The sequence below is a fragment of the Rhipicephalus sanguineus genome, chromosome 5 (genome assembly GCF_013339695.2).
Source record: "Rhipicephalus sanguineus isolate Rsan-2018 chromosome 5, BIME_Rsan_1.4, whole genome shotgun sequence".
Taxonomy (NCBI): Eukaryota; Metazoa; Arthropoda; class Arachnida; order Ixodida; family Ixodidae; genus Rhipicephalus; species Rhipicephalus sanguineus.
In genome coordinates this window covers 88623923-88695787 of record NC_051180.1, presented here as the reverse complement: position 1 = coordinate 88695787, position 71865 = coordinate 88623923, and the positions used below count along the sequence as shown (strand labels likewise).

General features: G+C 47.7%; 4 protein-coding genes across 4 annotated transcripts in view; 2 read left to right on the top strand and 2 right to left on the bottom strand.

Moving 5' to 3' along the window:
• Positions 1-10883, bottom strand: part of LOC119393969 (G-protein coupled receptor moody) — a 20269-nt gene extending 9386 nt beyond the window's left edge. The window contains exons 1-4 of the mRNA XM_037661174.1: positions 10445-10883; positions 7833-8178; positions 4364-4648; positions 3215-3338 (exon numbers count right to left, since the gene is read on the bottom strand). Coding sequence (XP_037517102.1) covers positions 3215-3338; positions 4364-4648; positions 7833-8146 — 723 coding nt within the window. The 5' untranslated portion in view covers positions 8147-8178; positions 10445-10883. The remainder of the gene's footprint in view (positions 1-3214; positions 3339-4363; positions 4649-7832; positions 8179-10444) is intronic.
• Positions 10884-16226: 5343 nt separating this feature from the next.
• Positions 16227-40958, top strand: LOC119394815 (disintegrin and metalloproteinase domain-containing protein 10 homolog). Its single transcript, XM_037662120.2, is given in 12 exon segments — positions 16227-16517; positions 17370-17546; positions 18837-19082; positions 20298-20490; positions 21452-21636; positions 23057-23237; positions 25929-25961; positions 25964-26081; positions 35914-36012; positions 36756-36946; positions 39230-39435; positions 40616-40958. Coding segments are annotated over 12 exon segments (2100 nt in total). The 3' UTR covers positions 40796-40958.
• Positions 40959-47197: 6239 nt separating this feature from the next.
• Positions 47198-65310, top strand: LOC119394814 (neprilysin-3). Its single transcript, XM_037662119.2, has 8 exons — positions 47198-47374; positions 53169-53486; positions 54711-54876; positions 56526-56624; positions 57065-57352; positions 57910-58349; positions 61067-61210; positions 64963-65310. The coding sequence occupies exons 1-8, from the start codon at positions 47198-47200 to the stop codon at positions 65308-65310; spliced, it is 1980 nt and encodes a 659-aa protein (XP_037518047.2).
• Positions 65311-71431: 6121 nt separating this feature from the next.
• Positions 71432-71865, bottom strand: part of LOC119392905 (serpin B3) — a 1152-nt gene continuing 718 nt past the window's right edge. Inside the window, exon 1 of the mRNA XM_037659826.2 lies at positions 71432-71865. This exon is cut by the window's right edge and continues 718 nt beyond it. Coding sequence (XP_037515754.1) covers positions 71432-71865 — 434 coding nt within the window.

Sequence of the window (71865 nt, the reverse complement as noted above, 5' to 3'; positions counted from 1 at the left end):
CGCGCAGCGCGAAACGACTCCGCCACAGACGACATGTGCTCTGCTATGCTAACGGCGAGCTATTTATGTACACCATTTGCCGGTGGCGGTACTCAGAGATCGGCGGTACAGCGTGCTTTCGTTATCACTAGCGAGATGGCGCTAAGGGCTCGAAGAGCGCGCTTTAAAAGTCGTCCCCCACGCGGATTAGCGCGCCTCGACAGGGCGTGGTCGTTCGTGCGGCCGCTTATCTCGTGATTTCGGTGGTTTGTACGTCTTGCGCTCTGCCTGCAAGTTTCCATTGAGAGCACGAAGGTCACCTCGCTCACTGCAGTGGCCACTTTTGCGAAAGGAGCGCGCTGCTCACACAGAAATAAGTTACAACTGTGACAGTTTGCGCTCATCCTATGTATGCTCGTTCCGCGCGTCCTTTCTGCTTGAGCAGCGCATTGCAAGTTTCGAGAGGCTTGCCGTTCTTCGAATACATTACAATTTGATGCTGTAGCATTCATTCCTGCGCGCTTGGGGCGAAAGAATGCACAACAAACGCTCAACTACGTCTATGAAGACACGTTTTACTTTCGCGTTATACCGATTCCTATGACAGAGGGATCAGCCATGTTTTTTTTTTGCATTTTATTCATTGCAGGGTGTTGCGTTTATTCTATGGGAGAGGCGCCCATGGAATGAAACATTGTTTCAGACCTGCCCTAATTGTGATACACCCATTAAGCATGGTCTCCAAATGGCGATATGTTTTTTTTTTCACGCTCAATCGGTATTGCGAAGACATTGTTTAATTCTAGTTCTTATTTCATGCGCAGCGTCGACGGAACAGACTGGAAGCCCACAGAAAATAGCAGAATAGCAAAATAGCACTACAGGCATTTCGTGGGCAATGCTAAGGCTAGTGAACAGGAGCACCCAGCCTACTGCCCAACGATTTTTCAATCCCCTTACAAGGAGCTGGAATAGGTCGCTCATGTGAACGTTACGAAAGGTGCGGTAACATTTATGCGTGTTTCGCATGTTTAGTCTCGACAGCGATGAATATTCCTTTCGTTCTAGACGTATTCAATTCAAGGCTGGTGTACCTGTTTAGCGCTTGCCATGCTCGTATATTATTTTGTTAGTTTACATAACAAAATCTTCGGGCTAAAATTGGTTTTCTATATGTCTGCACGTACACGCGTCCACTGCCGTAGCGTGCTTGCACTAGCCGGCTATGCCTGCTCTGCAGTCGCAGGTCGCGTCAATCACGCACCTGTTTCGAGAGAGCTTCAAAACAACAAAGCAGAACGAAATAAAACGAGAACATTGGATAATAATGCTTACTTAATCTCAACTTCATGGTCTCCGACGGAGCGTTGATGCGCGTTTGGGACACACACCGACTTATCACCACGCTTCCGTCCTCATAGACAAGTACTTCACCACTGTAAGTCAGATTGAGCGCGACTGTACAAGACCTTCGTCGTATCTGTCGCTGCTGGCGGCGATCGTCCCGGCAAGGGGATCGAGCACAGGTTGTAGGAAGCTTTGCTGTCATTCAACGGCCCATCGGTCGCGCAGCAAGCATGTTATGACGCAATAGAACACTGCTAAACTACCATGTATTATACACAAGGAATTCGCAGACACGTTGAACAATAAAATGCGTGGTTGTTGCCACTCTGTCCCACTTCGTTGACTGTCGCACACATTCCTTTCAGAACTTGACATCCTTTGAGAACACGTAAAATCCGAGTCCTTTTGCTTCAGGCTGCTGTTGTAGCATCCCAGCACGTAGCACATGAACCCAACCGCCGCAACTCATCCAACTACGGCCACTAAAGCTCGTTAACCCATATATGCCCAGTGTCCTATATATAGGACGCTTCTTTGATGCACTCTAAAATCGCTATTTCTTTAGCTGATGACCGGAGCCACCTACAGCACATCAAGCAGGCCTCATTCTCAACGTGTGCAAGCCTAGACATTGCTTGCTTTTCATGCTGCCACGTGCCGACCGTTTTCTTCGGGCAAACGCGTGCTTTGTGTGAAAGACGTCATGGAGAGGAAGAAGTGCACGTGAAATGCCGACCGCTTTCTCCGGGCAAACGCGTCCTTTGTATGAAAGACGTCATGAAGAGGAAGAAGTGCAATGTCGGCGTGCACGTGAAATGTTTCAAGGCAATTCTATTCTATATTATTATTATTAGTGTAATTTTAACTCTAATTCATTTATACTTCTTTCGTATTAATTAAACAAAGCTTTAACTTCAATTTTAATTTTTCCTTTAAAAGCTAACCGGTTCTTGGCCAATCCCCCAGTGTGGGTATGAGCCACAGCTTCCAGAGTCTACTCTACTCTACTTTTATCACACCCGCACATAGTACCCCTAATGCCCAGTGTATATGTATAGGACGGCTTGAAAAACAGTGTTGCGTTTACCTGGCAGTAAATAAAGAACTTGTGCTTTCTTTTGAGGGTAGAAGTACACTTTTTCTGAAAAGAAATATTTGTTTTGTCATTTTTTTTTAGTTTGAACATATATGGGTTAATGCAGCTCGGCTATGCACGTACCGGGTGCTACAAGTACCGGCAAGCCCTGCAGCAGCAGTGGCGTACTACAACTCGCGGTGAGATCGTTCTGTTATCTTACAGGCTTATGCACGGTAACTGGGACAGCTCGGTGAACAAGAAAACCAGCGCAGCGCCTTCTGAGAGCGTGATTGACCGGGCCCATCGGTACGATTTCAAACTTTTTTGGAAGCGCAAAAACCTATAGCGAGTGAAGACAACCAGCCCACAATGATAGGTGCTTGATGTACAACTCTAAAGCGTACGAGTTATGCGGTGAATGTTTGATCCATTGTTTGGCTTCCTGCTCTCCTGTGGCCCGAAACTAGAGTGCACTAGAACCGTTCACTCTACCCAGAACTTACCCATTCTACTCCCTATCATCATCGTCAGCAGCAGCAGCCTAGTATATGTCCATTGCAGGACGAAAGCCCCTCTCAATGATTTCCATACATCTTGTGCGAGCACATTTCATTATTTTCCAGCGAACATTTTTTTTTACCTAGCTCTTGCTGCCGTCTCTCGGCAGCATTTCCCATCTTCTGGCATCCATTCCGTAGCTGTAAGTGACCATCGGCTGTCTGTCCTGCCATCGTGCAATTATCCAACAACTGTAGCATTCCGTTAGTTCACATGCGACAGCTTCTCTGAAAGGCTTCGTGCAGGCCTCACCTTGACGATGGTGATGGGTAAATAACAGGCGAGGAATGACAGGAAGATGACGAGCACCATGCGTGTGATTCGCCACTCGTCCCGACGTCGACGCGCAGCTTCACCGTGCGCCTCCACTTGCAGCCTACGTATTGACAGTGTCCGTGGCTTTACTTCAGCTAGTAGATATTTCGCAACAAGCGTTAACTTTGTTAAACATGCACAATGGAACCAATGACATGTCCGCATCTCGTCAACCTCCCGCCTTGTAAAAGCTATCCTCTTTTGGGCGTATTTATCAGGATTCATGAAAAGACGCAAGAATACTCCAAGATTTATGACGCGAATGCGCCTTGTTTCCACTTTTTTTTTCTTTTTGCCTGCGACCGGAAGACAGACGTTGCCTAAAACGGCAAGCGTCTGAACTTCCGGATTCATAATTTCGGAATTGGCACTGTGCACTCTCAACCCATTGTATGTAAGCGCCGAGCGTATGTCGATGAGCGTGCGCTCTATGAACACTGCATGCTTTCGACCACACGTAGAACTTCACCATTTGACTGTATCTGTGGCCCTTTAGCCTGCCTCACGCAACAGGGTGTGCGATGAAATTTCTGTTTACATATTTGGATGATATCGGTCAACTCGACAAACTTCAGTTGTACCTTGCCTGTCACCGTCATTCACCTTTTATGCAGCGAAATTTGCCATTTCACTGTAGGACGATGCACACGATGAAAAACCCTACCAGCGCACGTCCTCGTCCAAAAGACAGAAAAGTGAGTGTCTGATTCCTTCCCCCCACCCAACCCCCTATTTTAACATTTTTTTTTTCCTTTTTTTTTCGCACCTCTCTTCCCGCGTCTTTTTCTCCCAACTCCACTTTCCCACGCGGAGTACCAAGTCAGCGATTTCTTTACGCCGGCTAAGTTCTCTGCATTTTAATAAAGGGTTCATTTTCTCACTCTCTCTGTCTAAGCGCCGAACAACTACAATGCTGTATTTGAAAGTGTGTTATCCTGTGGTGTGCAAGGAAAAAACTTAAAAAGCTAAACCATGGGTCTAATTTTTCGCGAACTTTCTCGCAATCTTTCCTTACTGGTCCAATGAACAAACATGGCAATTTCTACGGCTTCCAGCAGGTTGCCTTAGTTCAAGCCAAAAACTAACCTCGCCTTCCGCGCGTGCCTGAAGATGGCGGCGTAGCAGTAGACGATCGCCAGACAGGGCACGAGAAAGGCGGCAACGAACAGGAACGCCTTGGGTGACCTTCCGCCCGATGCAACCACTGAGCATCCAGGACTGCGCGGGTCCGGTCCGAAGCGACCCCAGACGCCAGCCAGAGTAGGGGCTAGCAGGAAACACGGGGCAAGCCACGTGGCAGCCACCATCCACCAAATACCGGCACGCCCGTACAGTCGGCCGTAGAGGGAGGGCCGCACCACAAGCACGTATCTGGGACAGTATACAGTGAAAACTTGTTTGGTTGTAAATACCGTCACAAACGCAATACTTGGTAATAATAACTGTTGAGGCTTTACGTCCCAAAACCACGATATGATTATGAGAGACGCCGTATGGGAGGGCTCCGGAAATTTCGATCACCTGGGGTTTCTTAACGTGCGCCTAAATCTAGGCACACGGGCCTCCATCATTTCGCCTCAATCGAAATGCGGCCGCCGCGACCGGGATTCGATCCCGCGACCATCGGGCCAGCAGTCGAACACCATAACCCTAAGACCGCCGCAGCGTGTGGAAACGGCTATTCGAGCTACAAACATCGACACTACGTCGCATGCGAGGGCCGTATAAATAAACGTCGATTAACTTACTCATTGCCTGCTATCGTGCGTGCGCTGATATAATTTTGTTCGGGCTGATCACGTGCCTGTCTAGAACATATTCTGTTAGTTCATTTTCTTTCTTGAATGTCAAACTTCGCAAGTCACTTTTGTTTTTACTACGCAGTCAAGGCAGCGTCTTCTATATGATCGTCGCGTGGGTGAATGCAACATTTTTTTTCTTTTTATACGCTCATCGAACAACTATCAGTTCCAGTTCATGGCAAACAGCAACGCTTGCTGGTCAGTTGTCTCTGTCAAAAGCAACGCGTGCGCCAATATTGCGTATAGGAGCGGCTATGCGTTGATAGATCGATAGAAATCAGTTATTCTTGTGAATGAACCTGCAATGCTCACATACTCAGTATCTAAAAATAGACACATTGACTTAAGCTTGTAACTGAGTAGTGTCTTAGTAAGCTTCAGACTGTTGTTAAAATATCGCCCTCGGCCTTGCACTTAGCGCACATCGCACCACATGTTACGCATCCGATGTGCTGCCGCATTGCTGCCTTACGCCGTTTATAATAAACGTTTATGGCCTACAAAGATATGATAATTTGTGTACCCTACCACGATTTATCAAAATTAGTCACTACTGGGGCAGCTGTGACGTCTACCGATAGTACAGCTTTCATACGAACAGCCGAACATCGTTACAACGAAGTATCATGGGGTCACAGTTATGTTAGTTATATGAAATAGTCGTTGTAACAGTAGAGAAAGAAATCGGCACTAACAAATCGGCAGCATCGCTCACGCGAAAATCTTAGATACCAAAACAAATTATTCTAGGCTTCAAATCCACTATAAAAGTGGTAATCATCACCTGTCTCCTAGTGGCATTTCAAGCTAAACAGACGTAAACATCACAACGTGAAATTACAACTCAACAGAGTTCGTTTGACAAGACAGGCATGCTTTCAAATTTATTTGACGAAGGCCGTGACCGCATTTTAACGACATTTTTAATGTCTCAACCGCCTTAAAAATGTTGTTGGAAATTGTCTTTCAATTATACCTTTAACAACGGAGCTGTTTAAGCTTTGCAAAACTTCGTGATCATCCACACAAAACTGGGTGGGTATGCGCCACAGAAAGCGTATATGTGCCATGCAGCTCCTAGACATAGTCGTGTATAGTATAGTATAGTATAGTATGGTATAGTATAGTATAGTATAGTATAGTATAGTATAGTATAGTATAGTAAGGGTATGGTAAAGGGAAGTAAGATTGAGGAGGAATGATGTGAGGGTGGGGAGGGAAATGAGGATAGACGACTAGTGCGTAGCTGTCCCAAATGGTTTTGCTTTTTATGCTACCTTTTGAGTTTTGCGCCTCACGTAAATTAAACAGCCGATATCACGGTGGCGCCCGCATTTTCACTTTCGCTATAAAAATAATAAGTGTCATCGAAACAAAGTGTGGCCAACCAAAGTTCGTATTTAGTTCGCTGTAACCGATAATTCGTTATATCAGTGTTCGTTGTAACGAGGTTCAGCTGTGTACAATTCTTCTTTCGCTCTGTCTTCTTTGATATTAAAACGTGTCAATTCTAATAACTCTCGCGGTTCTTAAGAGAATTTGTAGCTGGGCTAGTTGGTTCATAATGCTAAACATCGGCGCGCTAATTGGGTACAGCACATAGAAAAACACGCACGTGCGCAGGACAAGCGCTAACTCGCAACTATCTTTATTGTGAAAAAACTTTCCTACGTATATACACTGTACAGCGGGCATGCGCAAGCGCACTGCCCATCATAGCCACACACAAAAAAAAGAACCAAAAATTAAATATATCTCCACAATGCAGATTAGAACATAAAAAGTCACAGTTTCGCCGCAAGGCCGAAGCAATGAATGCGATAGTAAGAAACTAATGCTATACGAGGTGAGGCTCGCCAATGGATACTCTCAGTTTGAACAGCGCTCCTGTTGCAAAGGCGGCCGAAGCAGCGAAGGAAACTAGCGTGCTTCAAGTGTCGAGCTGTGACACTTGATAATTCGCGCTCATCTTCTGTTTGTTCGTTTAGCGGCGTCCCTTGAGCTCGAGTGGCTTCCGTACGCTCCGTAACATGAGCGCGGACATCACGGTGAAAGCGTGAAACATCCCTCTTTCCCTCAGCACAAGAAAACCGCGCGAGCAGACAGCGGAAGGGCAAGGTTCTCCCTGAAGAAGCGAGCGAGCTCGCCGACGACTTTTAAATGCGCCTGTCGCGCTCCTAACGCCATCTCGCTGGTAATTAAGAAACGCTTATAAGCGCAGCCGTCTCTGAGTCCGTCCAGCGGTAAAGGGTGTGTATATAACGCTCGCCGTTACCTACGTGGAGGATATGCGTTTCGTGGCGTAGTGACTAGCGCCACTCGCTGCGGAGGAAGAGGTCCCTGGTTCGATTCCGCGGTGCGAAAGCATTTTTCTTAATTATTTTTCTTTGGGGCTTTTATATATGTATATATATATATACATACTTATACATATACGGTGCATGACGGCGGCGACGGCGACGGCAAAATCCAGCCGAGACTGTCCGTATAATTGCTATCGCAATAAAATCTAAAAATTCATTTTCTTTGTTGCGCAACACCACAGAAGTATCAGTGACACAGTCACTTCCTTTCTTTCTGGTATGGTGCGCTTCTCTAAGTTCTCTGGCCACCGCATTCCAAATCTTTCCCGAAATTCGAATACTAGCAAGCTTTGGCTCACAGGCACATTACCTGCAGTGAATAGATAAATGAAATGATGCATTATTGGAAACAGAGCGCTCGTGTTTCCGCGGTTCTGTTGACACGCCCACCTGTTGACGGCGATGGCTGTGATGGACAGGAGCGAGACTCCCACGTTGAGGTACCGGCCGGCGGCCACAAGTCGACACAGGAGCGGGCCGTGGGTCCAAGCACCCTGCAGGAGACTGGACGCCGCGAAGGGCAGGTTCAGTGAGCAGAAGCACAAGTCGGCCGCCGAGAGGCTAACGATGAACACGGACGACGCGTTGCCGCTGTGTTCCCGGCGCATGCGCAGTAAGAGCGCGGCTATCGTGAGTGCGTTGCCCACCGTGCCGGCGACGGCGACGGCTATCACGAAGGCGCCTCCAGCGGAGGACACTTCCATTCCGTCTTCCGTGTCAGGGTGGGACGGTATATCTGCGAGTTTCCAATAGGCGTCAGGAGAGTTCTTTACACGGTGTTCCGTAGAATCGGTGCGCAAATCAGCGATAATTTGAACAACAACAGCAACAAAAAACACGGCGTGTAATTGTGAAGCAGCTTAGTCAACTATCTCATTGGCGGCGTTCTCGAGTCGTAAATTTTTGCTTAGTACACTTCATCGGGTAGGCCACTAGCTGCACACAACTATCCTCGGTAGGTGCCAGTGTTCAGGGGCATAGCGTGCCAGTGTGTGAGTGGCAGCTTCAAGGATGTTTGTTGTGAGGCATATCCATCACATCAGACGAAGCTGCTCTGTGTGCAGATCGTTAGTGAGTGTTCTCGGGGGGAGCAATAAAATAAAAGCAAAAAAATAACGGCAAGGTAGAAAACGGCTGAGCTGTAGGTCCAGATTCTTATGCGGAGGAAAGCGGCGAATGGCGGGTGCAGCTCGAAATACACAGAAATCTAAGAAGCGATTTACGTAGTAAAGCACTGTTTCTAACGTCACACGGTCCCTTATAAATGCATTTGCCTAAGGCGACTCGAAGGTGATAGCCACGTGTTCTTTTCCTTCCGAGTCGATTCTATTAATCCCCCCCCCCCCCCCATTCCCCGTAAGGCCCGTAAGATCTCTGCTACCAACCAGGTTTTTCACCGCTTCCGGGATCGAGGGCATTGCAAGCTTTCTGCACCTCTAGTGGTTCTGCAGGGCCTCCGGGATCGGCCCACATTTGGCCAAGTGACGATGTCATCTGATGGCGTCAAGACTTGACGCCATGTTATGTGACATCACAGTGACATCATGAAGACGTAACTGCGGCGTCACAAAATTTGGCGGCCCGTCACGTCATGATGGCGTCATAAGGTGACGTCATTACATGGTGATTATTTTTTGCATCTCTCGTGTCGACACCGATGCCGCCGACGCCGACAGTCACTTTTCGCGTTTGATGAGGCACCTAAGGCTTTCGCCTTAAAAACTGCATTTCGTGGAAACATCGCGGCTTCTGAAATGACCATCTCTCGTTTCACAACGTTGTTAACCGTCTTTCGTCTCGTGAGAAATCACCGGCTTACTGAAGAAAATTATTCATGCTCATCTAAGTAAAGCGTCACCCATTAACCAAACCTTACGTGATTTCCATGCGCATAGCTATAGGTGGCAAAGCAACTGGAATTGACTCATGCTTATGAAATCTGCGAGCGTATCATGTACCACCGTATGATACCGTATTGTACTGCATGTGCTCGATGTTCAATATTTCACAATGTTTAAAACAACTGAATGCAGCAAGGCGGGAAATAAACGTGGACAGTCTGACCGAAAGTCCATAAGAAGAAGCATAGTTGCCACGAATTGAGATCAAGTGAAAGTTTTGTTTCGGCGCGTTAATTGATTGTGTCCCCTGCTCGAGATATAGAAGTAAAATTCCTATAATGTCAATCATCCAAACGTATCAGAAAGGAACAAACAAACCTTGTAATATAAGTAATAACGCTTCATTGATTTACACTTGAAGAAAGAAGCCGTGCGCGCGGCACAATTTTCTTTAATGAATAATAACTTTTACAAAAAGTTCTACAAAAGCTGTGAAACATATACACTTCAATAATTATGAAGAACTACTCTCCTTGCATGCATCGTGAGGTTTTTTTCAGTTGTCGTCTACAGTAGGCAAGCCACAATATACAACACTCAAGGTCCTAATTAGCAAGAACCACTCCCGCTAGAATTATTGTTAAGACAAAATTTCAGCCAGTCGCTTCGCATATCGCTAGCGAAGACGGCCAGCCAACAGCCAAGACCGAAGGAAGTGTATTGCGAGTTCCGCCTCATATTCGAACGCTGTCACAGGGGCCTAATTCTAAAAAGCTCTTCTTTCGCGTGTGTTCTTTGCCCATGGCCGGCCACCGCCGCTAATAGTGAGGACAGTGGCAGGACTGGCTGAAATTTTTGTGTGTGAGTGGTATTTGTGAATTTGCGCTTAGGTTTACTTTCTGGAAGAGCAGTAAAGCTCCCTACATCTACAAGCATACGTTTTTTTGTTCTCTCTTTTTTTTCTTTTTTTTTTTTTGCTGTAGAGAAAAGGTGTGTTGATCGACCGCCTTTTTTCTGGAACAAGGACAGGCGGACGGCAGGAACGCTGCGCGTTAGTTATGAAAAAAAAAAAAAGATTTTCCGCGTTCCCGTAGAAACTAAGCTGCTACAGCAGATGTGCAACATGCAGCATTAGTAGATAACACAAAATTTTGTACTCACGTTAGTTGCGGTAGTTCAGAAGAGATGGAGAACTACTCACGGCGCACGTTGTCCTTTCTTTAAGTCCATGGAGTCTGGCAGCGCATTCCAAAACGTTGATGTTAAAATGCATGAACGCACTTTGACACCTTCAATATCTTCCTTTGAACGTCTTCAATGTCAGAATGACCTTACCCGCATAAAGCACAAGCTTACGACAGTCGTGTTTGGATCACAGTGGTCCACTGCGTTGGCTTGAGAACAAATCCAGCATATGTCACCGCCGTGAATAAAAGTTCTCATTGGAAGACCATAGTTCCTTTGACTACGAAGGAAAATGATGAGCTCAAGCTTTTTTTCTCCTTGCCTGAGGTCAGCTTCCGTTGAGGCGGAATGAACTCCTACGTTGAGAAATGCCTCGACTTTTCCTGCTTCTGCAAAGTGATTGTTGGCTTGAACGTAGTTTTCTCGGTGGCTTCCCAAGTCCAACGGACTTCCGTGGTGAGGTAGGTGTGATGAGGGAGCAGCCTAGCATGCCTCGAACGTAGCCGGAAACGCGCGGGCAGCGGTGGACCGATGGTTACAGAGACATGTGCTGTGGTGTCGCACTTCTTCACGCTTCTTCGTCTGGCACAGAAAAAGAGCATGCTGGAGTGTTGCACAGAACGCCTGATATTGGGCTGTCGAAGGTGTCCGCTGCGTCCACTGGGAGCACATCCGCACGCCGGGGTCAGATTGAACGGGGAGGGGGATGAGCTGTCTGGGAAAACTGTACGCAGGAAGTTCGTTTATGGTTGGCCCCGCGCGGACCACCGCGTGGGAGCAAATGGCGGCAATTGTTTGATGCTGGCGTGTCGCTATTTGTACTTGTGTCGCGACACGTTGCTATCGAAACACGCTGACGTTGTTGTTGTTGTCGTTGTTCAAGCTTCAGGATGTAAGGTTAGTGGAAGCGGCCGGTGGTCACGGTGAAAGAAGAAGCAAAAGTAGTAGTAGTAGTAGTAGTAGTAGTAGTAGTAGTAGTAGTAGTAGTAGTAGTAGTAGTAGTAGTAGTAGTAGTAGTAGTGGTGGTAGAGAAAATTTTATTGAATATAACGTTTCAGAGCAAGTGGGTGGGGCCCTCAGTCCACTGCTCCACTGGCCTTTGCGGGTCGCTGGGCTGCTTGGTCGAGCAGAGCCAGCTGGCTCTCCCTATTCCTCATGCAAGCCAGGTCTTCCACTGCCGTGTATTGTGCTGTCCTCAAAGTGGTAGAATTGATGTCTTGGGGCCGTGATTCGCAGTCCTACGTAATTTGGGCGAGAGAATTGGCCGTTCCCCACACCACGGACAGGTGGACGCGTATATTGTGGGATTTATTGAGTGTTTTCTTCGTACGTTAAGGTAGGTGTTGGTTTGTACTCGACGCCAATCTCGCACCTGTTCTCCGGTACGATCCGGATGTTTCGACCATCTGGTATTCTTTAATGTGCACTGACATCGCACAGTACACGGACCTCGACCATTTCGCTTCCATCGAAATGCGACCGCCGCGACCGGGATCGAACCGCGACTTTCGTGTCAGCGGCCGGGCACTTCGTGGAACCGTGAACAACTCGGAACGAGGAAACATCGCTACTAAGAACACGGCGCTCGCAGTTCAGTGTGCTTTGTGCGCTTGTGCATCGTCGGCAGATCTCGTTACCTACCGATAATATTAGACGCTAGCATATACCGCGCTCCGCGCTCCCGCAATAGTGTTAAAAAATTGCGAAAGTGTACACGTTAAAAGACACCAAGCCAAAATTAATTTGGCATTCACCACTACGGCTTACCTCCTGATCATATCGTCGATCTGGCACGTGAAACCCCACATTCACATTTACCTTTCTCATGCCTCTCTTTATCGTTGTATATATCCCCACTCTATCTGTCACTTGGAGTTTCCCAGTCTCTCATGTACTGAAATATTGGCATGCATACATGTACACGCGAGTACGTAGGCGCCGTGTATATAGAGCATAGAGCAGAGTAGAACCTTGAAACCGCGGCACACGCCCACGCTAGGGCATTAGATAAGAACCGGGTAGTTTTTATGAGACTGCACGTAATCTGACAGCCTTGTGTTGCATGTTTATCTAGTCGTGACGCAGTTTCGTACCTGTTCTAGACAGGCGTGTGCACCAGTACTATATTGATGCCGTGCCATGATGCCTAATAAAGTCCTGTTCGTCGTATAATCGCCTTGTCTACGTCGACCGAGTCCCCACATTTTAATTCTTAAATTACAAGTTGCTGTGTTGCGAGAGCTCTGTTTCTCTCGCGCGCGCCAACGATGTGCACGTGCTGATTTTTCAGGGCTGACGAAGAAGAAGAAGAAGAGCGGCGGAATGCGCGGTCGCCATTCGATGCTACTCTCGAAGATTTCTTACGTTATAATAATCGTCATGATATACATTTCAGAGAGTATCTGCTCGGGTGAGTGCTCTGGAAGCTTTTCTGCTCGAAACAATTTAGCAATCAATATAGAATACACGTGGAGAAACGCAATGATGGCATGCCATCGTTGGCGAAATCCGTATCGCAATATATTGGGATACGAAGATCGTACTCTAAATGCTCCGCAGAGCGGTCTAAATGTAAGTGAATATAGGCTTGAGCAATAGAGCTCGTGTCCGACGTTAGGTGTATCAATCCGGAGAAAAAATGCTTATACTGCGAACAGGTCGGGAAAGCTTGCACCGCCCGTTCTGTCGAGTCAGACTTCTGCTCCCCTGCGGACGTTGAAGTTATTACACTGCGATTAAGTCGAGCAAGCATTTATTACGTTTGAGACGTCATTCTCATGCAGGCGGTATTTCTTCTGCCTCTGGGTCGTTTTTTTTTTTTTATATATATGCGTAACGCACGTTTTTTTTTTAATCTGTTACATTGCAACAGCGTGAACTATAAGTTAGAAGTGCCGCTACGTGCAAAAAACACGATCTGACAACGTGGTACACCTTAGACGCTCACTCAATAACGGTGCACTGACGTTCTTGCACTCAAGCCCCATCGAAAGGCGGCCACCGTGATCGAGATGTAACCTACAGCGCTCCACTGAGCTACCGTGTGAAGGGTGTATCTGCAGTGAACACCAGTTATCGTATATTTCGTTAAGTACGGGCCCTACGACTCTTTTCTTCGCGTAGAAAACAAAAAAAAATCTGGAGGTGACCCTAATCCTTTACTTAGGTGACTGGTAGCGGCGCTCGCACGTCGAAGTTCATGTGCCCTGGCGTATTCCTTGTGTTAACATAGTGTTTCGCGCGCTGCCGAAGCACATCTCAGAGACCATGTATAAAGTAGCGCGTGGTTGAGATCTGCTCCGCAGGTGCCGCAATGATCCCGCCGCTGCTAGAATATGCTACTTTTAGGTAGCAGAGTTGCGCATCTGTCTTCCAAACGCTACTAGCAACCATGCATTGCGGAGAAGCTGACGCTGGGGCCAAGTTTTGTATTTCTCGATGGCGCCGCTGCAGCGAACTGGATTGACGCTAGTCATTCACATTAAAGTAAATCACCGGTCTTCGACACGCCAAACATGTCGACCGGTGACCCGGTAGGCATGTCGCCTGCAAAAACGGGTAGAGTCTTCGTGACATAGCCATGGTTGCTGGCCAGACCTATGCGCAACTCTGCTACCCAAAGGTAGCATATACAGTAACTCTAGCCGCTGCTAACAAGAAAACCTTCTGTTCTGCTAACGAACTCACGCAAATTGCTTATTCTCACTGTTAATTGAGCTTTCAGTAAACTTATGCACCGATATGATAGTTATCCAATATAACTCATAACTAGAACCAAAACAGTCGATTTTGTGGAAGTTTTATTTTTTAAATACCATTGCTGACTATTCGAAAAACCGGAAGTGACTGCCTGACCGGAAGTGCTTCGAAGAGATACAAGTGTTTCACTCGTTGCTCATGCCACTAATTCGACGCCAACAATGCAGGGCGTGTCCTCAACCGCTACGTGAGGCACTACGAGCCCCTGTCGTACGAGCCCGTGAATATTCACGGAAGAGGATCAAGAGGAGGCCGCTGGAAGCGCTCCGTCGGCATCCCCGGTGACCTTGATAACCTTCAGGTGACCTTCAAGGCGCTGAACAGGTACGTGATGGACTAAGTAACGCATTAAGATATCTAGCTCTATCGTTCTAAAACAGCCGTATGTACTCGGAACTTAACCACTTCTTTCACGTCCTCATTATGTTATTTTTGGAAAGAGTAGCCATACTAGTAACGTATTACGCCGAAGCTGTGTATAGCTAGGAGGTGGGAAAATGCGGCAGGCCGTCAGTCCGTGAGTGCGCAAAAACTAATGAGAAAGCAATGTTAGCATACGCCACATCTAGGGCTCTCAGCGCTTACGCTAGTTTCTCTTCAGGTTTCGTCAGCATGTATAGCTAGGCATGATACCCGCCGCAGCATGATTCGCTACCCATAAAATCATTTTAAGTGTTTTAATATCCGTTAATCTAACGCCACCAAACGCAGTTCGACTCAGGTATTTTTAAAATGCGGTGATATAGAAGCCAAGAGCTACGACAGAAGACACTTCGAGAGATCGCAGCTCGTGATAAACGCCGGAGCCGCACTTTTCAGCTTCGCTGCATGGTCAACCATCTGTACGGAGTGTGTGGATGGTGACTTTGCTCTTTCTCCCATTTCTAGGGTCGATGCGTCTACGTGAGCGCGTGTGTTTTGATTGCAGTGTAGTGATGTTCAGAAAGAAATATTTATTACTTTGTTCGCTCGTGATTTATATTTCCAGGCTGTTCCGGCTTCACTTGAACCGAGATCGATCCTCCTTCTCCGACGACTTTGTCCTGGTGACTAGCCGTGGCCCCGTCAATGCCAGCCTGGATCACATGTACTCGGGCAAAGTCCTGGGCAAGTTCACGTTATCCAAGTCACCTTGAAGAACAAACGCGTTCGAGTAAAAACACGTGCAAACACATAAGAGCGCACATAGATAAGCACGCGTGTGCGTAGCAAGTGGTCGGTACTTTTTGACGAATCTACAACTATTCAACCATTTGACGCCAATCATCGTATGCATCAGTGTACTGAAGTGGGGAGATGTTTCCAAACCAACTACTTATCGTGAGAACCGTGGACAGCTTTTACTATGACCGATTCAGTCGTGAGGCGATACTACCCTCCGATCAATGTTGTTATTCGGTATCATGTATGAAATCGAGAATTCTTACAACGATAGGCGTTTGCACAGGGTGGTCTAATCACCTAAGACGGGGCGCAAAGTCTGCCCCATACAGCTCAGTCAGACCTGTGCCATCATTGTTTAAAGAGCATGGTTATGACCACACAGGTTTATGGCCACGCAGGTTTTTGGCGATAACAGCGGCCAAAGACCTCTGATGTTGCATTCCAAGAACTGTTTACTTCCCATCTTTGATCCCTGAAAACCAGGGACCACAGGCAAGCTATTGTGAGAAGCTCGTACTTGCTTCATTTTCTTTTTTTTTATTCATCCTTTGTGTCGAATGTTGTCTTGTGGACTTGACCAAAGGTGGGTGTATGGCAGCGATAGAACTTTGCCCCCCCCCCCCTCTTCTCGCTCAATTGGGAACGCTACGCACGCCTGTGCTTACAGCCACAGCAAGACGAGCAAGTTGTAGGGATTCATGTATCACTGCCTTTTCCGTAAGATAGATTAATAAATATGTGTTGAAGATAAGCTTTGTCGGGGCGTCTTAGGTTACTTCTGGTGCAAGGGCTTGTAAATGTCCCAACTGTCCCTACAAATATTTACCGTCAAATAATGCTGATCTTCGATCCATACCACTGGTTGTGTGCAGGATATCCCGGCAGTCGCGTGGTGGGCGGCCTGACGAAGGGCGTATTCTTGGGCCGCATCGCTCTCTCCGCGGCTGACGGCACCGAGGAGCATTTCCACGTGGAGAGCGCCAGCCGCTACCTGGGACCTGATCGTGACCCCCGCGTCCACTCGATCATCTACTCGGCTCGCGACGTTGTGCCGTCGGGTGGTCGATGTGGCCTCTACGGTGCCACTGAGACTTTCCTGAGCCAGATACGGAAGAAGCACCGCAAGGTATGCGACATGCGTCGGGCTTGTCCACAGGGTCATGGGCATAGGCCAACAAACTGCCTATGCCCATGACCCTGTGGACAAGCAGTTTGTTGGAAAGTTAACATGGAAAGTTAAATTGATGTAGACCTGTATGTTGCGGGTATAGGGACCTCTGTCAGGCGTTATGTGCCTTTTGCTCCGGCACGTTTCCTTAAACGTATTCAAGATGAAATAAAACCATTCATTCATTCATTCATTCATTCATTCATTCATTCATTCATTCATTCATTCATTCATTCATTCATTCATTCATTCATTCATGTTACTGAGAGTCGCACAGTTTTGTGTAAGGCTGTCCTTGCTTTGCCTTATTCTGATAGCGTGACATTGAACGTTATAGCTCGAATCATCCAATCAGAAGCAACTCCCTGAGAGTGCGTATGTCCCTGTTTTACATGTTGCTTGTGCGTCTGAGCATCGTCTTCCCAGTCACGAGCATAGCATTGAATATCAGGCCCCTTTTCGCAACATGCACTCCCGCGCCACATTGTCGTGCAACAGTGTGCAACAGGAAATCATTCTTTAGCTTCTGCTAAAGCTGCCAATACAGCTTAAAGGCTATTGGGGCGAATGAATATCACTTACGTAGGCTTCTCAAAACGCCATTTCGTCCTGGAACGTTCGACTGCATTTTGATACTTAGCTCCTTGTTCGTCTCCCTCATCTGTAACATTTTGTACGTGACAATCACGCGTGGGTTTCATCGTAGCTTCGTGCTACGTGCATGCTAACCATTACTGACAATGCATCCGGTGTAGAGTTTTTTCGTTAGGCAATTCATTTTGTCTGGCGCGTTTTATTACTTTCCACAAGGATCCTAAGGAGCAACGCCGCGATGGAAAAAGTCGACGAAAGCGCTCCCTTGTCGAGTCGGCTGTGAAAGCCCACGGCACACCTTCGACGGCAGCTACGCCCACCGAAGCTTGGAAGCTGTCTTCGGCACCTCTCGCAACGGCGGAGTCCCCCGAATCCAGAGCACGAGAACTGGGGGTGAGAACGCAAGGATCATTTTTTTCCCAATGAACATGCAAGCCATTTTCTTTCAGGATAGAGTGAGTAAGCGCGACTTGACAAGGGCGTAGAAAGAAAACAGAGGACACAGCGCTGTGTCTTTGTCTGTTTTCTTTCTACGTCCTTGTCAAGTCGCGCTTACACACAAACAACTAGACAGATCTCAAGAAACAGATTGGAGAAGATTGCAAACCAGAACTTTCCCAAATCCAGTACAATTAAACAGAGTAAATTCCAGACAATATCCAGAAGCGAGCTGTATGCTCTGCAAGCACGAACACGCAGATATGGCACATATCTTATGGAAGTGCACACGGATCAGGACAATATACAAAGACGCATGGGCGTACCCAGGAATTTTTTTCGGGGGATGTTTCTGCGTAGAACGGCTAACTTTGGCAACATGGTGGTCGCTGTGAAGGCGTGCAAGTATTTTAGTATCACCCGAAAAGTTACAGCATGAAAAAATTTCGGGGGGTGTCAGAACCCCCTCAACCCCCCTTTAGTTACGGCCCTGCAAAGACGACAACATAGGACCGGACCTTCTCGAGGAGCGATGGCTAAGCGCTCTGACTAGCTCAGATCTACAAGAACAACTGTGGGCAATCCAGCGGGCCCGGGCAGTGGTGGAAAGGCTATGCCTCACCGCACATAATGCCCGGGTGGCCTGAGCCCGGGCCGGCAACCTTGCAGCTGTTTTTTTTTTTCTTAATAAAGTTTTTTTCGTCCACTCACTTCATCAGGGATGCTAACCAAGCAGCCCGCCAACTTGTTTTAGCCGTTTCTTTCAATAGAAGTTAGCGAGCCGCTCGCGCAATAATCGTGCCCGACTACTAGGCGAGATGTCGGTCGGCCATCGCGGCCTGACCGGCATGAACATTCTTGTGGGACGAAGTTCGTCGTTTGTATACATCAATGTCAAATGTTCGCGCTCTGCTTTTAATCTCGGCGAGCACATGAATCCCATCTTACTTTGATATTTACGACAATAGCACATAAAAATTACTCTACACCTTCGTTGAACGTTATGACGATGGTGATTACGTCATGGCAAATTTATTGTCGAGAATTGATGTATGGATGCTATGAGCGTCCCCTTCATAACGGGACGGTGACATGTGCGCCACCACGTACGACAAAAAAAAAATCAGTTTTCTTGTACCTCATTTGCCACAGCGCCCCTAGTGACCAACTAGGCAACTCGAGGTGTGAAAACATTAACATCAGTTTATGTTTTAAGTCTCCCTGTGGCACGCCTCTCCTGCGCAGGGGGCGGGCAGTGGCGGTCCGAAGCGACGATTGAATTTATCGCTCAAGCGCGTCTGCAACGTCGAAGTGGTGGTGGACCACTTGCTGTTCGAATCGTACCTGAACGAGGAGGGCGGCGAGCGAGATAAAGCTCTCGAGGCCATCACAACAATGGTGGGCACGCATGCGGCCTCGGCCACAGAAATCTTCGGCAAGACCGACTTCGAAGGCATCACAGGCATTTCCTTCGAGGTGCAGCGCTTACGGGTGTGTGAGCATTGCAACGAAGATGAACGATTCCGCTGTCTGTGTGTGAACTTAGTCGACTCCTTCGTGTTGCTTTCCTTCTTGGACTGTCTTCACGTCCAATCTCAATATCTGTTCCTGTATGAAAGGGTGAACTGACTACCACTCGCTTGTAGCACAAAGCCACGAGGAAATCCGTTTAGAAAGAAAGCTTCTTAGTTGACGAAAAATTTGTCCTGGTTCGGGGTTCGAACCCGGGACCAACGCTTCTCCGGGGCGGTCCCTCTACCAATTGAGCTAACCAGGAAACTAGCAATGGGCTGCGCGAGGGTGAATTGATGGACAACTCGAAGTACATGGACACTATGTCCATATGTTTGTCTGTTCATGAGCATTTGTTTCCATGTGCTTCGACTTGCCCATCCATTCACCCTCGCGCTGCCAATTGCTAGTTTCCTTGTTAGCTCAATTGGTAGAAAGACTGCCCCGGAAAGGCGTTGGTCCTGGGTTCGAACCCCGAACCAGGACGAATACTGAGGTAACCAAGAAGCTTACCGTCTCTACGGATGTGCTTGTGGCTTTGTTCTACAAGCTGGTGGTTGTCAGTTTACCCTTTCATAACCCTTCCACCACTTTGTGGGTTTCGGCAGAACTGATATGCAATAAGTCTGTCTTGCAGTTGGTGACAAATTAAGAATTGAACTACGCTCTACCCATATTCAGCAACAACTTGAGAATACAGCGACGTTGGTACGGCTGTCCAACCAAAAAATATTCTATAGATGTGCCAGTCAATTAAGTTCGCTCATTTGTGTGACGTCAAGCACGTTTCCGGGCTTGAGGCAGTTATTATTGTGCAGACCAATGATTTGAATTAGAAACTTCAACGTTCTGGCAAAGTTAATAGGAGGTTCTGACATCAGTGTTCACCCAAAACCAAAAGTACATTTTAGCTAAAAACAGAAGTCTTAACAAGCGTGACTTAGCGTTAGCAGATGAACAACACTTATGTAAACAGCTATCAGCTGCAAAGGCTATCTTACAAAAATGAAGAGCCAATAATAACCCGGTTTTGTCGGTGGAACTTGTACGGTATTATAAGGTTGTCACAAAGTTGGTCAGGAGGGTTTCCCAACCTCGGCGATCCCGACCTCGGCTGCGTGGCCTCGGCTAGCTGATCGCCCAGGCCACGCTTCTACGTTCTGATCACTGAAAGAAAAACAATGTGGCGTGCAGATCAACGAGTCCAACTCCTGCGAAGGTAGGGTGCGGCACACGAACCCGTTCTGCCGCGAGGACCTGGACGCGGCGCACGTACTGTTTGAGATGTCCAAGATCAACCACGACAGCTTCTGCGTGTCGCACATGTGGACGTACCGGGACTTCACTGGCGGAACGCTTGGGCTTGCCTACCTCGCGGAGTCTGAAGGTGCGGCTTTGTGCGCACATGATGTGCTTCCCGTAGACTCATTAAGCTACGGGCGTACTACGATGCAGGTCCAAATGCAAGTGAAAGAATGGATCCTGATCTTGTGCGCGCGCAACAGGTAGCCCAGCGCTTCTGCTGCGAGATGCTTTAACATACGGGACCCTGCATTTGTAACGTTGACTAACGTTAATTGAAAGGTGCGATTTCGGTCGAGGCATTTACTACGCCTACAAGAATCAAATAAGGGCGTTGCATTCGGTCAAGTTAGTCACTACGTGCACTGTTGTCACAAGAAATCATTGCAATGTAATTAAAAAATGGCCTACAACACACTACATAATTACAATTACCTAGTGAACAGAACATGTAAGCCAGATGTAAAATGATTGATGATTACTTTAACACAGCTTCTGCTCTTGCGACAAGGGAAACAATTTGTTTAACTAAATGCCTCCGCATACACTTTGCTTTGCAGGAGCTCATCACTGTCAGCAGTGGATTAAGTGTCACGTCACATATATATCGGTTGTGTTCCGCCATTAACAGTGTCCCACAAAAAACGCCACATGCTTTATAGCTTCCATATTATATTCGCACAACTTCAAGATATATCTCTCCCAATCTCTCCAGTGCATGCTCTCAGTTCCCATAAATCATGCGGGGCCATTTTATATGATGATTAAGGGACACCCAGCGTTTCCTGTCTAAACGGCGGGTGAGTGTAGATATTCACTGTGCAGTCTTATACAAGGTGTACACCATTCATCGATATCAAAGGGAGCACTGAAATTATCTAATCAAAGTTGCTGCGAACAACGGTGCCCATAACACTAACAGCTCAAGCGGAGAGCTACAAGTCAATACCTCAGATCTGTATCAGCGAGTCACGAGTAATCGTTGCTTGAACATCAGTTTGGTGTTCCCTTCAATATTGTTCACGACTGTAGATGCGTAAATGCAGTCGATACGGGTGGCATCTGCGACAAGTTCCACTTTGGTGCCAACGTGGTCAAGGCGCTGACCTACCGAGGAAGCCTAAGCCTCAACACCGGTCTGGTCACCTTCGTCAACAACAATGTGCGCCTCACACAGCGGGACACCGAGGTCACCTTTGCCCACGAGCTGGGCCACAACTTTGGGTCACCGGTACGTGTGCAGGCGGCGAGGCAATAGGAGATTTAAAGTATTTTCGAGTACCTTCAGTTTGCTAATGTAATTAACTGCCATCATACACTCTCAATCCATCCCTGGTTAACTGCTGGCTATATCCAGGAAACCAGACGAAAAATGTCCGGTTTCCTGGCTATATTTAGCACTTTAAGCGGGACCTGGTTAAGAATGTAGGCGTGCGCAGGGTTCTACGTTGGGCGCGGAGGGGGCGAAATTTGACTGCAGGGGCCCCCCGCTCTCCCCTCCACCCCCCCCCCCCTCGCTGCGCGCACGCATATGGCTGCCATTATTATTCTTCTCCCGTGAGAAGATTCAGTGATCCAGCAGAAAATTATTTATCCTCGCGGTCGCCTTGTCTGCGTGATGCATGGGAACATTAAACCTCTTATTGAGTAGCGCAATCCAAACAGAGACAAATGGACGACAATCGGCAGCACAAAGGCGCTGACTGTGACTGTGTTCACCCTTCCCCATCCTCAAAGCGAATATTATGGGCCAACAGTCCGAAATTTCTACATACTGAACGCCATATTTGGTCGTTCTTTCTTTAGTGTATTATAATCTATGATGGACAAAAATTTGCATATACTCGCCTCGGTAAGCATGTAAAAAACAAAATAACAAGTAAGTCTTAGCGAGATATAATTGGTTAATAAAGGTATGCGACAACAGTACATGAAGATGAGGACACATTTAACCTTCTTCGCGTACGGTCATTACAGCTGTCCGTTTTCCAAATAACGACATATATCAAATAGCCCAATTATTCGCATCTGAAGAAGTCGATCTTTATAGCTATTCATGTCATGCTTAATGCGCAATGGCAATTTAAAATTATTGCGTGTCATGAAGCGATGATTTTTATGTCTAGTCGGCTTCTTCAGGCATATTATGCATCTCTGAAAGACTCCTGTCACCGTATGTACTGAACGTACACAGAAGGCTTCCTGCAGAGCCTTGAATTGTCGAAAAATGCGTTTTCCCAATGGAGAAATGTCGGTAAAACACGTACTGATTTGTTTAAATTTCTATAGTCTTAAGTAAAAATGGTCTCGTAGAATATTTGGAAAGTATGAGGTTTAAAGGGCAAACGAAATGTAGTCAAGACTCTGACACATTTTTTAAAGAATGGTCTCAAAGTATAGCCTTCAAACGTAGGCCTTTAAAAAAATGTCCATGCAGTTAACTAGCACGAAGCCTAAATGAGTTGTAGAAATTAATGGTAAAAATGACTATTACGAGAGCACGAGGCAAGCATAGAAAACAGGAAGAATAGACGAAGAGGCAATGTCCGGGACGCAGTTAATGGCAGTACTGGTACGCTAACATAGCGTAGCTGTTGCTGCGCCTATGCATGAGTGACATTCACCGCATCTTCTGACGATACGGTAAACAGCACGACTACCCGCCGAAGTGCACACCGGGCGGCACCCAGGGCAACTACCTCATGTACCCGAGTGCGCGCCGTGGAACCGAGCCGAACAACCTCAAGTTCTCACCCTGCAGCATCGGGAACATCTCGCTCGTTCTCAAGGAGCTCATCGCTGGAGAAGCGATCAGTCCAAACTGCCTTCAGGGTGAGCTTTGCATCTACAATACAATGTGATACATTGTATTCCAGACGACTCCCCCCCCCCCCCTTCCGTTTTTAAAAGGCCCCTAAATCACTCCGAGCTCGAAGAGAGAGTACAGGGAAACCTCGGTGATACGAATCTCGCGGGGCTACCAAAAATATTCGTATCGTCCCCAATTCGTATCACCAGAAAACATGGAAAATTAGTATGCGACAAAAGAAAGTTGGCATACGTTTTGATTCAGTGTTTCTCAGGGCCGCAGCGACGTCATGAACAGCTCTGAATGATTGCCAGTAAAGTTTTTAAACGACAACGATCATACTTGTACTCGTATATAATGTGTATGCGCGCGTGTGCAATTAATGAACCAGATGCGTTGTGCCCCGTGACCGCTAGTAGTCCCTTCCTAATCTTACTACGCTTGCTTTTCTGCACAAGACCAAAGTACTGCGGTGAAAGTGACTTAAGAAGCGCTTTGTACACGATATATGGAGGCCAAGCTCCTTCGCCAAGACCGTCCGCTTCGTCTCTTGGGATCTTCGTCCGCCTTTAATGGGACTTCATGGCGGACCCGCAGCCAAATTTTCAGTCTTGTTTCATATAACGTCTGATTGCGGGGACATGGCTTGCATCGACGTGGCAGGCACGTGTTAACACAGTACAAAGACGCTGCTGCCTCGAGCGCAGGAGCACGCGTCAACGCGTCGAAAAAAAAGTGCGACATCCACGTCATCTGTAACCTAAACGCGAAGGCGCCCAAAGGCCTCTAATATTAGCGCGCACTATCTCGGAGGCAACGACGCACTGTTGATGGTCCCGCAGAGCGCATGCCCGCGCCCGCGCGTGACTGCCGCGCCTTCCGCGACAGCGCAGGCAGCACCTGTTCGTACCAGTGCGTTAGCGTACGTTCGTATCAAACGTCGCGGGGTGCAAATCGGTTCGCAACAACCGTACTCCAATACATTGCAGGCTCATGGGCCTTGGCCGGGACCACAGAAAAATTCGTATCACCCGGAAATTCGTATGAGCCATGATCGTATCATCGAGGTTTTACTGTAGTTTCTTTCTCGCTTTTGCTACCTTTACTCGTAAAAAAAAGTCGCAGTTTCACTTCAAGAGCGAAGCAGTGAATGCGATAGCAACAAATTGTAATGTTCGACACAGGTTGCAAGCGCAAAAGACGAAGACAAAGAAGAGGCTTGACACACACGAGCGCTGTTCTCTTCTTTGTCTTCGTCTTTTGCGCTTTCAACCTGTGTCATGCCAAACCAACAAGCCCAAACAGCTACCCCAGTAATGCTCGAAGTGAGGCTGTCAGCTAACTCTTTTGGATCCGATCTCGCGTAAATCTACAAAACGCTGGTGTAAGAGAATACGGCCGCTCCCGGGAGAGACGCTCTTTCCGCACAGTCTCTTCGTGTTGAGAGCGCAGCACGTAGAAGGGTATGCGAGCCGCCCGCTGATAGCTGCGAGGTAGCACGCGCCAGCGCCCTTAGAATCAAAGTTCAAGGTTGCTGCTCAAGCGACACCCCCCCCCCCTCTTCGCATCTTTTCATGCTCAGGCGGGGCGTTTCCTCTCTGCTTCGATGGCAGGCCTCCCGAGCGGGGTGATGTTATCGCATGCGCCCTCCGAGCGACGAAGATGGGCCGGCTTCGTTGATCTCTGCTTCAGCCGCGTTCATCGGCACCGCTTGCGCGCTTTTACCCGCGGTAGAGCATACGATGCGTGGGGGGATGTTAACAATTCTGAATTTATACGAGACATGACGGCGACGCCAACGGCGACGGCGACGGCAAATACCCGTCGAGAGTCTCTATATAGTTGTTATCGCAAAAAGATAGCCACACCAACGCCTCCTTTAATTAACATAGTACACACTTTCGCTTTAATAATATAGGGTCTTACTTGCCAAAACCGCGACATGGTTGTGAGACACGCCGTTGTGGAGGGCTCCGAAATTTTTTAGCAGCTGAGGTTCTTTAACGTGCACTGACATTACACAGTACACGGGCCTCCAGCATTTCCCCTCCATTAAAAACCGTCTTAGGCGAATGCATAAGGGATCCTGTGAGTTTTATTTGGCACACTGGCCGCGTTGTAAGTAGAACTTGAAATTTGTGTTTCATCTGAAATAAATCGCGTAGGTTGTGGAAATGAGAATTCTGCTTCATTTTCTTTCTTGTGTGACGAGTGCCACACGCTGTGAAAGGTAGAGGGGGGGGGGGTAGCGCCGTAAGACTGTCGTGCTTCCAGCGGCGGCGCCAGCGGGGGTAGCGGGATGGGGAGTAGCAGCCCCTTACCTTTGCCCCCCCGCCCCCACCCCGCCCCAAGAGCAAACATTCAAAACACGACGCAAAGGTTCTCCGCCTCCCTGGCCCCCTGAAGGAGCTCTGTTAGCGTCTTGAATTTGGCTGGTTGGAACATACTAATATTGAACGAAGAAACATCCTTACAACAGGACGAAGACGAGAGGACACAGACACACGTCATGTTCCAGCGCTGTTTCTTTGTTCAAGATCTGAAGGAACTCGCCTGACGTGAGTGTCCCCCCCCCCTCTTTAAAAAAAATCCTGGCGCCTCCCCTGGTGCTCCCCCCCCCCCTTATGCCAATTCGAGAACCTGTGCACGCTTATGATTTTGTCCATACAGCTCATCTCTTTGCTGAACGTCCATATGCGCTCTCTCTTACGCAGAGCCACGCGGCCCCTTCTGCGGCAACAAGGTGCGCGAGAAGGAGAAGAGTGCGACTGCGGCTACGACGTCAGCGAGTGCACCGACCGCTGCTGCTACCCGCGGAAGAGTGGGCCGGACAAGGCGTGCAAGTTGCGGCCCGGAGCGAAGTGCAGGTACGCAGGGTGGCCAGAAAGCGCCGATCGAGCAGCGTGTCTCACATAGAGGAGTCAGCTGCACAGCTACGAACGGGAGATGAGAAGCATGCCGCGCACCGCTTACAGCTAAATCACTAACGATTCGGTGAAAACATCGTGGTCACAAAGCAGAAGTGGCGCCAGGAAATAGCGCCTGCTTCGTATTGCTAATAGAGAAAAATGAGTGTTGTAAGAAATCCAGCCCCCCCCCCCCCCCCCTGCGTGTAAAAAAGCGCCTAAATTGTCACATCAACGTCAGAAACCGCTCTGAAGACTTGCTGGTATAGATGTTAGATGTCCCGGTGGTCTTACTGTTACCGAAAGACGGCGCGTGCACATGGTTGGGAAGCATATATTCTGGGCTCCGTGACTGTCGTTTCTTTCCGCTCTTGCAATGTTCCACTGCACATCAGATGTGCTTCAAGGCACGGCCGCTGGCTTTTTTATCCAGCGGCCGTGTTCAAGGCAATATTTGTTTCACTACATAGCAACATTGTATTGCGGCAAAGCATATTACAAGAACCCGATCATTATGCAACTCATATCGACCCTTGCCTCTCTTTTTTGCATTGGCATCGCATACAACTCAGTCCTGATTTAATTGCTCTAGATTACTGTCCGTCGTAAATGACGTGTAGGATATGAAAGTATGGACGCTAACGTTTACGGTATTATCAGGGACCCCTTTCGTAATTGCTTGTGGGTTGCCCATAGTGTCTAAAAGACTATGGCTTGTCAAGTTTAGCACACTATAAAATTCTGCGAAGTTGACTTACATGCTTAGCATGTGAGTACATGCGTACTCACATGCTAAATGGGAAGCATTTCTCGGAGATTCAAATGCAATTTGACCGTTTTTTCTATCTATCTATCTATCTATCTATCTATCTATCTATCTATCTATCTATCTATCTATCTATCTATCTATATATCTATCTATCTATCTATCTATCTATCTATCTATCTATCTATCTATCTATCTATCTATCTATCTATCTATCTATCTATCTATCTATCTATCTATCTATCTATCTATCTATCTATCTCCGTGGTCGAAGAATCTTGGCCTGCGAGTCTAGCGGTAGAGCGCCATCGGGAGCGGGTAGCACTGGGTGTCGAAACTTGCGCTAACGCACAGGGTGTGTTTAATTATCTCTTCGGTCCTTCAAGATTCGTATATAGGAGTGTCAGCCACTCAGATGCGGAATGAGTGTGCTTTCGCGTATTCGACCCCAATCCAGACGTGGCATAACAACGGTGCACTCGAGCGGGAAATTCGCTATCGTAGTTCGCGCTGCAGTTTTTTTGGTCGCCTCCTAGTTTGAAAAAGTGTAGTTATATGAACTTGATCCTTATTTAAGGCAGCATGTTTAGAAAAAAATTCAGGAGCTGTTCCCCTATCGAGCAAACGGGGGCAAGCGAAGTTTAGCGTGGGCGTGCCTGACCTACTGCCTTTCTTTCTTTCTTTCTTTCTTTCTTTCTTTCTTTCTTTCTTTCTTTCTTTCTTTCTTTCTTTCTTTCTTTCTTTCTTTCTTTCTTTCTTTCTTTCTTTCTTTCTTTCTTTCTTTCTTTCTTTCTTTCTTTCATATTGTCCAATGCTCCCTCCTAACGTAAGCGTTCAGTTTTTTTATAGGTAGCGGACGTTAGGGAACGCTGTTTTCGGCAAAATCGGTGTGGTGTCTTTCCTGTTCTTTACAGCGTCCGTCAGCCTCTAGAGCGGCCCAACGAAAGGACCATCAAGCGATCATGGAAATGTGGGTTAGGAATGTTTTCGCGAAGTCAGAATTGTCCTGAAATGTGCAATTCCTGATATCGTCCATCTTGAAAACAGCGCCACAACACGAGGACGATGAAAGAAACAACGGGACGGGCGCTGACTCGCAACTAAAAAATTTATTCGAAAGAACACATAATTTTATACAAGAAGATATCACGTACACACTGATGCCGTTAAACTTAAATAATGGTGAAACCAAACATGTGCATGAATCCGCTGCATGTACGTCAACACCACGTGCGCGCGAACACCAAAAGATGCCTGAAGATAGCTCAGCTCGCTCTGCGACAATAACACTGAAGGGGGGCTAATGCACAAATCTTTTAGGGGCGAAGCACTTTAGGGTCTCGGCGTGTCGGTTGGCATCGTCGTGTCCTGTCCATTGCTTGAGCGCGAGAGAGGGCGCCACCGCGTCAGCGCCTGCCATGTGGCGACAGAGAGCGAACGGCGTGCGTTGACTATGGAAACACTCTTTCTGCGATTAACGGTGAACTACCAGATCGCAAGGAACGAGAACGCGCCCTGGCCCGCGAGAGACAACGCCGACGCACGCAGCGTCTGCTAGCGAGTTTCTTGATTTAAAAATTTGGAGAGGGGCGAGGCATGTAGGGAAGGGTGTTTCAGCTCCACTAACGTGAAACCTGTGGAGAGGCGAAGCATGCAGTGTGCGCCAGTGTTTCCCACAGCAAAATCACTGCTAATGGGCTATGAGAGACGGAAGAGAGATTAGACACAGAGACCCGCAGTCCGCTTTTAGTTAACGTGCACGCTGCGAATCTTTATTGTTCAACTACACACAAGAGCAAATTACCACCAGTACTACATTGCAGGTCAAGATCACCTGCCTATATGTACGCGGTGGCCGGTGAACGGTTGTGCAGCGCGAGCAGTCGGTTTTTGACACGAAAGTGTTTTATGCCGGGCTCCACCAAGACTTTCATGGCGTATTTCCGTCACGGAAATACGTCAGCAAAATGAACGCCATCAAATAGTAGAAAAAAAATGCTATAAGAAAAAAATTATACCATCTCCCGCTAAAGGGGACCATGAAGAGATGCGAAGCCGGAGCACTTGCACGATCGCGTTCCGCTGGCGTTCGCTGGGCATGCTACCGACCTCGCGCCGTGGAACGCGAAGAGGCCGTTAATTCTCACAGGGCGTGCGGGTAACGCGGTCGATAGGCGCGCGAGAGGGAAGCAGCGTAGGAGAGGAGAGAGAGGGGGAGGGGACGCGCATGCGCTGGCCCTCATCGCGGCGCTGCGCAGGAGAGAATTTCGGCATGTCGAGCCCACATTTCAGAGGAGCCAACCGAGGCAAGCGCTGGACTGAACGCGCGCAGCGCTCTGCCACTTGAAGGAGAGGAGACTAGAGGAGGGGAGCAGCGCATACGCCGTGAGAGCAGAAGCGAGAACGCAGGAGAAGCGCAAGCAGGTGCGGGTAGAGAAGTGGAGAGAGTAACGCGCAGCTGTTGGAGAGCGGGAAGGAGGAGAGTTGCGCATGCGTAGTGTGAGTGCGGACTACTACGCCGCGTGACATACCCCCGAGCAAGGGATACTTCGCATCTAAAAGTTCCTTTGACAGGAGTCGAACTCATGACCTCTCGGTCCGCGACCGCGACGATGGCTGGCGGGCGTTTAGCCCACTGAGCTACCGCCAAACGCATAGTGGCGGCTACATGAACGCTCCTTTTATCTTTCACACTTTCCTCTCACAGTACTCTTGGATGGATGGATGGATGGATGGATGGATGGATGGATGGATGGGATGGGCGTCCCCTTTATAACGGGGCGGTGACATGTGTGTCACGAGGCTCGAAAAAAAAACAAGAAAACTCGTCGTTGCTACGACCGTCCCATTCGGTGCGTTTCCAATAGAAGTGTAATTTCGTCAACGCTTTAACACACCGCGAGGTGGTGGCTTTAACCGAATCCTCGGTCATAGCATCCATCCATATCAAAAAATAGCTCTCCGACGCTCGCCTGGCTGTCGCACCGCGTTCCCCGCTCGCCCTGTGAGAATTAACGGACAGGCTAGAGTGAAGACACGACGCGCGTAGCGTTTCTCTTCGCGTTCAGATTCCGCGATGCTTTGAAGGGGTGCATATAGAGTATCAGCGTTTACTATGTGCTTAATGATGCCATATTGATATTATATGTAGTCGTCGGCGCGGAGATGTGCCATTGGGCGTCAACGTGAGTGCGTTCACATCAAGCGGCACTATATCTGCCAAACAACAATAGACATTGTACAAGCTCTCATATACCAATGAACTATAAACAATCAACTACTTCTGTGAAGGCACGTTTCACTTTCGTGTTAATCGATTCATATGACAGAGGGATCAGCCATCTTTTTTCTTTTTCAATCAAGAAACTAGCTAGCGGACGCTGCCTGCGTCGGCGTTGTCAGCAGGCGAGGGCGCGTTCTCGTTCCTTGCGAGCTGGTAGTTCAGCGTTCATCGCAGAAAGAGCGTTTCGATAGTCAACGCTACTCCGTTGCTCTCGCCACACGGCGAGCGCTTTGGCGGTGGCGCCCTCTCTTGCACTCAAGCAAATGGACGGGACACGACGATGCACGCCGCGACAGCAGACGACGATGCGTGCCGACACGCAGAGACCCTAATGTGCTTCGCCCCTAAAAACTGACTGCTCGCACTGCACAACCGTTCACCGGCCACCGCTAGGCACTGGATCTTGACTTTCAATGTAGTGCTGGGAGGGATTTCTCTTGTGCGTAGTTGAACAATAAAGATTCGCAGCGGGCACGTTAACTAAATGCGGACTGCAGGTCTCCGTGTTCAAACCCCAGCCCCAGAAAGGAAGTTTATTTATTATTTCTGCGATGCGTGCAAGCTATAGGGGAAGAAGGTTTTTGGGTGAGCGCGTCACGTGTTTTTTCCGCTGCTGTGGGTTTTTTTTTTGGAACACCGCCAGCTTCACAGGTCAGTCAAAACAAGCTTCGCTTGAAAAAGGGGGTCGATCCTCTACTATGGGAGAGTGGTACACTGTCCCCAGCTATTTACATACCGTCAAACATCGGTGGCAACAATGATACTCGATTGCCAATGGAGCCAAATGTGTTATAGCCTTGCTAGTACATGCTATCTTGAACCTCCCATAAGTGCACTGCATAAGTTGGTGATTCGCGCTTGCTTATCGAATTAGCAGCATAAGTAACTAGACATACTATTCCGATGATAAAATTTCTTCACTCTTACTTCAAACCGTTTAGTTCAATTAACGTTTATGTTTGTAAATAGTGCAAATATAACCTTTAAACAATTAAAAAGTCACTTTAACCGCAAGGGTGAAGCAATGAATGCGATAGCAACAAATTGTAATGTTATAGCATTGTCGTGCACACGGGTTGGGGGGGGGGGGAGGGGGCACGGGGGGCGGCTGCCTCTCCCCTATTCGCCTAAGAGGAGGGGCTCAAAGTCAGCCCAACATATTGACATGATAGAGAGGGGTGCCGCTGCGACGAACCTTTGCCCCCCCCCCCCTGAAGGGGGACACTGCGCACGCCTATGGTTATACGGGCGGCGAAAGCGGCAAAGCGGAAATCTGTGAAAACCTCCCCTCCAGGCGGCGAAAGTGGGCGGAAAACGAGGCGGCTGGTCTGATCGCTCCCGGACCGATTTTTTGCCGTATCGTTTTCGCCTCCTGGAGAGGAAGTTGTCGCCGCTTTGCCGCTTTGGCGGCCCCGCCTTCGGTGTGAACCAGGGCTGGGCAGTATCGCGATACAAGAGTATCGCGATAGTATTTCAGAGATACTTTTGAGTATCTGTATTTCTGTATCGAGATACATTTGAAAAATGTATTTGTATCTCAGTAGTGAAATACATTTACGATGTATCGTTTGTATCGCGATACTATGCAGGACACGGGTATCTCGTTACATATTTTTTTTTGTCGGAAATGAGTTGACGCGTATGTCCAACGGGGAAATGACGGCTTTTTTGTTTGTTTTTGTGCCAAGACAAGCAAAGGCGCGCAGCCGGTCATCGACAGATAGGGCGGCGATGGTTTCCCTCAAGCACGGAATGGTCCATGTGGTAAAGCGCGCGATGCCGCAGACGGCAGTATCGCGGAGGCAGTGTTGTCGGGCTCTGCCAACGAAAGTTGCTGTCTCTCAAGGCGAGTGCAGCGCACCTAATTTTTTTCGGGTGGCAAGCCATTACATCGTGACCCCCCACGCGGATACCGCTTTGGAACAGGCTTTGCAATGCTTCGCGTGCGTTCACTTCTCAAAGCGGCGGCACTTCCAAAAGCAGTTCCCGTAGTCGCGGCGGAAGTGACTAGAAGATGGCTATCTTTGTCGCGCTTTCAGCCACCTCTCCAACGAGTCAGGGTGCGTTCCTAATTGATTACAAGCGTGACACAGTCTTTTGTGGTACCAGTCTCCCCACCGACGAAGCCGACTTTGCCTGTTGCGGCTTGCAGAAATGGGTGCTGGTAGCGTCGGATGTGGTGACAGCTTTATTGAAGAATGACCCTATCGACCCAGGCGATGAGTGCTTGCTGTATTTTCTGATGGGGCGCTCGGAGCAGCTGTCCCTGTTTCCACGACTGTTTAGAGAGCTGGTAGGAGCGACTTGGAGGGCTTGAACCCTCTCACCCCTATGAACATGATTTTAGGAAGCCAATGTTTGAATCGTGCAGTTTTGACATATTGGGCTTCACTGCGCGTAGGTAATTATGGCCGGCTTATACGGGCAGCGGAATCCTCAGCCGTCTGACCCGGCGCCGACCGGGCCAGACGGCTGAGGATTCCGAAGTTGGAGACCGACTTCGGCTTCTGAACGGTCAGAAAAACCCGCGTGGGGGCGGAAGTGTTTCGGTATCTGAATGACCCGAGAAGAGTTATCGCCACGCTGCAGGGCAGTCCGGCTATGAAGGCGGTATTTATTCAGGATAACACAAATTTGTGCTCCTCTTCAGTGGTAGAGATACTTTTTTTCCTTTCGCTAGTCTTGTGCTGAGGCTGAACGGACGCTGCCTAGAAGACAGCCTATTTAAGAAGCTCACACAGCAACCAACTCAGCAAAGCAAATCTTATGTGCAAATTAAATGTATACTTTTCTCATATCACTGGTGTTCCTTTGTGATTCGAGTGATTTGCTTAAACTGTGCTATTTCTCGCATAGCTCATTTTGTTGTCACCAAGTATGTCGATTCCGGTGTCCAATGCCTGTTACTGTTGTTGTGAAACAGTGCATTTTTTATTGCAATCGATACGTGTAATTATGTCATTCTTACTAATTATGTACTTTGTATCCCCTTCTCCTCTGTAATGTCTTAATGGTGCTGAGGGTACTATAATAAATAAATGAACTGAAGGTTTCAATGCGCTACAACTTTAATTCCATCATTATGCTTCACTAATAAATGTCTTTGCGTAGTATGAGCATCCTTGAAATAAAAAAGTATTCCAGTATCTGTATCACTGTATCTGTATTCCGGAATACTTTTTCGTCTTTTTGCAAAAGTATCTCCGAAATATCCCGTTACGTTAAAGGCAAATGTATCTCAGTATCTGTATTTTAGGCTTCCGGTTCACGTATTTCGATATCTGTATTCCGGAATACTTTTCTGAGTATCTCTGCCCAGCCCTGGTGTGAACCAGCCTTGAGGCTGGAATCTCACAAGCTGGTTGCAGCAGGGTGGAAGCTACGAGGTGTAAAGAAAGCGCACGCTTGCGCAGCAAAACGTAGTTCTGTTTGCAATTGCATTCCTATTGGAGAAGGTTAAGAAAACTGTGTTTGTTTGGCACGTGCTACGTCACAGCAATACGTGATACGCTAATCAAGGTTCGCATGTAGGTCATAAGCATTTAATTATTCCATCAGTAACTGCCAATAATTGTCACGACTAACCAACATGGCAGCGCCCTTGCAAACGCGATCGCCCGCTTCGATCCGAACTCGCGCATGCTACTTGCCCACGGTCCCGACAGCAATAAATAAACGGTGGAATCGGCTATTGATTTGTGAAATCTCACGCTGAGGAAAAAGTATCAGGTACGTCTTGTCCTTATTATTGAGATTAGCTGTTTGTTCAGCCACGCCTGCTAAGCCTTTTACCTGAGAGTTTAAAAGTGAATCTTGGAAACAGTGCAAAATAGCCACGAATACATTGCTGTCGAAGCGTGGAGACGCAAATATAACGCAAACACAAGCGTCAGTTTAGAACGTACGGGCCACACAGATCACAACGGCGACATGATAATTTCGAGGCGAAAGAAGCCAGAGTAATAAGCCAGAGTCGACGTGTGCTCCACGCATGCTAATTTTCTTTTCCTGTGCCATGATTGCTTGCCATGGTTGCTTGCCTCCTTGGTTGGTTGCTACCGTGTGCTCGCTTTACTCGCCCAGGCGTTGACTCGCCCAACGCGCGTTCTTTTTTTTTTTTTTGCGGCTATGCTGCTGCTTCCCAACGCTGAGAGAGTTGCTTGCTGCCGTCCCAACGCGTGAGCACAGACGCTATGGAGACGCCGAGCAGACGACGCGGCGCGGATGAATACATCGTGAGAGGTGTTCGCTCTTCCTATTTATTGGCTAAGTAGCCCCGCAGTTTCCACAGTGTTGCAACCAGCTTGTAAGATGGAGTATAACTCTTTTGGATCCGATCTCGAGTAACTCTACAAAACGCTGATGTAAGAGAATACGGCCGCTCCAGGGAGAGATGCTCTTTCCGCGCAGCATCTTCCCGTTGAGAGTGCAGTACGTAGAAGGGTATACGAGCCGCCCGCCGATGGCTGCCGAGATAGCGCGCGCGCCAGCGATAGCGATCGCGCCCTTAGAATTAAAGTTCAAGGTTGCTGCTCGAGCCACCCCCCCCCCCCACCACCACCACCCTCGGGTCTTTTCATGCTCGTTCAAGACGGGCGGGGCGTTTCCTCTCTGCTTCGACGGCAGGCCGCCCGAATGGGATGATGTTATCGCGCGCGCCCTCCGAGCGACAGAGATTGGCCAGCACGTTTGATTTCTGCTTCAGCCGCGTTCTTCGGCCCCGCTCGCGCGTTCTTACCCGCCGTAGAACATACGATGCGGTGGAGGATGTTATCGATTTGGACTTTATACGGGACATGACGGCGACCTCAACAGCAAAAATCCGTCGAGAATGTCCATATAATTGAGTAGCACTGACAATTGGGCGAGTTGGTACAGATGCATGGCTTCAGAACGGCGCAACAAGGAAGACGAAAAGACGAAAGATCACACGAACACAAGCGCCGGCTCACAACTAAAGTTGATTATACATCACAGAGCAGATGTATACACACACGTGGCCACACACAACGCAAAAAACAGAACAACCAAAAGCCAAACCACGTTATATATATATATATATATATATATATATATATATATATATATATATATATATATATATATATATATAAATATATATATATATATATATATATATATATATATATATATATGGTTTCGAAAGAATGTTCCTGGCTATTGGTTTAATTATATGAAAGAAAACTAGTCACAGTGAAAAACATAACATTTATTCTGAGCTATTGGCCAGGGACCGGCCTTTATCAAAGAATTCTTTATATATATATATATATATTGCGCATGACAGCAAGTACATATCAACAATAATAATAAAAATGTACCGTGTGCGCTCCGTGTGTGTCTGTGTGGTCTTTAAAGCGCAACAGTGTAAGAGTACATTTTTATTACCAAGCTAATCTTTGTTGATATGTACTTGCTGCCATGCGCAATGTAGTTCTGTATCTAGGTGTGGAAGGTCACGTGGTCACGTTAGCCTGCTAATAAAAATATTGATAGTGTGCGTCTCTGTCCGCCATAGTCCTCCATAAAGAAAGCGACAAAATTCCAATAAGGAAGGGTGTAAGGCACGGAGACACGATCTCCCCAGTGCTATTCACATGAACGCCTATATGCGAGTGCCGCTACAAGCCATCTAAGGATCGCATGCACCTTTTTTTTTTCGGCATGAATATTCGCCCAAATCGAATCTTTCGCTACAAGGGATACTTGTGCTTTCCACTCAGCCCGATGAACTCGGCCTGCTGCACCAAGAGCTGTGGCATACAAAGCACGTCTGTGTCTTGTCGTCAGGAAGACGACTGTCGCTTCGAGGCCTTCTGCGAGTATCCTTTGCTGTATACAGGAAAAATAGCGTATCCTGGTGGTGATAGGACAACGGAGGGACAGCTCCTAGCTGTATAGGACCACTCGGAAAGTACAGACCGAATAAACAAAAATTAAACGCGGAGGGGATCGGGGCCGTCGTGCCTTGTCAAGTTCTTCGTCGGTGGGATTACTTTTTCTCGAGGACGGGTTTGTAATCCATGGCGCATTAATTTCGTGAAGTTAGAGAAGCAACGTCACTCCTCTAATTACATGAAACAAACAGTAACTGGAGTGGTCATTGTACTAACCAGCCCCTGCGACATTTCTCGCTTGCCTTTGCATGTTGAGACAGAAATCTGAACCGACGTTACTTGCCGTCCATCAAACGCCGACAACTATTTGCTAAGCGATGTCCTTGGAATACATTATCGGCTTTGTTTCTCATTATGAACGCAAAGTGAAAGAAACATACTTTGAAACAAAAGATCTGCACAATTTGACCCCTGTCGGCAAAATCGACTCTCAGTGTTCATTTTGAAGGAACTAATGACTGTTAATGAAATCTTATTATGCCCTAAGGTATGGCTTTAAATGTTTCCACTGTGTCGCGTCGTGTGGCTTAACATGCCCACACTTTTATTTATCAGTAAGGTAAACGTGGCACTTTTGACGTATAGGCCTCCTAAATGTTCGCGTAACACCCATTACTTCACACACTTGGTGCAGTTAGCAAGCTTTGTTCTTAACGAATGAAATGAAGCGGCAAGAGCGCCTCGTGCCCAGCGTCCGCGTGGCGAGCCAACGGCACCGTCTGCAACCACGGCACGCAACTGTGCGTGGCCGGCGAGTGCCAACGCTCCGTGTGCCGTAAGTACGGCCTCGTCGAGTGTTTCCTGACCGGACCGGATCTGACGCCCGGAGACCGGTGTCTCATCGCCTGCAGGGAGCGCGGTAAGAGCAAACCCGCAGTATAGGCACCACAGAGTTGCCAGACGTAGCCGAGATAACACGCAAATAATGATCCCAAATTAAGACCCCAATAGCGGCACGGCATTTGCGCAGAAGCCCAAAAGAAGCGGAAGTTCAATAAGTTTTCTCATTCTTCAAAATATTTTAATTGTAATTTTAAAAATTAGGCTTGTAATTTCTCACTCTTTCACAGGCCTAATTTTTACAGGCTACTCGACAATAGGCCACATTCACACTATCAATCAGGTGATAGGGAAATAGGCGGAATATAACCAACTCCTATATATAGCCTTCATAGATTACGAGATGGCGAACCTGTTGGCATGTACATACTTGAAGAAACGAAAAAAACCAGCTTACGGACGCGTACACAAGAAGAGAAGACGACAGACACTCGCCGGACACGACAGACACTCCAGCGAGTGCCTGCCGTCTTCTCTTATTGTGTACGCGTCCGTAAGCTGTTTTTTTTTTTTTTCGTTTCTTCAAGTACGAGAAGGCATTTGATTCGTTCGAGATATCAGCAGTAACGCAGGCACTGCGGAATCAGGGCGTCAACGAGCCATATATAAATATAGTGGAAGAAATCTACAGCGGCTCTACAGCCACAGCTTACACAGCGGCTCTACAGCTTACAGGAGGTTTTCGGGGCCCTAGATTGGGAAGAATTAGGGATAAGAGTTTAATGAAGAGTACCTTAGTAACCTGCGATTAGCTGATGACATTGCATTGATGAGTAACTCGGGGGACGAACTGCAACTCATGAATACCGAATTGGACAAGCAAAGCAGAAGGGTAGGTCTGAAAGTTAATATGCTGAAAACTGAAGTAATGTGCAACAGTTTCGGAAGAGGACGGCGCTTTGCGATAGGTAGTGAGGCACTGGAAGTCGTAAAGGGATACGTCTACTTATGACAGGTAGTAACCGCAGAGCCGAACCATGAGACTGAAGTAACTAGAAGAATAAGGATGGGATGGAGCACATTCGGCAAGCATTCTTAAATCATGAATGGTAGTTTACCACTATCACTCAAGAGGAACGTATATAACAGTTGCATCTTACCGGTACTTACCTAGGGAGCAGAAACCTGGAGGCTTACATAGAGGCTTCAACTTATTAGGACGACGCAGCGAGCAATGGAAAGGAAAATCATAGGTGTTTAGGTGTGATAGGAAAATGATTATTTTTGGTAAAACACCATGTATCATAAAAATTTCCGGGGGAACCCGCCCCCCCCCCCCCCTGGCTACGGGCCAGGTGTAACCATCACAGACAAGAAGAGTGTGGAGTGGGTCAGGGAACGGGTGTTAAGGATATTTTAGTCGAAATGAAGAAGAAATGGACATAGCCAGGCCATGTAGCGCGTAGGCGATTCCAAGAGAAGGCAAACGCGCGAGGGGGAGACATGAAGTTAGGTGGGCAGATGAGATTAAGAAGTTTGCGGGGATAACGTCGCAGCAGCAAGCACAGGAAAGGGGTTGATTGGTGGAACATGGGAGAGGCCTTTGCCCTGCAGTGGGCGTAGACAGGATGATGATTTCGAGGACGTGAGTTGATGAGTTCGGATGTCAGGATGATGAGTTCAAGGACGTGAGTTCGATTGCCTTCTACTGTGGCCGCATGCCTATGTTGACGAACTGTATGAATTTAGGTGCACCTTAAGGAACCCTGGGGGGTACGACTCGCCCTACTACGGCGTGCCTCATAATTCGGCTCGTAAAACCTCAGAATTTAATCAATTCCAGACCATATGAGCGGCTTCGGCAGGAACGCCTTTGTACGTGCTGTGTTCTCACCGCTCAGTTTGCGTTAAAGCGTTAGACATCACAAAGGTCATTAGGGTACCAACGTGGAGAGAGTGAAGCTGGGTAGAGAGGAGGAGAGCAAAGGCGAAGCTATGGCGTGAGCGGAGCAGATGGTTTGGAGAGGAGGAAAGGATAGGGGCGCGATTGGCTGTGCCGGTGGGAGGAGTCGACCATTGGTAGCGCACGCTCGAGCGCAGGCGCTGTCGGTGAGAGAGGAGGAAGGGCGCGCTGATGCCATCAGCTCCGCTGTTAAAACGTTGGCTGTTTAATCAGCGGCGCTGCACCGTGCTCCCGACCGGGCTGCAGAAATTAGGCGCCTTTTCCTCTTCAAACCACTACCACCACCACCTAATCAGCCTTCGCGAGGTTAAGTGTAGCGCATATTTCTTTTTACTTCCTCTCGCCTTTTACTTGACCTTGTTCTGCCCTCCCCCCTCACCCCCTCGCGTATCATCCCAGATCCTGGCAGCGAGTGCCGCGAGGCGTGTTCCTTCCGTCGCATGCGTAGCCTCTGCCACAAGAAGCTGCAGCCCGGAGCCCTGTGCGACGACTTTCACGGCTACTGTGACGTGTTCCAGCAGTGCCGCCACATCGACACCGAAGGTCCGCTCACCAGGCTCCAGTGGCTTGTGTTCGGCAACAAGGGATTCACAAACCTTCTCGCGGTAGGCGCACAGCCACTCAATCGCGCGCAACCACCTGAATTCTCTTACTTTTAGAGGTGTGGTTGAAGGTTGAAATAAGTAGTGTATGGCTTGGTATGAATTCATTTTTGCCTGTGTCGTAACGTTTGTTGTTTGTTTGTTTTTGTTGCTCCGGTACATCAAAACAGGTCAATCTTAGAAAAACAGCTCAATTTAATAGTGTATGAAAAACGATACCCGCGGAGTGAATAAACATATTTTGTGACCTTATAAATAGCTGTTATTATGCTTATTTATTTTTATAAATAAATTTGGATTACATAATGTAGGCCCTAGACGGGTCGTGACAGGACACTGGTAAAAGTACAAATGAAATGATATCGCACCTGGCTTGGAAAAACGCACTACACAGTTGCAGACAGGCTACGCAATGTGAATTCGTATCTCGTCCACGAGTTGCAAGGCCACTTCACTGCATTTACGTTACATAATAGAATCGTTTCGTCGCGTACGACGGCTCCTTTGGTGAGTAAAAATAAAGTGATATTTCAGAAATGTTGTATAACGAGTGTTGCGAGAGCTTTCTTTATTTACATATTTTGTTCGCTGTATATTGCAAAGGCGTACCTGTGCCTGCGTATCCAATCGCAGCCTTTTTCTTCTTGTTTTTGAAGACAATTTATTCCTTGTGCTCGTCCACCTGTTTTCTGTTCTGCAACAGCACTCTAAGAAAGAATATGTGTTACACTTTTTCCTGATTTACCAGGTATATGACTCTCTTAAAGGGACACGTTATCTCTCCTTTGGGTGTCACGATACTCCGACAAGAGTATAATCATCTACAAAGAGAGTTCACGTGCCTCTTTAAAGAGAGTTATGCACGTGGCAGGTCACGACTCACAAGCAATATTCGAAATACTCCTTTTCTTAGAGTGAGGGTACGATGTTCCATTTCTCACGAAAGTGATGGGCAGACCTCTAAGGCTGTGCAGCCTATAACAGAAAGTCTCACTAAATCGGGTGACTTCAACTTAACGGTACTTACTCGCTAGCACCGACTAACTCTGGTTAAATTGTGACTTAATGTTGCCTAAAGACGGCTTAATAATGGCTAATGTATGTAATCTGCTGTTACAACGCCATCTCAGTCTTCTTTCCAAATATCATTCCAATGAATGAGTTTTCTACCAATTTTTCACAGCGCCACTGGTTCCTAACAGCTATGGGTGTCGTGGTGAGTGCTGTGGCGACAGTGTCGCTGCTACGTGTCTGCGCCGTCTACGTCCCCAGCAGCAACCCTCACCTGAGACCCGCCAAGAAGATCGCCGCCACCGTCCGCCACCCGCTAGACTTCATCTCGCACCACATACGTCGCCGATAACCGCGACGCGAGCGCCGCCTGGCTGCGCAACACAGGCGCAACCAGTCGCTTGGCTCTCGCTAGGGCTAGATCGCCTTAGTTTTATGGCAAAAAGCGACGCCTTTTCTTGCGTAACCGACTCGGTGGCATGATTGCTACTGAATCGTAAACAGAAATACATCACTCAAATCGCTTATCCTTTTCGCCCACGAATTTTTTTTCTATGACCATAGAAAGTGATGTCTTTTATCTTATTGCGCATCGCAGACGCATTGGACGTGCCGTCATCTTTTAGGGGACGCCTCAAAGACGTCTTCCCGTACTCTGTCAAAAACTGAGTTATAAACATTATCGTCTTTCATCTGCCTTCATCTCTCACAGATTTCTCTTCTGGGACAGCCCAGGACAGCCGGAGGCAATTATTTCAGCCAATGGTGGTCGCGTATACCGCACATTTCTATACGGGTTGGGGCCGAGAAAATTGGAGAAAACCGTTGTATTCAAAGGGACAGGTCAACTACATTCACTACTAATTTTCATTAGTAGCTTTGCTATAAGATGTGAAGGAATCCGCTGTGTACCTGCACGCGAAAACCAAGGCCTCGCTCCGACGCAGCGGGGTCATCACGGGTGAATATTTTACCTTGTTTGAATGAGAAAACATGGGAATGTAGGCTGCCTTAAGAACGACTATGCCAACATCATGAAACCGATAGCGAAATAACGAGATAGCACAAAAAGGAAGAAAATGGGAAAAAATCGCCAGCGTACAAAGTATTTCTTTGTAGACTGAGTCCGAAACACATAGGGCGGTTATCCAAAAGGTTTTCGAATCACAACAGATAAATTCAAAATTTTACGTTTACCGATACAATTACAATGCGCTATATTTTATCAATGCATGACAAATATGCGAAGGTAGGCTGTCACATCATCGTGATGATATTGAGAAACACAAGAACAAGGAAAACAAGAATAAAGGATAAAGAAAAAACAAACAAAAGTCCAAGAATGCCTCTAAGGGCAGAGTCCAATACACACAGGTTGGTCATACTGGCTAATATTCCTGTGGCGAAAAAAAAAATAAATTCACCGACGATTGCGATGCTGCCCTAATGCTAATTCTGAGCGCAGCTTCGTGTTGGGGCAACGGCAACTGCGTTTGAAGTGTTGGCTTCCCGCAGTCGCAGAAATGTAACACTCGTTACATAACTACCAGCGCTCGAGTGCTACGAACACCAAAACAAGCGGTGAATCGCCAGGTCTGCGCGGAACGCGCAGCACATGTCTGCAGCGAAAGCTGGAAGAGCGGCGTTTATAAAGCCCGTTGTAAACTCTCCTGGGGCAACTAATACAAGTATACGTATACATGCAAGATATCTACTACGCCATACATCATAACTTTGTGAAGTATGGAAGCACCCATTACGCCATTAGTTGCCTTTCTGCTGATAAGCGAGCTACCCGCTACACATCTGTAAGTATATTATATGCACTTTGTTGACACTGCATGTGACTGATGACAATGAAAAATTATGCCTGAGCACTTTGCAGTAGGTGGGAAGCATTAAACCACACACATGTTGCGCAATTAGCATTGTGTGATGACTGGTTATTTTACTATTCTACCACGCTATAAGGTTAATGCGATTCCTTGCCCGACATAACGCCAGTATAGGGCCATTTCGCAATAGAGTTTCAAGCACCAACGTGGCTGTGTGGTAGAATACTGGACTGCCACGCGGACGGCCCGCTTTCAAATACCATTCGGTCCTGGATACTTTTTCTCATTTTTTAAGGGCGAAGCTCCTTATAGCATCACCTGGTCGGTCGTCGCTCCATCCGGTGTTCCCCCGCCGTCGCGTCTCCCGTATCACTCAATAGATGGCGCTGTCCCATAGAGATGCATGCAAACTGTAGTTGGGTGACGATATACTAGATGGCGCTGTCGCCATCTAGTATATCGTCAACCGCTCGTTGAAGTTTGAATAAAACACAATTTCATACACACTGTCGCTTTGATTACTGCTGGGCGAAACCACTGAACATTTCACGGTGTAACCATGATTGCTTCAGGAGCTTCGCCCAAGCTCTTCATCATTCACCCGTGGATATGCTGTAATTTTTTTTTTATGTCTATCGGTTACGGTGACGCCGCTCAACGCAGGAACGGACGCCAAAGAGCTGCATGCGCTCTAAAATTGGCCAAGCTCGCACTAAGTCGCGCAAGGCTTGAAACAGCGAAACTGGATTATTGTCAAGTCTACTAATCTAGTTGCTTCTAGGTCGTTGCTTGACTTTAGCTAGGTTATTCGTGACACGGATGTCCAAACTCCAGAAATGAGCGCTCGCACCTCTCATAGATCTATGTGCACGTCGTCGTTGGTGTAGGGCTCCCATTGGTTCGGGGTCTTCTCGTAGCCGTCGTTGCCTTTCGCGTTCCCTAGTATGGCAGCTTGACACTAGTCGTACCAAGCCTGAAGGAAGTGCGCAGATGGGTGGCCTTCTTTGTTTCCCATTATTTTGTCTTTCTTTCTTCTCTTTCTTTCTCTTTGTTTCTTGTATCTCCATTTTGTATCTTGTTCTTGTTCTTGTTCACCTGCAACTTTGGCTCACACCCACTGTGGGGGATTGGCCAAGACTTGAGTGGTTTTATAAATGTTATAATTCTTTAGAGGGGAGGTTACAGAATAGAAAAATTATAAATTTGATAGGAAATTTTGACACTTGATCAAATATGAAAAATAAATAAAGAAATAACAATAATGAAATAAAATAAATCAATGCCCGTATTTTTTAAATATATACATGTGTTGACACAGAAGAATAATAATATAGATTATCTAGTTAACCGATTGGTTTCATTGAGGTAATCCCTAACAGCCACGCAAACCTTCGCATTGGAGAACCCAGAAATAGAGGCTCCAAAAGACAAAAGCACAGGCACAGATAAATTCATTCCAATAGCCCGTAAAGGCCTTTCCAAATGGGTTTTTCGTGCTGTAGTATATCGCCTGCAGGTCAGAAAGAAATGATCAGTTGTTTCCAGCTCACCGCAGAATGCGCACAGTGGAGAAGGTGCCTGAGCAGACCTGTGTTGGTTGAAATTTAGCCTCGGTACACGACATCGTAGCCTCGTAATTGACACTTCCAGTTTACGGGTTTGACAAAATGACCTCTGTTTCTTTCCATTTCTTCCTTTTTATTTCTTTCACTTTCTCTCTCTTTTTATCTTTATTGCTCTTTATTCCCTTCCTTTATCTCTGCTTTTCTTTTTCTCGCGCTTCCTTTCTCGTTATTTCTGTCTTGATCTTTCTCTCTTTTTTTCTATACGTGCTTCCTTTCTCTCTCTGGTTCTTTCTCTATCATCTGTGTTTCTCTTTCTTTCTCTTTCTCTCACTTTCTATATCTTTCTCTGTCTTTCTATCTTATTTTGTCTTTATTCCCATTATTTCTCTCAATTTTTCTCTCTCTCTTTCTATAGCTTTTTCTCTCTCTCTCTATCTTAGTGAACCAGTGGTGAGTAGTGTTGATGATGACCGTTCATGATGATGATAGTTTTCTTATAGGTGGCACAAACTACGGCTAGCTTAAATAGTTTCGCTGTTAACAAACGAGTGGGTAACATGCTATGCTTCATAAAAGCCTTCCAAGGTTTTCCTTCTCTTTCATCAAAAATATTATATTGTCGCTGCTTTTTAAACGTCAGAGCACAGATATGAGTAACAAGCGTTGCAACTTTTATGGGTTTAGGCCTATGAAACAAGGAGGGCAACAGATGATACCGTGTATTGCGCACTGTCACTTTCGCACTGGTATATCCTTCAAGAAGTCAGAGGAGATGGTCGGGTTAGTGGCTCACCGTGGCATCGGCTTAGTATCTCAAACATTTCTGTATATCTTTGCGCGAAATTCCTCCCGTTATGCGCGGATGCGCCACATGTGATGAGGGGAAAGGGTTTCATCAAGCACGCTACTGCATGTATTCGCGCGGCGCATATAAGAAAGCGACCACTACATACACGAAGATACAGATAGGCGCTATATGCGTGTCGTGCTAATGCATGCTGTAGTTATTCATGCTGCACCAACTTCCCGACTCACCCACCAGCCCGAACAGACGGGCTGCACCAACTCGCCCGAACAGACTGAACAGGTGATCACGAGAGCACCCAGGCATAGATAGATAGATAGATAGATAGATAGATAGATAGATAGATAGATAGATAGATAGATAGATAGATAGATAGATAGATAGATAGATAGATAGATAGATAGATAGATAGATAGATAGATAGATAGATAGATAGATAGATAGATAGATAGATAGATAGATAGATAGATAGATAGATAGATAGAAAAAACGGTCAAATTGCATTTGAATCTCCAAGAAATGCTTCCCATTTAGCATGTGAGTATGTCGTTTTTAAACACGGGAGGGTACTGCTCTTGGCGCGTTAATTATATAACTTGTTGTGCTCTTTCGCATTCGCTGCTGTTCTGCTTTGCTCCTCAGAGCGTATAATTTTTCTACGCTAAAAGCTAAAAAATATTTTTTTGTCATTCTGCCCTATCTCACTCCCTTAAACAAACAAACAAAAAAGAACCAATACAAAATAGTTTAACACGGCAAGTAAGGAAGTTATCCTTTAAACCATATTTTTTTCGTGAAGGTATGGAAACAGATAAAACAGAAGAAGAAGAAGGAGAAGAAGAAGAAGAACAAGAAGAAGAAGAAGAAGAAGCTGATATCGACGAAGTTGGATTAAAATAAAAAGGAAAAAAAAAGCTTCATTCTAATTGATACAGTAACGTCTATTAGCTCTTAAAATTTTCAGACTTTATGATCCGCCCGACTCTTGGCCGATCCCCCTGAGTGGGTAGGTGCCATCATCCAAGGAACATCATCATCATCATCACCAGGCTTCCTTGAAGAAAGTATGGAAGAAAGTACGATGTCCACGCCTATTACAACCTACAGGACATCCTTGCCTGCGAGGTAAGGTTGCTTTGTTTTTAGATGCAGATAGTTTCCTTGTAAATTATAAGCGCGTAAGTTTATACCGACTGTAGATAGAAGTCATTTGGTCGACATAGAGGTGAGCAGGGCGCGAACAAAAAACCTGCTCCGCGCGGTTGACTTTGCCATGGCTTGTCAACTGGTCCAGCGGTGGCCTGCCAATTCGGCACCACCAGCTTGTTCAGAAGCATATATACATCGGTATCCAAGAGGTCGTGAACCACACCCTCGAGCTTGGTGGGAAAAAAACATCCAGCGGAAAGCAGACACTGCTATTAACAGCTGAGTCAAATCTAGCACTCGTGGTGGCAAGGAGGGTTTAGAAGCGGAGCACGAAGTTACCATTTTCTCAGGCGCCCTCTTACCATGCAGAGGCTGGTGCTCACTCTCTGCGGAGTTGCTGGCGCCTGCTGTTTGACGTCGAACAGCAGGTAGCAGCCCAATAGCCGACATAAATCGGGAACGGCGTTTGATTTCGATGCTCCTCTTGCCACGGGGTGCCTCCACGTTCCGGCGCCGAGCTCCATAGTCTGCTAACGTTACGTAGTAGCCACACTAGCGCTCAACGGAATTGCAACGGGAAAGAGCGATCACGCGCGCTCAAGGTCATGACGCGCGCGGACGTAGCTTATTATTCCCCCGAGCCATCCCTCCCAGTGTAGCTTTCAGCGCAATCATCGGGGTGAGAACGCGGGACAAAGCTCGTGTAACTCCGCTCGTTCTTGACGGATTCGCGAAACTTTTGCGGCAATCGACTCATGAGGCCACGAACTCCGATACTGAGATCATTCGATGCTAACTGAAAAAGTGGCTCAGAAGCCTCCTAAAGTCCAGCTGTAAGGAAATAAGTTTGATAGCCTAACCATAAGAAAAGAAAATACACAAGTACCCAGTAACATACTAATAAACTTTACACAAAGTTCAGTAGCACAGACAAGGAATATGTAGACACATAACGCGACAGGGTCAGGCCAAATCAATTAATCACACGAAGCTTTCATACAAAATGTTGTTCTCGATAATTTTCAATAGCATCACTCGCTTCTTACGAGCGCTGATAGGGCCTTCCTTTGCAATATAGGTGTTGGTCCTGGACCTGGAACCTTCCTGAGACGATAGGACCTGCGATCCGGTGCCATTAAATCGTGTATTCTTTTTGCGCTTCGTATTACGAGACGGGCACGAGACAGGTACTTCAGGTCACGTGGTGTGGAACCACCTGTCCTGTAGTCCTGGTCTCGTCCCCGTCTCGTAATACGAAGCGCAAGGAGAAATCATCAACAACCACCAGCTAGCACAATTCACCGCTCTGCTAAAGCATTAAATCGAGCGATAACTGTTGTCTGCGTGCGTCGTGTCAATTTAAAATGCTATCGCCCGGTCGTTTCAGAAGCATCAATTTGATGGAGCGCGTGGGCTCTTCCTACCAAGACGACCAGTGGCCGCCAGAGCAGAGTAGCACAGTCCGGTCGAAGCCCCGTGGCGACATCGACCCCTGCGTCTGCTGCTTCAGGTCGACCTTGGGCCTCGCCGGGCTTATTGTGGTGATGCTGTTCCTCACAAAAATTGTCGACAAAACGGTACGCGTTACCTGCAAGCATGACAACGCTTTGCCATCGCATGACTGCCGGTGCATCGGCCACTCATTTACATGATCAAGAGTGGGCAATGTCGCGGGTTGATTGGAGGAACATGGGAGAGGCCTTTGCCCTGCAGTGGGCGTAGACAGGCTGATGATGGTGATGACGATGATGATGATGATTATGATGACTGCCGGTATAGAGACGTTGCCTCATCCCTTTGGCAGCACCAGCCGCCAGTGGGCGAGGGCCCATTTACATCGGCGACTGTTAGAAGGCGCGCGACCATTTGCATCTAAGCAGTAGAGGTTTTTGGTTAGTTGGTTCTTTGCTATAAATGACGTCATAGCGCTGAAAAGACAGGACGTGAAAGACAAGATATGCGCATGTCCTCTCGGACGTGAAACATGCGCATGCGCATGTTTCACATCCTGTCTTTCCAGCGTTATGGCGTCATTTATAGCATTCGCGACTATTTGCGATTAGAGTACGCTAAAACCACTTACCGCCAACTTGGTCGCGCGACCTCTGAGAGCCACCGATGTTAAGGATCCCTACAGAAATAAGTAGAAATAAACCTTCCTCGTCACGCAATCGTAAAGTGTAATTCGATGGAATCTGTTGCCACAAAAAGCAATATTAAAGCATTAAAACATACGAAGCATAGAGAGGGCGAGGAGTGGTTGACGGCCTTTTTTTACTGTACACGCCAGTTTACCGAAAATGACGTCACGGGTAGCGAAACTCAATCATTTAACCATGCAGTCAAACTCTTAGCGTCTTTAGGTCGCGATTTTCGAGGGTACATCAGGCCTGGTTGTTGAGGTTGCGGAAGACGCATAATATTTACAAAATGTCGCACGTTTCCTTATGTATTTGCCTAAGGCAAAGGCGCACTGCCATCTTCTTCGTCTTCTTTTTTTTTTCTCATTCGATTTTATTGTCCCTCTCCTGATATTAGGGATCTGTGACGTCATCAGTGAACTCGTGAGTTTTTGCATCGTTCGTGTTGACGCCGTCGGTAACTTTTCGCGTATTGTGTGGCGTCTATACAAGGCTTATGTCTTAATAAATTTTGCGCGGGCTCATTCCAATATGATTACACTGTGGCTGCCCTCAGTACTTGGTACTATATGCCATGCTTTTGGCGCTTGTTCCGAGGCGTAGTAGTTTACGTTGTTTTTTCGCAATATCTTCATTCGACATCGATTCTTTCCGCTTTTCTTCACTTCCCCGAGTTCAGCATTTCGTATATTGGGGTGGTCAACTAAACAGAGGCATACTTTCTCGCTTAGTCGTAGTCCAACAAAAATCCATCATTCAATGTATTTGCCAGCCCGTCCGTGCTCACCACGTTTGAAGGGCCAAACCATGCTCGTTAACGGGAGGGCGTTGCTGTTTTGCGGCTGTCGCAGTTGGAATTGGGTTTCTCTAATGGCGCACCTAGCCAGGGGCCCGTGGAAGCGACCTCACCGAAACGCCAGACGCAAGCGGCGCACAACCCATACGTCATAGTGACGGGGGATGCCTTCATCGACCCCACAGGGACAGATTCCAGGAACCCCACGACCAATCCGCGCGTGTCTTCGACTCGTCGTCCTTCGGCCGCGACCACGGAAACGCGGGAAGACACTGTTACTATCGATGGACCAGGGACAAAAGGCACCGCCACAGTGACACATGCGACAAGAAAAACGAAGGTAGCGACCACGCGTGTACGTAAATGTAGGACTCTATACTTTAGCTACACTCAGTTTTGTGAGACACAACTAATGAAACCGACAGACAGTTAAGCTAAGTAATGCATAAAGTGCATTATTTGTTCTTTCTTTAGTTTTAGTGTAATGACCTTGACTTACATTGGAAGGAATTTAAGTGGACGAAATAATCACTCTCCCATAATTCCAAGGTTGTGGGTTACAGATCCCATCGACGGAAAGGGCGATTTTTCGTCCACTTTCATTCCTTTATATTTAAGTCAAGGTCATTACACTACAACTAAAGAAAGAACAAATAATCTCTTTTATGATTTCCTTAGCTTAACTGTCTGTTGGTTTCATTAGTTGTGTCTAACAAAGAAACGAGGCCCTTCTAACAATTCCCCTTCTTTCGTACTCAGTTTTGTGAGTAACTTAGTAACTTGAAATTACTTGTGTGAGTGTTATCATAGGCGTGCGCAGAGTTCTGTATTGGGGTGGCGGGGCAGTTTCACTGCAGCTCCACCCCCTCCCCCCGTTGGTGGAGTCCGAAATAAAAGCTCCGCAATGAACTCAAAAATGAAAATGAAACACTGACGTGCTCTCAGTACGCCCCGCCATTGGCCCCCACTTTCTTGGAACAAAGGTGGGAAGAAAATAGTTCTTGGAATGCAGATTCACGGGACCCCAGCCTCCATTATCGTTCAAAAAACATGCGTGGCCATAACCCTGCGCATTAAACAATGACGTCACTGGGCCGACAGAGTAAAGCTATGGCGCAGAATTGGCGCCCACTTCAGGCGATCGGAGGTTGGTGGCCACCACCACCATTCTGTGCGCCCATCCATACTCTAAGAAAAAAGGTGCCCTTTGACTCTCTTTTTATACACGCAAGAGTCACATGTGCAGCACTCCCTTTAGAGAGGCAATAAGGTCGAAGTCTGGGTCAGTTGGTACATGACGCTGAGGCAAAAACCAGTCAAAAAGACGCCGGACAAGAGGAAGAAGTGACACACACAAGGACTGGACTAGCAACTGTGCTTTATTAGCTGACAGCACCAGAAGAACCACGGCGCATGCGCTAATCACGTAAAACCATGAAGTCAAAACCCAAAACAAGAAAAACCAAAGCAGAAAATGGTCCTGTCACTCTGGCGGTAGATTCTTGGCCGTTATGTAGGCCATTTTCTGCTTTGGTTTTTCTTGTTTTGGGTTTTGACTTCATGGTTTTACGTGATTAGCGCATGCGCCGTGGTTCTTCTGGGAGGTGCTGTCAGCTAATAAAGCACAGTTGCTAGTCCAGTCCTTGTGTGTGTCACTTCTTCCTCTTGTCCGGCGTCTTTTTGACTGGTTTTTGCCTTAGAGAGGCAAGTTGACGCTCTTTAGGAGAGTCGTGCATTGATTGTCTTTTGGAAAGTCGTACGTTCCACGACTCTCCTAAAGAGGGTCAACGTGCCTCTCTAAAGGGAGTGCTGCACATGTGACTCTTGCGTGTATAAAAAGAGAGTCAGTTCTTAGAGCGCATAGGCTTGCGCTCATCCTGTGCGCATGCCTGTAGGTATTATTAATACTCTAACATGATCACTTCCTGGTGCTGGGTTGTAATCATAAAGTAAGCGACTTGCACCAATTCCGTTACTTTCCCAGCCTAACTTCCATATGTTTCGTCTCAATTTTTCTCTGACACAAAGGCAAGATTCCGCGATTATAGTTTCGAGAGCTCTATCCTCTTTATCTCAAGTACGCCGCCTCAGTAATTCTTGAGTGTCCCTTAGGAAATTACGGCTTGAGTCTGCATCTTCAAAGTACCTGCAAGAAACGAGTCACGTTGTTCGACAATTATTGGCCTGCTCGAACATTTTATTAAAGGGCAGTAACTAGGTTACCTTTCAGCTTAGTACTCGGCAAAGTAACTTATTTCTCCTTGTATTTACCGTATGCCTGACTGCGACGACAAAGTCGACTACTAAGCCGACTACCAAGCCGACAACTAAGCCGACGGAAACGCCCAAGACAAGCCCGACAACACGAACGCAAACATCGAAACCGGCAACAGCTCATCCGACACCGGCAACATCAACAGAAAAACCGCTGCCACCGGAGCCATGCACAACCAGCGACTGCCGGTCCCTGGCCGACTATCTACGTAGCCAAGTAGACGCCAACCGTGACCCATGCGTAGACTTTTACGAGTACGCCTGCGGCAACTATCGTGGCGGCTCCGTCTTGCTTGAGGTACCTGACCATACACATATCCGACTTTTACATGTTTGAAAGTACAAGCTGTCGTTCTTGCTGAGGTTATATTGTGGCGAGTTCGAATCCCTGCCGCGTTGGCCCCGTGTTTAACGAAAATTGTGCCTCCGTTTGTCTTTGCACGTTTGTCTTTGCATTGAAGAGATAGATAACTTAAATGGGTCCAGTGGTTTGGGGACTAGGTCTCCACATAAATGGTGTCCAGTGGCCCTTGGGCCCTGGCGGCGTCTTGAGCCAGTTGGACGGCCCAGAGTTGATCTTCCGGGTCCGCGCTAAGCCGTACGGCCTCCCACTGCCCCAGCAGTCATTAACAATTTTCCGACCCTGTCGAGTAAACCGAGGGCAAGCCCACAGGATGTGTTTCAAATGCTCCCGTTCCCCGCTTAATTGGTATTTGTCATCCTATTCATTTAGGTATTAATGGCTGTAGGCCGCCGGATTCGGATATGCGTCGATTTGGAGGAGGCGCCAGGCCACCGTCTGCGTCTTATTGAGGGTGGGGTGGGCACGGGATACCGATCTCTCGCCAATCTATAAAAACTCACAGGGTCCCTTATGCATTCACCTAAGACGACCGGAAGGCGAAATCCATCTTCATTTTCTTCTCAGTCGTGCTGACGCCGCGGACGCGGGACGCCAGGTCAATTTTCGCGTTTTATGAGGCATCTAAGGCTTTCGCCTTAATAATCTATTCCATTATAACTAACTATGCGCACCTCTCTCATCTCTGTCTGAGTCTGTTCTCTGACTTGGTTAGTGAGCTCTCGAGCCACTGTGTGAGCCGCCTCATTTCGAGGCAGGGAGGCATGCGCAGGTGTCCAGATGATCTGTACGTGCACGGCCGCGGGATGCAAACGCACATTGCGCGCTTTTTCATCTAGCGGGCACGGTACTTGTATGCAGTCACGTAGAAACGATGTCCTTCCTATGAGTAAATTATTCTTTCATAATATCAAAAGCACCAGTCTCGTCAGGAAAAGACCCTTAGCAAGCGTGATGACGCGCAAGACAAAACGAAGGTGCGGTAGTTTCCTTGGTTCCCGCAGCAACCCGTGGTGACGTGATAGATTTATACGGCGGCTGCTGTGGCCTCCATAACTGTTTATTTTTTCGATATGAATAGCATCGCGTTCCGCGGAGCCAGAGACTTAAAATACGAAGCTTCAGGGAATTTCACTGAGTCAGTGTCGCCAAGTTACGATGAAGAAACTTCGAAATTTATTACGTCTCAGTGATATTCAGGTGCTGATGTTTTCGCGCTAAATTCAGAAGTGAAACTGTAGGCTTCACTTTCTCTTCTGAAAATGAACTCATGACGGTGAAAAACGATAAACGGTATTATCAATGAACGTTCAATCAGTACAAACTGGTCTAGTGTTTCACTTTAAAGCCCATTTAGAAGTCTTGCTCTAGGTGGTCAAAATTCACCAGAAGTCATCCTCTGTATGCGACGTCTTTCTCAATCGTGAATTTCGATTTTGTTGTAGCTGCTGCTGTTGCTGTTATTGTTGTTGATTCTGATTATGATGATGATGGTGTCGTTGTTGTTGTCATTGTTCTTACTGTCATCGTTCTTTGTTGTTAGTGCGTTTGTTTGCTTGGTTATTTTTCGTTTTCCTGTTGCGGAAAAGATAGGCCGTCGCTCACAGGACCCTTACGATCGGAATGTAGTGCAAATACGAGATAATACGGGAGGGGCCGAGCTGCCCCCCCCCCCTCCCCTGCCACTCCTGAGCGCACGCCTATGCCGCCGCGCATTCCAAATGACAGGTCACTGGTCGAACCGTCCCACATTCGTACTGCTGTCTCCGTTTTAGCGCTGACCTTCATCACGTGCACAGATGGGCCAGCGCGTGACGGCGGCGGCCGACCATCTTCTGCCGTCGGTGGACGTGCCGGACCGATCCCAGACTGCCGTGCAGAAAGCGGTCGGAATGTTCCGGGCGTGTCTGGCCGCCCCGGTGGACAATCGACGGGTCGAAATGCACGCCCTCAAGGACTTCATGGTCTCGCTAGACATTGACCTCCTGGCAGAGGAGTCGTCCGACCCGAACCCCGGTCGCGACGTGGTTCGACTCTCGCTCGAGTACGGTCTGCCCGCCTTCGTCGAGTTCAGAGTTAACAGATACCAGATACCGAGAGGGAAACCGTTACTCGAGGTACGGATGCGTTCGACTGCGCTGGCGGTGATACCGAGACATCAGCGCTTAAAGTCTGGCTCCATCGAAGGGGGGTCTCTTGTGATTCGAGCAAAAGTGGCGAGGGAAATAAAGAGTGAGATAGGAAAAAAGCGACTGATTGCTTGCTTGACACATCACTTTATACAAATGGGCAAAATAACTTTGAAAGGTAATCTCTTTTTTTTTTTTTTGCTCCGCTTTTGACGCATACTTGACACCTGCGATCCCCAAGCTCTGCCAGTATGTCCGACGGTATCTGACGTAAAACAGCTCATTGATATGAACCGTCGACACTTCTAACATATGTAACATTATTTGCGACACCATTATTTTATAGTGTACGTGACATCAAAGACAAAAGGTAACGATTCTGAACAGTCTCGACGGTCATGGTGTACATGGCTGATTGTACCTTCATTGGAAATTACGTTTGCCAACAAGCACCCCTACATTCTAGCCAGAGGAGTCTCAGACCCCTTGTAAATTTTGGGGGGGGGGGTCGAGACCCCCCGGAACCCCCCTGACTTTAAGCACTGACAGAGAGACACAAGTGATGGAGAGGCAGGGATTTTAACCGGGGCCAAAGCATCTGGTTGCTGTGCAGTGAGAGCTATGTAAGACTCGCAGTGTCTACATTTGTGGGCAGCAGTTTGGTATGATTGGTGTGCCATGCATGGTGCAATAAGGGCGAAAGATCAGAAGGAGACAGGGCGACGAAAAACACGTGTTCCTTGTCGTACCGTCCCCCTTAGCGTGTTCACCGTTATTAAACTGTGTTTAAGGACGCTTGTTTTGCCAGCATAGCTGTTCAAGAAACCCAGCTCGCGTTTTAGCCGGCATCTAATATAATTGTACACACATATCAACGTTTTCTGGCGCCCTTTATTGCCATTTTAACAAAGGTATGTAAGCTAATACGTTCTGCTTACAAAATAGTAAAACTTAAAAGACCAATTTTGCGCCCAGTTGACCTATAGCGTATGCCCATATTGAAGACAGCTTACAATTACGCATGGGTTACCAGACGTGTTAAATTCGACATCTTATATTCTTCACTAAAATGCAGGTTGGCAACGCAGGTAGGACTTGGTGGCCTGGCGTGGGGCTGCATAAGCAGCTTGGCTCAGAGCACGATTCTGTAACATCAACTTAGTGAGGCTTGCACTCATTTCGCGGTCTTGACCTTGTTACACTGACTTGCAGGTCGCCCTGGCCAACAGCGATGATGCGTGGTTCGCGGAACGAGTGCTGCTGAGATCCAACGTGACGGCTTCCTACTACAGCGCAGCCATCGCACATTACTCCGGGAGAGCACCTAGCAAAAGTACGAAGGCGCTCGTCTCACAGCTGTCAGCACTTGAAGATGAAGGTAGGATTCGTGCACGTCAGAAGCTTCTCATCTATGTACAGCTACGAACTCATTTCTTCCACGCATGATCTAGCTTATGTCCTGCAGGGTCGCAAGTGCAGCCAATAGCCTGCACTTGCGACACTGCAAGTGCAGTTCCACACAAATAGCCTCTTCCACACGGTCTCTTTCGATCGCGATCATTCCCAGGATTTGGGGACATCTCTACGTAACGCCATCGCTCGGCGGCAGCAACGGCGTCCTGCCATAACTGAATGGGAAATAAGCGAAAAAAAAATCACATTTTTTGAAAAAAGCAACTTATCAAAAATGACTCCGGGTTCTATACAGCAGACACCTACTGGAACATTTTGGCTAAATTGCAGTATCGCACTACAAAGCGTGTGGCTTCCCAGGACAATTGGACGCCGCTCATTAGAAACACATGGGGCCCCATTGTTAAATACTAAACACTCTGGGAAGCCACGCGGTTTTGTAGTGCGATACTGTAAGTTTACCAGAATATTCAAATAAGTCTCTGCTGTATAGAACCGAGAGTCGTTTTTGATAACTAGCTTCTTTAGTCCGATGTGATTTTTTTAGTCTATTGCCCATTCAGTTATGGCAGGTCACCGCTGTCATCGATCAGAGATGGCGCTACGCGCACATGTCCCCAAATCCTGGTCATGCGGGCCTGATCCGGATTAAGCTCCATCCTGCAATCGAGTGCTACTGCAAGGTGTTTTTCTTTTTTATTCACGATCGGACCTGATCCAGGTCAAGAAAATCGCGATTTGCTAATGGCTGCGCTCTCTAGCTGAGTGTGCTGGAAACGCTAAGAACAACAAAACCTAAAGCGACCCTAGTGCAAGACTTAGGGGTGTGGGAGTGGCACTTGCATCGGTTCCATTCCTTTTATATGCATTTTAGGCGTTCATGTTCGGAGCGATGCCGAAGCCACGTATAGAATGAAGCGCGTGGTTGAGGTCTGAGACATCAGGTGTCGCAATGAAGCCCCATCCGGGTTTCATGGGTTTCTCGGATGTAATTGTTGCTTACACTAATTTCTACTACGTATATGACTCAAATTCTGGCTTATGACATACCTTCATGTGCACTCTATCATATAAAACACCTAGCTTAACACATTCCCTCACTTTTATACAAGTTTTCATTTTTATCAGTGTTTTCGGACAACTCGCACCGGCTCTAGATAGCGTGGTATGGAAAATAGCAAAGAGTGTCATGCGGTGCTCGTACGTCTAAAAGTAAAAGTACCTCCGACAAAAACACTTAACACTGTGCTTTATAAGCAAAAGTGTGCAATGAAATTGAAATAATATCGAAAATTAAGCAAATTTTGCGAATCGGCCTCTGTAGCTAGACCGTGGGCAGAGTGTGTGTGTGTTTGTGTGTGCATGTGTGTGTGTTTAAGGCAACAAGTCACAAATGAGTGGTCCCGATTGACATTCCAACTATTATTTGTGTATGAAACTTGCTAAAAAGCTGAGTGCTGTTTCCTTCTTGCCTTCAAGCATCTCTGTTGGAGCACTGTCGATCCACTTCACAATATGAACATCGATGATGATCTGTGAATGTTGTCTCTCCCATGCCATGCGACTATTCCATCGGTAAGACAAGTGACGCAATCCTTGCAATTTCCTGCGCAGTTCAAACATTTATGATCAAGGAGAAAGAGCGTCTGGACGAGCACTGGACTTTCTTATCAGTAAGGAACATCCTCGACCCAGCAGAAGAGCAGAAGAAAGGTGAGCAAAGTTCTGCTTTGCGCATACTCTTCAGTCGTACACATATTCTACAGCCATAAATACGGGCGCTAAGTAATCGAAGTTCTTTCCTTCTCAGGACGTTAGTCGCGGAAACTGTTACGATTTTCAGTGTCGTTGTCATCAATTTGATCTGAGTAACTAATTGCGTATCTCCAAGAAGCTAGCTACAGGGGAGCTTCTAGCTGCTGGGCCGCGAATGATGTCTTGATGAATAGTACATTGACGTTTAGATCATGAAAGCGGTGGCGGATCGTTGTTTCAAACAAGGAAGCAGTGTGTGTGCGTCTGTGTGTTTTCGCGGTATGTAAACAAACGTATAGTTAGGTGGGTGAGCGCGTACGCGGTGTTACTTTTCTTTCCGTTGCGTCGCCTGTGCTATACACCTTGTAGACCCGCATAAATAACGTATTTTGTCGCAGACGAATTTGAGCGCATCATAAAAGAATACTCACGGGGCCGCTACACGGACGACGACGGTGTCTACGTCAACTCCAACGCCCACGCGCTGCTCAAGCTTCTCGTGACGTCAGGCAGGGAAGCCGAGTTTCACCGTCTCGTATCCTGGAGCATCGTGCGTCAGCTCGCCGGCTTCGGCCGCAGCAGCGAGACTTTCAGCCTCATGCCTAGCCTGAGAATTTGGTACAAGTGCGTCGTCAAAGTGTCGCAGGTCATGGAGGCACCGCTCATGGGAGTTTACCTGCTGCAAGGTGCGCGTAGTGAGCATGTACTCTATATGAGCCATTTCGTTAGCGCGAATATTTCCGTAAAGAGGAGAGAAATATTACTCGAATCGCTTGTGGTACAGAAGGTTCCGAAATGAAAGCGAACGGAAGACAGAAATGGCGATGCCCTTGCTTCGGGGTGGACACCATTGACGCGTACACGTTCGGTTGTGCGTTGTCTAACTCCGATGAAATGTGGCTACTACTGCTGAGGTCCTGGGGTCAGCCGTGAACATTTAGCATAATTAATTAATTAAATGATCAAATATTAAGCAGCTAATTAATTAAATAAATAATATCGGCTAGTGTCGGCTAAGGGTGGCTTAATGTTGGATAATGTTGGTTAGGGCTGGCTAGTGTCGGTTAATGTTGGATAAATTATGGCTAATCTTAGGCATCCACTAACACCAATGTCCTCATTCAAGTCTCGTTCCAACGAACAGAGTTGTCTACCTCTCTGTTTTTTTTTTCTCTCAATACATACATCGTTGCCGAGTGCTTAGAAGCCCGTCGCGTTTCAATGCTCGACACCCGCTGTGCAGCCGTGCCCGAGGACTACCTCGCGGAAGTGGACAGCATCTTCTCGCGGCTCAAGAAGTTCTACGAGACTCAGCTGAGGCACAGTTCGTGGCTCGACTCGCTGTCCCTCCAGTACGCCCTGACCAAGCTGCGCGCGATGCGAATGGCCAACGGGCTCCCGCACGACATGCGCAACGCTCGCGACATGGACGCCCGCTTCGCCGAATTCCCGGAGTCGCCGAGCGGAGGCTCCTTCTGGCGCGCCTGGCTAAGCGCGGCGCGCATTGTGAATCGCCTCGGGGTGATCAGTAACTCGTCGTCCGACATTGTATTCACTTCGGGCAGTGGGGTAGCCTACTACGGGACGGTACTCAACGAGGTATTCGTACCGGCCGGCATGATTGGCAAGCCAGTGTTCTACAAGCAGGGCCCGGCTGCACACAACTACGGCGTGATTGGAATGGTACGTGAGAAAGACAGGGCAAGAAAAGAGAGAGGTCTGAGGCCTTTCACACTGCTACTACTAGGTTATCGTAAAATCGATTCTAAACGTCAATTATATTTTCATTAAGGTAGTAAACTGCAGAACGCAAATTAGGTACTGGAGGTATAATAACACACACAGCACAGGACAGGCGCTATACGTTGTGTGTGTTTTTCTATGCCGTGTACCTAATTTGCGCTCTGCAGCTTACTACTATGAACCAAATAGCCCAGCAACGAATTCACTTTATCATTAGGGTAGTCCGGATACACAGCGAATAAACGATAGACCAAGTCTCTCTGTGTTTCATGCGCCTTGTGCATTTGCGCTTAAACCGGGAAGCTGTGGCAGTTATTGTCGAAAGATGGCGCTTCGGTTATATTGTGGTTAGAGTTACTGTGTAGGCTACCTTTAGGTAGCAGAGTTGCGCATAGGTCTGGCAAGCAACCACAGTTATGCGGCGAAGCCGCTCTCCGTTTTTTTTTTGCAGGCGACATGCCTACCGTGCCGCCGATCGACATGTTTGGCGTGTCGAAGACCGGGGATTAAAGGGGTCATGAAGCACCCCTTGGGCTTGTTGAAAAAACACATCCTGCGGAAAGCTGACACGGCTATGAACTGATCTGCAAAATATTACAATCGTGCGCGCCGCGTAAAGGCCACAAGCGGAGCGCGAAGTTGCCGTTTCTTCAGGCGCCCTCTTTTCAAACGGAGACCGGTTCTCACTCTCGTCGATGGGCGGGGCGTCTGCACGTTGACGTCGCGGATCTGCCAGTTTACGTCGCAAGAGATATAGCATGCTTACTGGCCGATACCCGGATGAGATGAGCTTCTTTCCACGGGGTGCAGCCACTTGCCCGCGCCGCACTCCTCAGTCTGCTAAATTTACACGGTAGCCGCATTCGCGCACGCGAATCACAACGGGAGAGCGATCGCGTTTCATGACGCGCGCTGACGTAACTTCTTTCCCCTGTGCCATCCCTCCCTGTCTAGCTTCCAGTGCGCTCGTCGGCACGAGAAAAGAGAGAAAGCGCTGAGAGCGTGCGCCACAGCCCCGTAACTCCGCTCATTCTTGACGGATTTGAGAAATTTTTGCGGCAATCGATTCGGGAGGCAGTAAACTCCGATACTGAGGTCATTAGATCATTACCTGGAAAAGTGGTTCATGACCCCTTTAACTTAACTGTCGATGTCTGGTGTCAATCCAATTCCCTACAGCGGTGGCGTAGAGAAATACAAAAATTGGCCCAAGCGGCAGCTTCTCCGCAATGCATGGTTGATAGCGGCGTTCGGAAGACAGATGCGCAACTCTACTACCTAAAGCTAGTATGTACAGGAACTCTAATTGTGGTTGTGCTTAGTTGCAAATAATGTGCAAGGCGGCCAAAATGAAACAATGTTTGGAGACTGAAAAACAACTAAATCGGGAACAAGTAAGCATATATGTGCTTTTACGGAAACTCATATACTGGCGATACGGAGGAGCCGCCGCTTATTCCAGGCAACATCTGCAGAGGGTACTGGGAGGACACCACAAAGAGAAGAAAAAAGAAAGAAGAAAAAGGGTTGACAGAGTGGGCGTGCTCATTTCCCAGAAAGTCAAGTTGGCGCAGTATAAAACTTACTTCAAGGGAACGTGTCCGGGTGGAGGAGAAGATCGCTGGAAAGAAAATGGGTTAAACTTCGTCGGAATTGAAGCGGCGTTCTGGATAGAGGCAATATTGAGGAAGCGAGCAGTGGAGTTATATCGGACAGCAAATAGCGAAATCAAAAGATAAAAGTTCAGTGATAATTCTAGGGGGAGTTCTTTCCTACAAGGACAAGCGCTGGACTTGCAACAGCTGTTATTGGGAAAATTGCACATACGGAATATATATGCTGTCCGACACAGACGTCATCAACCGCACATGCATAAATACGCCATCACTTTATATGAAAGAGATGGCGTCGCCAACGCATGTACAGGTCATGACGTCAATGTCTGACAGCGTCCACATAAATGTTCCCCAATAAGAGTTCCTTGTTGTTCGAAGCCAGATCAGTGTGTCTGAGAACGATATGCAAGAAATTTTCCAACGAAGACGATTCGTGCTTAGTGTTTGGAAGGACGCAGAAACCGTAGGACATATTGTGATCGAATGCCAAAGTACCCACGCAAGAGTCGAGGAAGGATTGTGTGTGCCCGAACCATTTAAGTTTGATGACAGCTCGGGGAAACCTAAGTGAAAAGGTGACTGAGGCTAGTGAGAGGGTGCTGGAAAATTGGTGGCGGAATATAAGGTAGACATGAGAATATGTTTCTGTAACAGTAATATTAGGAATTGAAATTTGTTCCACGAATGCTGCAGATCATAAAAATATCCAATAAAAAACGTGGTGGCACTAGCCATCGCCCTAATTCAAAAATGGGGCACTTAACATCACACATCCATCCATCCATCCGTCCATCCATATAAATAGGAAAGAGATGTTTACAGTATCAATAAGGGGGGCGGGGTGAAGAGATTTCTAGGACCTGTGGCTTTATAGGCATTGCTAGCAGTGCATCATAGGAAGAGGCTTGTGCGAAGGAATAAATAAATAAATAAATAAATAAATAAATAAATAAACACGAGTCAAATAGATGCACTGAACGACGATGATTGGTGGTTGATGAAGGTGGTTGTGATGATAATGATGATGACATACCCGTGCAGATCATAGCGCACGAGATGACGCATGGTTATGATGCCCAAGGTGTGAACATCGACGCCGGCGGCCTGTGGCGCCACTGGTTGACCCAATGGTCCCGGTGGAAGCATAGAAGCGTCATGCACTGCCTCCAGCTATCTCACGCCAAGGTCAGAACGCCATGCCCCTGAAACGTCCCCAGGACGCATCTTCTTATTAACGTTGCTGAATTTTCTGCACTAAAACTGCTTGACAGAACACCGGTCATGTCGCTCAAATCGTTAGAGGGACACTAAAGAGAAAAACGGTTTTTCTCATATTAGTAAATTATACTCTTTCATAGTACCAAAGTCACCACGCTTGCCGCGAGAAGACGCTTGGTTAGCGAGAAAAGACGCAAACAGAAAATGCAGGTGGCGACGCCACCTTGAAATTCTCGCACCAAACGCCGCGACGTCATAGGTTTTGACGGCGTCTACTAGGCCCTGCGTAGCTCCTAATCGGTAAAAAATGAAGTACGTTGTCCTGTGAGGTTGCCATAGACTTAACATATCAAGTTCCAGGAAGTTTGTTCGAGCGAATATCGCCAAAATACGAAAAATGCGCTTTGAAATCCGTGACGTCACGAGCGGAGATTTCGGCGCGAACTTTAAAAACGAAATTTTGACTTCGATTTTATCCTCTATTAATAAACCTGTGATGGTGAAGTTATCCGCATTATCAATTTATCAATCTAAATTGACTCGTTGTTTCCCTTTAGTGTCCCTTTAAGCTATAATACAGGAATTATTGGGTAGTCTATGAGATCTACCTGACATACGTGTCTGCGGCCTTTATTTTCCTTTACTGACATAAATTCCAAGGCGTGCTCCTACATTTATGTCGCGCGGACGAAATTCAGGCAAGTCCGCGTATACTAGCCGCAGTTCCTATGCTCTCTTAACTGATCCGCTTGGGGTCGCTACGTTGGGCCTTGCACTGAGCACTAGCATAGGATGCGATTGAAGGGCGCGGGTTCGATTCCCGGCCACGGCGGCCGCATTCCCATGAGGGAGAAATGCAAATAACGCCCGTGTGCTGGGGCGTAGCCGAAATTTTTCAGTTTTGCGTGTGTATATATGCACGCACTCATACAAACGAACGCACGAACATACATAAAGTATGGTTGAACCTCCCCCCCCCCCCCGAAAAAATTTCTGGTTACGCCCCTGCCCGTGTGCTTAGATTGAGGGGCACGTTAAGGAACCCCAAGTGGTCGAAATTATTCTCTAGTCCCCCACTGCGGCGTCGCTTATAATCATATCGTGGTATTGGCACGTAAAACACCAGCAATTATTATTAAATGATTATTATTATTAGGATGCGTTGAAGGAACCTGAGCGAGTCTCAAAACGTCGGGATATGCTGCTCAATATACATGACGACATATTCCACCATGCAAGCCCGTAGCCAGGAACTTTCTTTCTGAGGGGGGGGGGGGGGGACTTGCTGAAAACCTTGACTATTTGAGAAAAACACCTACTTCGCCACAATTTTGGAGCGGGCCCGGGCCCCTAGACACCCCCCCCCCTCCTGGCTACGGGCCTGCCACCATGACTTCACGACATAGGTACCTGTCAAGAAACGAAACAAAAATTGACTGTATAGGCAAGCTAATATTCTATGACTTATGGTGCTCTAGGGCATTCTTTGTTGCCGTTGTCGTTGTTGCTGCTGCGGACCTTCGAATTTCGAGAATTGAGTACTGGCGTTTTATGTGCCTCCTTTAGCGAAACGGTATGTTTAACTTATTCTGTTAACATCACTGCTAAGCATACTCATGCATTAGAATATACTGGCGTAACAATAAAAAATTCTTTTTGAATTTCTTTTCGTTTCCCCTCTCCCCCTAATAGCAGTACAAAATTTTCACTGTGCCACGTGCACTATTATCATATTTTTTTTCTATTTGAATGTTTGTATTTATTTTGTGTCTTGCTGTGTTCTTTCATGCCATTTTAAATGTATATGTATTTTATGTGTATTATGTTTATGCGAAGGTTTGATTGCTGTCACTTTTCTGCCTTGTTTCGTCGGGATGCGGGGCCTGTCAAGCTGCGTTTCATTCGCAGCTTTTTTCCCGCATTCCACAGCACCGTTTGTATTACTTTATACGTACAAGTGTCTAAACCAGGGGTCTCAAACGCGCGGCCCGCGGGCCGCGGGCCGCGTGCTCTCTCCCCCGCGCGGCCCCGCGGGCCGCATGACAGCAGCCCGAGTACCGCACATGACTGTCCTCGCCCCACATTTTTTTTCTTAATAAGTATGTTCACGAGCAACACAGGCATGACTGGCCTAAAGCAGTCTTTTCGTGAGGCACCCCACGTGTTTACCATGTGTTGAAACATAACCGTGAAACAAAAACTATATTTCAGAATCGGCATCCAGGTTTTAGTCATTTTAGAGATCAATATCGACATGCTTTGGAATCCTGGCGCCAAATCTCCTTCAGAGATGACTCGTATATGAGATATGGGAAAGGCTTTCTTTCAAATAGCAACGTTTGCTGACAATTTGTACAAGCCTCCCCTCCCCCTCTCTCCAACCCTCGTCACTGTCCCGGCCTTTGCGCAACTAAATTGCGTGACTGCGGCCCGCTGGCTAAGGTGATTTTCAGACTCCTGGTCTAAACAATGTAAGCATTGTAAAAAAAAATGCGGGAAAGTAAACCGTGTTTGCACGCCCTGTCTTTTTACAATGAATACTTACCAACTAGCTCAGCTCTCTGTTATTCTCAAACTCAATATGATTATGACTCATGAAGCAGTGGGAGACTACGGATTAATATCGACGACCTGGGGTTATTTAACGTGCTCGGGTGTTCTTGCATTTTACTTCCATCGAAATGCAACCGACTTCGCCGGGAGTCTAGCCAACGTCCTTGAGCTTAGAGGTGCTACAACTTACCTGCTCTAGGCTATACACAACGGTGGGTCCGAGCATCGAGGTTGCAGACCTTCGCTTAACGCATTAAATAAAGATCGATCGTGTCGCATTTTGAGTCAGACAGAACCAAATAACTACATATTAAAGGGCCCCTCAACCACCTACGATATTTTTTTAACACTTCAAGGAAATTCACCCATCGAGTTCAGAGTGCCGTCGCGATCAGCAGTGCCAAACGCGGCAGCGCTACGCGCCGCGGGCGCCCCACGAATTCCAAGAAACAATCCCTTGTCGTCACAGAGTTTTTGAATAGTACACTAGACAGAAATCTGGCGCTTGTGTCTATGGGAGATGCAACGCTCCCATAGACACTGAACGATCGCAGCCCCAGAGTATCCTGTGGTAAATATTGTAAGAAACTCTACGCTTCTCCTCTCCGCGCCTTTCGGTATCCTCAGCGTTGGCCGTGACGTCACCATTCGCGTCTGGTCATGTCGTCTACAAAAGGACTTATTTGTCTTCCTACGCGCGACTCCTTGTTTTTCCTCTTCGCACGCGAGGAGGAAAACTCGGCCCGAAAGAGAGACGAGCCAACGAATATAGCGTAGCGAAAGAAAGAGCGAAACGAGTGAGGGCCGTATTTCGATCATAAAAGGCGTGCAACTCCTCCATGACGGCACCATTTCAAAACATCCTCGCGGCTACGTGTTCGTTTTCTACTCGCGCACAACTGCAATACCATAACTGGCGGCGGCTGCATTTTCGATGGAGGCGAAAATGTTTGAGGCCCGTGTATTTAGATTTAGGTGCACGTTAAAGAACCCCAGGTGGTCGAAATTTCCGGAGCCCTCCACTACGGCGTCTCTCATAATCATATCGTGGTTTTGGGACGTTAAACCCCAGATATTAAAAATACCATAACTGAATTTCGACCTCTGGTTTGTTCAGGGTCCCTTTAAATATACACATGGACCAACCCATTGGCGTCCTTGTTCAGGTGAGCAAGACGGACAATCTGGACCGCCACTCCTCCGAAAACCTGGCCGACTTCGTCGGGTCGCTGGTGTCGCACGCGGCGTTCAGCTCTCTTCCCGATCGCCTGCGTCGCATCACAGTGCCCGGCAACTCCGCGCTCAACTTGACCAGCGAGCAGCTGTACTTCGTGTCCCGCTGCGTCATATGGTGCACGCGCATCGAAACCCGCTATCAGGACTACAACGAGGGCAGTCACGCCGCCTACCGGGCGAGATGCAACGTACCAGCAATGAACATGCCCAGCTTCGGCGAAGCTTTCAACTGCCCGCCGGGCTCCCAGATGAACCCCGTGGATAAATGCGTCTTCTAGAAGGATATTCCTTCGGGGGGGGGGGGGGGGGGGGTAATGGCGTTCCTGTATCGCTAATGCCCCCGAAGGAGTATTCATGCGTGATGCCCGAAAACGGACCAAGAAGATGCAAAAGTAACCAGAGCGAATTTTTATTTTCTGCTAACGGCTTATGGACATTTGTCATCGCCTCAAATTGATTCGTAAAAGCTTTTTTTTAACATTTCGCAAACTGGAGCGACAAGGTAGAGCTGGATGCGTGGAAACATAACGTAAGCGTTTGCTGTGACGTGAGTGAATACATTTCGTACGTTTTCTTCAATCCCACTCGGCGACCTTTGTGGTGTGTGCTAGGATGCCTCGATGTGTCCGCCTCCTCCGGTGGCGCTGGCATCCGGGCGCCCTATTGTGAGCATCGTTGAAGAGCCACGCACGGTGCACACCTGCGCCAATGGCTGGCAATTTACGGGCAGTCGTGACGCAGAGCAAGACATATCTTAATCGCCTCGGTATACCATCCTCGCGCGTCCTCGGAACAACTGTGCATTCACGAGTATGCGCTTTCATCGTCATCATCAGCAGCATGACTGTGCCCACTACAGGGCAAAGGCCTGTAGCCCACGTTCCGCAAATTAACCCGGTCCTCTGCTTGCTGCGACCGTGTTATCCTCGCAATCTTATTATTCTCGCCTGCTCACGGCCCACCTAACTTTCTGTCCCCTCATCGCACGCTTGCCTTCTCTTGTAGTCTCTTGGTAAGTTGGTATGCGCTTTACCGAGTAAGAACTTCAGCTATTATATGCACTTCACCATGCATGCATGTATGTATACCCTCTTGTGACAAACAGGGTGATTTAACGTTTGACATACACAAATAGTGTACCGTTGTTACTGCATAGCACTTCAGACTGTTGTGTGTCTTCCGTCACTAGACGGTGGCCTTGGAAAGCCCTAATTATGACCGATATCTTCAATCATAAATTCAGCAGAAAGCGGTGTACAGTTGCGACGCACAAACAAGCGTGGAAAAAGGAAAAAGTATACCCCATCCAGTGTCATTAGGTATAACAGGCCTCATCACTTACTAAACAGGCGAGAAGGAGGTCACTACAGGTGGCTTCATTTTCTTTTACTTCTTTACATTTTGTATGTAAAGCCACTTTCTCAGCACAACGCCATGCTTGGTGCTTCGAAATCACTCCTTCCCATGTTGTTGACCACTGCGGTTCGTGTGAGGGAGCCGCGGTGGTAAACCTTCCTTTATTTATGGCACCGCCCTCATCAACAAGCCATCGTAACGAAGTGCAGTCCCTTTTTGGCCCTTTGGTATGCCGGAGCCAATGACGGCGCTCATAAACCCGCAATAACGCTATAAAAAAATTGAATAATATTGGCAGTTTTTTCGTTTTCTGCGGTGTGCACTTTCTCCCAAAAGAGGAAATTTTACGTCGATATACACTTTAAGGCGGAAAGTTGGGCTAGTTGGTAACGTGAATAATAGGACCTGTTTACTAGCGAAGAAGACGTGGACGAGAAGAAGGAATACGGGACAACGCCTGCGATATACAATCTAGCGATATACACCTCCCTCGATGAAATCGCGCGCGACGGCAAGCGCCACCTTGGGTGCAGGTATATCATTCGTTACCGTAAGGTGACCAATAATCAAGCTCGCAGCCGGGAGGGGGGGGGGGGGGACTACACCCCCGCCTCTGAAGTTGGTGGATGCTTCCTGAAATAGGTGCTTTCCTCAGTGCGGTGAAGTGATCGAGCGTGAGCGTTGTGGAAGTGTACAAAATGCAAGATAAAGGTTGTGGGCTCAGGGCCATGGCCTCGAAGCCAGTGGAACCCTCAGAGACTCGGACAGCGAGAGGAAACAAACCACGCCATATCCACGAAGTGAATGATGATTGAGGAGCTGGCTCTGTGGTAATCGGGTAAACCGTGAATGCTCCGTAAAATTCCTCTGCTGTCATAAAAAGATGTCACACGTTGTTGGAGTAGCGATTGTGTTCAGGTTGTTGTCAAATCACAAGCGGTCGCAGACCTGGCAGCTGTGGCCGAACGTGTGGTCGAGGAAATCGCGCTTGAAGCGCGCGTTGGTTATGCTATATGTGGTTTTGCCTGCGTTAATGTCATCATCAAGGCGCTCGAAGAAAAGACGAAGAAGACTTCCCTTTCGCGCGAGCTGCGCCTGTAGCGGTCGCCTCTGGAACTAAGGTTACGCTTACGGCGCGGGAGTTTTTACATCAGTATGATGATGATGAAATAAACTTTTAATTTGCCAAAACAGTGTCCCCGAGCTCTTAAGCTTGGGATCACTCTAGGTGGGAGGGTCCCTTAGTCCAGGAATCCTCTGGCCGCGATCGCCTCCCGGGCCCTGGCGACGAGTCCACGTTGGTCGTCTAGGTCCCATGAAGAGATCTTGGCCTCCCACGTCTCGGCGAGGAGGTTGTTGCGTGCATGCGGTCGTTGCGGGCTTGTTATCGGCATCTTGGGGGCGCCACGGGCACTCGAGTATGAGGTGTGCCAATGTGTCGAGAACGTCGCAGATCGGGCAGTGATATGCATGAAGCGTCGGGTAGATGCGATGTAGCAGGATACCGTGCGTGTACGTGTTGCTCTGCAGTATTCGGGATGCTGTGGTTTCTTCATTAGTCAGCATGGGGTGAGGTGGCGGGTACACCCTGCGAGCTAGGCGATGGTGTTGCAGCATGGCGTTACACGTCGGGGGTACGGTCTCCACTTCTGCTGCAGCGCTAGCTAACCGCGGTTCGAGCGAGGCGGTGAGGGAGGCCCGGTTGACGTGACCGCGGGCCGCGGTGTGAGCCGCTTCGTTTCTCTCGAGCCCCTCGTGCCCCGGCACCCACACTACGCAGGTGTAAGGAAGCGGAGTGCTGCTCTTACTCAGAATTTTGAGTGCCTCAATTGAGATTAGGCACGTGAAGACTACGAGCACGTCCGTGCTTGTCATTGTGGCGAGGGCTACATCAGTATGAATAACCGTGACCTTTACTGTGGAAGCTCCGGGGTCAGACTGACTGGCCGCCGCGGCGAAGCTAGCGCATGCATGTGTGCCCGTCTGTATATAGAGCCGCAGTCAGCTGCATACAGCTCTCCCATAGTAGAGTAAGTGTAGTGCTCCAATGGAATGAAATGGAAAAAAAACTTTTTCTTTAAATCGTTGACATGTTATTCTGAACAGTCAGCGCCCCGTGTTGAAAGTACCACGTGCAGTCAGACTGTAAAGCAATTGTAGCGAAGCCTTGGAAGTGAGTAATGGTTGTTTTTTCCAGCGCCTTCTAGTGGGTCGTCCTCTTTGGCTTCTCCTGACGCGCTGAGTCCGTGCTTCGGCCTTGACTGTCGCCATTGCGTATTGCCGCCGAGTGCCATCAAATAAACGCCTTAACACAATTAATAAATACTGCTTAGAATATTGTACTGAAAACAAGTCTTACTGTATTTTGTCATTGATGTGAAACTTTGGACGGTAAGGACGAAATGGTAAACACGAACAGAACGAAGGACGATAAAGGACCAATACTTAAAGGCCTCCATAGCTTACCTTCCCATAGTTTTCAAACAAAGCAAAAATCAACGGAAATAAAAGGCACGGGAGGAGGCAGCTGCGTAAATCCGAGCAAACAGACAGCGCACGTAGTGAACTACTTAACCTGAAAAAAGAAAAGGCGCTAGCCTATTAATCGTAATCTGACGTGATACTGCGCCAATGAAATATTTTTCTTCGTATTTTTTCCTTTGACATAAGACACAGCGATGTGCATCGCTAAAGCTGCCGGGCTTCTTCGGGTACGCTGAATTTGTGGTGGGGCCATAGGCGTGCGCAGGGTTCTCCATTAGGTGGAGCAAAGTTACACCCCGCACCCCCACCCCAGGATTACTCGAGTCAGAAAGAAAGCTTCGTAATGAATGAAAGAATGAAAATGAAGCGATGGCATCCTCCTCACAACGGTTTCACTTTGGCCCTCGGCTTTCCTGGGGTTAAAGTGGAAAGCAAACAGTTCTTGCAGTGCAACGTCCATTATCGACAAAATCTTACATGTTCGTAAGGCTGCATTTTAATCACTGATGGGACGGGTATACGACTGAGGTACACGACGGACAGGTATACTTGGTGCTTCCCTTAGCTTGCTTACTAGGTGCCCCCTTGTAATGATTAAGCGGGGAAGCCCTCCCCCTTCCCTGTGGGCATGCCTATGGGTAGAGCCCCTTCTAAGCCGACGAAAAATAGCGCTGAGTGAACGGGGACGCAAGAAGAGGACACACAACACAGACGCTACGAAGAAGCCCAAATTTCAACAGTGCCCTTGTAATGCCACCGTAAAGCTGCGAGAGAAAGGCAAATAACGCGCACATGCAGAATATAGCCTGCGAATTTCCTGTGTTCAGTGAGTTCCCAACAGATCACTGAAGACAACAATCATTCCAATCCACTATAAATGAAAACTTGAATAAATGAATTAATACGATTGTATGATATGATATGATGAACTTTATTCAGGTCCGGAAGATCAACCATTACGTTGAGGTGGTGAGTATATGCCTTGATGTTGAAGACGACAGGGTTAAGAGTTAATGGATAGGTTCCGATTCCAAAGAAAGAAAAGTAATTGCAAACGTAAAGCTTTCTTTCTTTGTTCAAGACATTTAGGACCATTGGCCTGCATTATTTGAGAGGGTGAGTGATATGGATAACATTTGGAATAAACAACCTTACGGTTTATTCGAATGGGCCAATTCCTCACAGAGTGGATGTCGACCCAAGCGACCATGTTTCTTCGTTCTGCCGAGCACCTGGCCCGTAGTGCGCTTGCACTATTTCACCGGTAGGTACCCAGCGGCAGCAATTTTATGCCTCCCACAGCAGCGGCGTGTGCTCGACTATTAAACCGAAGCTGTAGTGGGTTAACGTGCACACAGATTCCTTCACACACATTATTGGGGTCACCTATCGAGATCAATACCCATAAACGACATGCCAAAGTGCCATGGGTCGGTGCACCTTTCTACCCATTAGAAAAGCCGGTAGGTTCCCGGTCGGCTCTGTGAATCAAACCCGCTAAACGCCGCATTGGAAGCGGACGCTCTACCATTTCGCCACTGCTGCTACGTCTATTCCAATGTAGCCTGGCTTTTTTGTCCCGTTTGTTCGCGCGTTTCTCGCAATGATGGCATATAATTGCATGGTTCGTACGTATCGCGCACTGGGGTCGATGTGGCATCAACTCGCGTTGCACTTATATGAATGAACTATTACGTAGGTCAGCACATATGCGTTATGCTTAATATCGGCCCTGTTTAATGTACTGGCTAATCACTTCACAGTAATCCTATAGCCCTCGCAGTGGGAAGCGGCACTTTCCAGCACATGCTCTGGACGCCCGGCAAAGACCGATTGACTGGGCCAGCCGGATAGGAACAGCTCAAACGGGGTCCTGCACTGATGGCTTCACCCTCTGGGACTTCACAAGCAAAATAACAAAAATAAAGTGTTCTGCTGCTACCGCTTCGTTTTATTTGATAAAATCGTATAAATCTTCATATATTAATGTGAAAGAGTATGAAAGCACGAGGAAGCCGATAAAGCCCATATAACAAAATAATTTAGCCAATGTTATTTGGATATGTGGCAACCAGATAAAAGCCATTAGACTAGGCCAACGTTTGAAGATGCAGTGCAACACTGCAAAAGCGTTAAGACTAGTATAGTAGAATCAATCCTGGGACCTATTTGGTGCTGCCGTTCGGCTGGCCCGGTCAATCTGTCCTCGCTGGTCTTCCAGGGCTTTGCTGGAAAGAGCAACTTCCCACTGGGAAGGAAATGGGTTGTGTGTTCTAGGTTTGCGGGGTAGTTTGGGGTAATTTCACGTACAAGAGTAAAGGCTTATTCCTGAGCTGTTAAATACGAAGCGCAAATACAAGCGGGCCCACACTGTTCACTAAGTTCTCGGCTTATACAAAGTATATGTTATGAACTAATCTGCAAGCGGATACTCACGCACGCGTGGCACATCCCCGTTTTATTTTATTTATTCTCTTGCGCTAAAGCCACATGTCCAGAGCTGCACACGACTGACGAAAGTCGCGAATCGACGCAGGAAAGAATGAAAAAAAAATATCATCAAGGATTTCGCACGGAGCTCATAAACAGCAACATATCGGATTTGCCCCTCAATACGAACAACATGAACGGATGGTCGACCACAAACTCCGTTGTCTGCGCCGCAGCTGGGACGGAACACCCGACCCCCACAACAGCGGTGGCCGCAGCGGCCTCCGTGCCTTCTTCATCCACCTGCAGGTACGCCTTGTGGATTATGTCGGACACAGAAGGACTTCCCGTCTTGAACATGCCGGAGAGGTCGCATTTCTCCGAGAACAGGTCATGGATCCCCAGTGCCATGAGGGTGTTCTTCAGAGAGAAACTCTGCTGTAGCAAGAGCTTGGGCATGCTCAGTTGGACGTTCGGTGTCTCCTTGAGATCCGCCAAGATCGCCGACAGCTTGTGATGCGATAGGTGATGCTCCAGATACGACAGCCCGTCGATGGCGTCCG

Excerpts from the sequence above, each read along its gene's own strand:
- LOC119394814 (XM_037662119.2), top strand. The coding sequence starts at position 47,198 with ATGGAGCGCGTGGGCTCTTCCTACCAAGACGACCAGTGGCCGCCAGAG. Across the intron at positions 47,375-53,168 it reads CAAAAATTGTCGACAAAACG|ATGGGCCAGCGCGTGACGGC; the intron begins GTACGCGTTACC and ends TCACGTGCACAG. Across the intron at positions 58,350-61,066 it reads ACTACGGCGTGATTGGAATG|ATCATAGCGCACGAGATGAC; the intron begins GTACGTGAGAAA and ends ATACCCGTGCAG.